The 69396-nt window shown below is 50.9% G+C and overlaps 2 protein-coding genes across 6 annotated transcripts in view; both read left to right on the forward strand.

Annotated features, from left to right (window-relative positions):
• The first annotated feature begins 2310 nt into the window (after positions 1–2310).
• Positions 2311–46594, forward strand: ASAP3 (ArfGAP with SH3 domain, ankyrin repeat and PH domain 3). 2 transcript variants are annotated; one of them, XM_081307279.1, is made up of 25 exons: positions 2311–2549; positions 24555–24627; positions 24707–24852; positions 26687–26761; positions 27845–27894; positions 34786–34897; positions 35106–35191; positions 35581–35656; positions 35803–35889; positions 36031–36146; positions 37018–37087; positions 37368–37455; positions 38601–38649; positions 38743–38933; positions 39014–39147; positions 39364–39458; positions 39694–39871; positions 41065–41150; positions 41289–41404; positions 42146–42213; positions 42303–42410; positions 42519–42714; positions 43482–43704; positions 44278–44368; positions 45272–46594. In XM_081307279.1, exons 1-25 carry the CDS (start codon positions 2421–2423, stop codon positions 45344–45346), a joined length of 2718 nt encoding a protein of 905 aa, XP_081163405.1. In that variant the 5' UTR covers positions 2311–2420; the 3' UTR covers positions 45347–46594. The 2 variants fall into 2 exon arrangements, with proteins under 2 accessions (XP_081163405.1, XP_081163406.1); XM_081307280.1 differs by having other exon boundaries at positions 2312–2549; positions 36037–36146.
• Positions 46595–50535: 3941 nt separating this feature from the next.
• The window catches only part of TCEA3 (transcription elongation factor A3), a 38307-nt gene continuing 19446 nt past the window's right edge, over positions 50536–69396 (forward strand). The window contains exons 1-6 of one of the 4 annotated variants that reach the window (XM_081307284.1): positions 50536–50742; positions 51038–51101; positions 55917–55975; positions 56661–56766; positions 57259–57403; positions 64452–64514. In XM_081307284.1, coding sequence (XP_081163410.1) covers positions 50674–50742; positions 51038–51101; positions 55917–55975; positions 56661–56766; positions 57259–57403; positions 64452–64514 — 506 coding nt within the window. In that variant the 5' untranslated portion in view covers positions 50536–50673. Of the gene's footprint in view, positions 50743–51037; positions 51102–51138; positions 51494–51533; positions 51721–55912; positions 55976–56660; positions 56767–57258; positions 57404–64451; positions 64515–69396 lie in introns of those variants that run through there. The other 3 variants (XM_081307287.1, XM_081307286.1, XM_081307285.1) reach the window with 3 other exon arrangements.

The following is a 69396-nucleotide window of genomic DNA, read 5'->3' on the forward strand; positions in this document are numbered from 1 at the left end:
TTCTCAGGATCTCCACACTGCTCCCCCCTGCTGTCTTTCCTTGCCATCATATCATTTCTTTAGTTAAAACCCAGGAAGGAGCTGGGTGCAACAATGCACACCTAAATCCCAGCTCTAGGGAGGCTAAGCCAGGAGGATTGCAAGTTCAAGGTCAGTCTGGGCAACTTAGCAGGAAGACCATTTCTCAAAACAAAATAGAATAAAAAGGTCTGGGGATGTAGCTAGTAGTAGAATGCCCCAGAGTTCAATTCCCAGTACCACAAAAACAAAAACAACACAACCCTGGATGGTTTTGATTTCACCTAGAAACTCCCTTGAATTCCTGCTGCTGTTCCCTGTGGCTTCACCCAGAAAGGACTCCCTGGGCTGCTCCGAGCTCAATTTTCATGCTCCCCACATTCCAGTAATGTCTGAATTCTCCTCTTGACACAGAGCAGTTTGTCAATGACCCAAATCAAGCTCGATAATCCAGTGATACCAGTGAACCATTGTTCAAGTCATTGTTCCTGATTCGTGTAATCCATAACTGTATGCAGAAATGAAAAGAAGGGGGCTGCCTGTTTCTAAAACCAGGGAAGCAATTTATTCAGCTGCACAGAGTCCGGCAACAGCAGAACCAAGACTGGATTTTGGGTTTTTCATCACTCCCAACCAATGTTCTTTACCATGCGGGCTTCTCTGTTTTTGTTCCAGACGACCTCAGTCTCCCCAACTAAACCTAAATGGGTTTCTATGTTGAATCTCATTTGATCTCTCTCATCCACCCCAGTGAATGATGAGACAGTTGAGGAGTGAAAGGTATCAGTCAGAACCCAGAAAGAACGAGGGTGTGGGCGAGGGAACAGGGCAGGGTAAAGGGAGCAGGTTATCTAGCCCCTATGGGGTACACACACGTGATACTATTACCGCTGTTGACCGGGGTCCTTGCTTCTCCAAAGTTGAAGAATAACACCAGAGAAGCACGCAGAGGCAAGGTCAGAGTGGAAAATTAGAAGTTTATTAAAGGACAGCAGAAATGACTTCTCCCAGAGGAAGAAGGGGACCCAAGAGGTGGAATCCGTTGAAGGGCGGCTGTGTTCCCCTTTTTATAGTTTTTGGTGATGGAATATAGGTGGGAAGGTCCGAAGGATTGGGACACAGGTGGGCCAAAGAAGTAATCTGGGCAGGAAGGACTTCTGAGGCAGCCACTTCAAGTGTTCTGTTCATTAACACTTCTTTGGGATGAGCTATCTTCAAATCTGCTGGGGCTGTTCATTAACATTTCTTTGGGATGGGTTGTCTTTAAATCTGTTGGGGGCTGTTTCCTGGACTTCATTAACATTTCAAGAGTTGCTCAACTTTTCCGCGAATTCATTCTCATGGCCTCCATTTTAGATTTCACTCCATATTAGACCCGATTTACCTAACTACACTGACTACCTAATTTTAAATCTGGCTTCAATACGTTCTTTATTTAAAACATCACAACTACATGGGCATCAAGCTTTTACAGCTAAGAAAATTGGTTTGGATAAAAGAAGTAGTCTTCCCAAAGTCGCACAGCTAGCCAACGGTGCCGGGTCACACAGTGCGACGAGGAGGCCCTGGTTAGCAGGTTAATTCTGGCCAGGTTCAGAACTTAGTAGAGCGCGAAGTGAGGATCCCGGGACGCTTGGACCGAGAGGTGCTGGGGTAGACCGGAGGCTGGGGGTGAGCCAGAGGGGCGAGGTCATGGGGGACTGCAAACGGGGGAAGAGGCTATGGACACTAAGGAGAGACGCAGGGATAGGGCAACCAGAGCCGTGGAAGGGAAGGAGGACTTGGGGGACTGGAGAGCGGGACAAACCGCGAGCGAGCCCAGCGGGGACAAGTAGGGAGACTTGGGCCGCAGCTGCGAAGAGGCCGGGGGCGGGGCGGCAGCCGGGGCGGGGCTGGAGGCGGCACGATCGCGGGGGCAGGGCGGGGGACTCAGGCAGGGGCGGGGAGGGAGCTCTCCCCGCAGAGAGGCCTTGGGGGCGGGGCCGGGAGTCGTGCCAGCGGGCCGGGGGCGGGGTCGAGGGGACGGGTCAGCGGGCCGGGGGCGGGGCTAAGGAGGCGAATGGCCGGGGCAGAGTTCTGGGGGGCTGGAAGCCCTTGAGCACCGAGTCTCTGAGTTAGGCGAGGGGCCGGGAGGGGGCTGGGGAGTTGGACAAAGGTCTCGGGAGCCCTTGGGAACCGAGCCTGGGGCGCCGGCGAGGGGCCGGGGGTGGGGGTTGTGGAGGGCGGGGCGGGGCGTCGGATGGGGGCGGGGCGTCGGGGCGGGGCGCTGCGGGCCCGGGGGCGGGGCACGCGGAGGTCCGGACTGGGCCCGCGGCCGTTGGTGAGGCCGGCCCAACGCGGTGCAGCGTAGCGCCCCCCGCGTCCCGCTCCGGCAGCCCCGGTGCCCCCGACCAGCGTCCGCCATGCCTGAGCAGCTCAGCGTCGCCGAGTTCCTGGCCGTCACCGCAGAGGACCTCAGCTCCCCGGCTGGGGCCGCCGCCTTCGCTGCCAAGATGCCCCGGTGCCGGGGGGCGGCGCTGGCGCGGGAGGAGGTGAGGCGCCCGAGGCGGGAGGGGGCTGAGGTTGTGCGGGGGCCTGGCCTTGACCTTCACAGGCGCCCTGGGAGCTGCGAGGGTCCTCCGCTGGGCCCCAGAAACCCGCCCCCTTTCTAGATCTGTGGGAACCCAGCACATCTCAAACATCTGCGTCCTCACCGTCGAGGCGGGGGAGGGCCCGAGGGACTCTCCGTGAGGGGGCTCGAGGTCACCTCGATGACAGACTCCACATGTCGGGGCACATGCCCCAGATGCTCTGGGAGATCTGCCCGGTCAGATGTTTGTTTGCTCAGCGCCTTAAGCTCTGTTTTCATCTTCAGAGCCTCACAAATGTGCCCCCCACCTCCAAGTCACTCCCCAGTTGAAGAGCAGGCTCCCCACCACATTATCTGACTTCTCTGGGCTGCAGGGAGTTCACCCTACCCTCTGCCGCTCGTTCTGAGACTTGGCCCGCCTTGTGGAATGAATGCGGATGGGAAGGCGCCAGGAACCGGGGTTCACCTTGGCCGGGCTGTTGGCAAGTTTATAGGCTCCTCTCCCCTCCCCTCTCCTCTTTGTCTTTCCCAGCAAAGCGTCCCAGGCCTTTTCTTTGCCCTTGCAGGCTGCCCCACCCCATTCCCATGTTCACTGGAGTTCATTCCTCTTCTCTGAACTTATTGCAGCTTTCCCTGGCTCCTCTGCAGGGAATAGTCTAGGGCAGACACCCTATGGCTTTGGGCCAACAGAATGTGATTGTGCAGCTCCTCTCCAGAGAGTGCCCTGAATTGGGGTGGCATTTGTGGATCTCATCTCTAATCTTGCATCCTTCACCATAAGTGTGCTGGGCATCTACTGTGCTCCATAGTTATAGTACTCTGAGCCAGTGTCTTGGTAAACTTTCTCTCCCCTGGCCAGCTGACCCTCCATCTGCAAGTCTGTTTGTCTGTCTCCCTTCTAAAGGATAGTAGAGAATTGTACAAAGGGAATTGACTTTGGGGAGGCAGAGCAGTGTTCAGAGTCTGGCTATGAATTTTTTCATCTGGGTGAGCTTGGCCATGTGACCTATTCTGTCATCTGTAAAATGGGGATAAGAATGTTCACCTCTCAGAGTTTGGTATTATGTGAAGCAATGTGTGTAAAGCATGCATCTTTTATTTATTTATTAGTTCTAATTAGTTATATATGACATTAGAAAGCTCTTTGATTCATTGTACCCAAATGGAGCAGAATTTTTCATTTCTCTAGTTGTGCATTAGAGTCACAACATTCATGCAATTATACACGTACCTAGGGTAATGATGTCCGTCTCATTCCGCCATTAAAGCATGCATCTTGATACATGGAATGATTATCAATCGATCGCCAGGTTAATTGACAGACTTCTTTTGATGGTGGTGATTGAGTCTCTTGACTCTTGAACATAGTAGGAGTGCTTGTTTTATTTATTTATTTATTTTAAATTTTTCCCCCCCTCTACATTGAAGATTTTTATTTTTATTTTTTTTAAGAGAGAGAGGGAGACAGACAGAGAGAGAATTTTTATTTATTTTTTTAAGCTTTCGGCGGACACAACATCTTTGTTTGTATGTGGTGCTGAGGATTGAACCCGGGCCTCACGCATTTGAGGCGAGCGCGCTACCGCTTGAGCCACATCCCCAGCCCAGGAGTGCTTGTTTTAAAGAAAATAAGCAACCAGTGAGGTTTGGATCCTTTCCTTGAGCAGATTCAGTAGTTTAGAGTCTGCTGCCCAGGAATGTATGTAATTTATTGGGAGGCTCACAGGGGAGTGCTGCCACACAGCCTTGTCTTGAGGAGTGCTCCCTGAGGGGTGTCACTGTAGCCTTGCATTTTATGACCAGGTAGAGTTAAGTGCCATGGGAATCTTTAGGACTCTCACAGCTCACCTTCCTCTCCAGGTTGTTCATTAGAGCAGAAGGAGCTGCACGGTGGACCCTTTCCTGTGGAGAGAAATGTCTATTTATGCCCATGCACAACTGGCCTTGACTGGCATTGTGCATATGAGCACTTTGTGTTTGGGGAGGGAGGCCTTAGATCAGATCTGGAAGCCCAGAAAACTCTGGTCAGGATTCAGCTTTGTCCCAGTTTAGGCTGGATAAAACCCAGCCTCCTTTACCTTCGGATCTTTGGTTGGTGCATGCAAGGGCTCATTTTGGTAACAGAAAGTCTTGGGCACCTAAATACATCTTTTCTCTTTAGCCTTTCAGTGCCCCCAAAAGTTAAGGGTCTGACCTTTGGATTAGACCTTCCTGAAGTTTCCTGATTGTTTTTGCATTTGCATGTATGTGTTGTTATTATATTGTGCTTACATGTGGTCTGATGCTGCAAAACCACCCCTCCCAGTCTGGGCATAACAAACTCACTTCCAGGCTTGAAGTTCCATGTGGCTGAATCAAAATGAAACTGATTCTTAAATCAAGTCTCCCAATTTTATTTGGTTTCCTGTAAGTAACAGGGACCCTGTCCTAGGACTTGCTGCTCTTTTTGGCAGCACTGTTGGAAAGGACCCTGGGCAGGTCACAGAAAACTAGAATGTCTGAGCTGAGGGACGCTTTAATGAAATCAGCTGGGAATTCCCTCATTTAAGATGGAGAAACTGAGATCCAGAGGGCGAGAAACTGTCCAAGCTCTCAATGGCTGGGTAGTGAGAGAACTAGCATTTCTTCCTTAGTGTTCCAAGCCCTGCTCTTTTTCTCTTCTAAGGTCCACCTGTCTGTCCTCCCTAAATGTAACTTCTCTGAACCTCAGTTATTTCATTCTTTAAATGGGTCTCATTAATCCCTCCCTGCTTACCTCTCTGGGTTGTTAAAGTTTTTTGTTTTTAATTATGAAGCACTGCACAAAGTAAGGGAGTCTTAAAGATAGTCAGTAAGTTAGCCAGTTTCTTCCTGTCCTGGGCCCCTTTACAGCCACATACCATTGATACACTATCACAAGTGAGAATGGGCCCAGGGAGATTAGGCAGTTGCCCTTTGTCGCATAGCGGGTCTGTCTGACTGCTGTGCTTTCTCTGGTTCTCCAGGCCATCTCTGTGTTGGCACCAAGGATATAAAGATGCTACTTTTGGTTGACTAACTGGTTGGGACATGCACCCCATCTTATTAGTAGGAATGCCAGGAGTCTGTCCTGAGTGCTCAAAGAAAGGTATAGTCAGTGCCATAAGAGTCTAGCGGGGCAGGAGAGGGAGAGAGCCTGTGAGGACTAGTGCAGCCAGGGAGAGCTTCCTGGAGGAAGCAACACTTCCAGGCTGGATGGCTGAACTGTGGTTAATGAAGAACACAGCGAGTGAGTTCAGAGGCTGTTGGGAAGAGGGCCTATCAGGAACCCCATAAGCCATGTTGACTGTACTCTCCCCAGAGGAGAGCACCGGCTCCTGATTATGTCCTCATAGCAAATAGATTATTGGTGGGAAGGGAAGTGGTTAGAGGGATATTTACCTAGATCAATATCATATCTTATATGTTTTAAATTTCTTATCTTATAATACACATTTTAAGTTTATCTTTGATTTTTGCTTCTTTGAATCTGGATTTAGAAAGGATTTCTTTCTTAAGTTTTAATATTCTCATGATTTTACAGTTTGCTTCAAAGTACATCTATATTTGTTATAATGTAAAAATTATGTGACCCTAGAGATTGCTTAAAAGAAATATAAACTCTCTGAGGCTTGTCTCTGTTGAAGGGAAATTAGTTTTAAGGACTTAGAGGTGCCTGGAGGAACTGGGGAGCAGCGGGTCTGGCCTGGAGCCCCAGGAGCTGAGGCAGCTCTGTCTTTGCTTTTACTCCCTTATCATCAGACAGGCCCCCGTGATCACGTGATCTCACTGGTCCGGTGTCTAAAGGTAACCAAGCCAGTCTCGTGTCCCACTTCTGAGTTCCTGGCAGGGGCTGACAGCCCAGCCCAGCGTCTGGTTTTGTCCCAGAAGCTGGGTCTCCACCCCTGTTTCATCAGCCCAGGTCATGGAGGAACAGACACAGCAGGGTAAACATGGCCACCGAGACCTGCCATGTGGGAGGGGAGCATTTGTCAGAAGGGTGGGGCCGGGACAGCCCCACAAGGTCCATGGAGCTCCTCTCTGCAGGGCATCTTCCTGGTTCCGGGGAGGGGCACTGTGCCCATTATGTTGTGTACCTCCCTAGTGCAGAGCAGGGGTGTAGATGAATCCCAGTTTGGAAAACTGAGACTTAGAAGTAAAAGGTGAACTGGGTTACAGTGCTAGGAGGGTGCAGCGAGACTTAGAGGGCTTGAATGCCAGGCAGGCTTAGAGACTTTTGCTGGGCAGTGGGAACCAGCAGACTCAGTCATGTCACCCGAGAAATGGATGAGGCTGGCTCAGGGCCACAGCGGCACTGGGGCTCAGCCCTATAGAAGACATATGCTCAGTGAAAGATGCAGTTGCTGTCCTTAGCTTACAGTCTTCTGGGGAGGACAGACCAGAGCTGGGAAATACAGCAGGATTGTGCCTTGTGCTCTCCTTAAACTTTGGTCCTGGGTCCTCATCTCTTCACCAGCCAGCCTCCCTCTCCAGGACACCTTGTCCACACCCCTGGTTCAATCACCTCCCACCTCCAGATGACTTGTGCATTTGTAGTTCTAGCCCTCTGGACCCTCACTTGACAGCCACTTAGACTGTACTCACGACTGCCTAAGCCCTCTTTGGTGTCCCCTTTCCAGAGATGGTCCCTCCCTGTACCCCATTGCACAAGCTGGAAGCCTCACGCCACCACTCGCGCCTCTTGCCCAGGTCTCAGTTCTACCTTGGAGCATCTCTGCAGTCAGCCGCCTTTTCTAGGTCCCATCCCTCGTCCACGGCCTGCCATCTCCTGGAACAGGCAGCGGCCTCCTCATTGGTCTGACTTCTTTTACCCTAGTCAGTTTCTGCAGTAGCTCTGCACTGCTCTCCTTTGCAGCACACATTATAGATGTGTGTGTATTTTACTAAACTTCAAGTTTTTGATAGATTTTTAGTTCCAAGAGGCTAGAATCTAATCTCACTGTCATATTCCCAGCATTTTCTATTTGTATATTTGGTAGTGCTGGGGATGGAACCAGGCCTCATGCATGCTCCGTATGTGCTCTACCACTGAGCTGTGCCCCCAGCCCCCTTACTAGGGGGTTACTATGGTGTTTTGCCCTAGCACCATACTAGATGCTTAGAAAGTATTGTTTGAATAACAAGTAAAAGAAAAAAGCTAAAAAGGAGTACGCATAGAAAACAATGGTGTGGGGGAGCCCCAGATGGAGGCAGTTGCTTAAGAAAAGGCTCTGAGGCAGCAAAGACCCTGAAGTACATGTTACACGGTAAAGGAGGGCAGAGGGGCAGAAGCCTAGTGATGAGCAAATGGAAGAGTGCTGTCAGATGAGTTTGGGAAGGTGGGCGGGGCTAGGTCATATGTAAACTTGTAGGCCCTGCTAGGGAATTTGGATTTTACGTCCTTATTCAGGCAAGTAACATAATCCAGTGTGTGGAGGCTACATTGGAGCGGGCAGGAGAAGACCCAAGCAGTCTAAGGCAGTTGTTCAGGGAAGAGATGGGGGTAGTGTAGATGGGGTTGTGATTGGTGGAGGAGAAGAGAAGTAGTAGACAGATTATAGAAGATTGCTTTTTTTTTTTTTTTTTTTGGATCAAGGATTGAGCCCCGGGGCATTTAACTATTGAGCCACACCTCCAACCCTTTTTATTTTTTATTTTGAGACAAGGTCTTGCTGAGTTGCTTAGGGCCTTGCTAAATTGCTGAGGCTGGCCTTGAAACTGTGATCCTCCTGTCTCAGCCTCTAGAGCCACTGGCATTATAGGTGTGTGCCACTGCCTTCGGCTCATAGAAGTATTTTATAAGTAATAACACCAAGATTTGCTGGTAGAATACCAGTGGGGAATGGTTCCCAAATTTCTTTCTTTCTTCCTGTCCTTTTTTTGGTGCAGAGGATCCTACCCACAGCCCTTGGCATGCTAGGTTAAGTGCTCTACCACTGAGCTTCATTACCATCCTGGTTCCCAAATCTCTGATGGAAGAGTACCATGTTCTAAGAAGGGAAAATCTGGGAGGGGACCCAGGTTTGAGAGAAAGAATTCTGTGTGTACATCTTATGGGTCTTGAGACAACCAGGTGAAATGTCAAGAAAGCAGTTGGAGATGAGAGTCTGGAGCTCAAATCACACCACCAGCCAGTTTGGCAGGTCACTGGTGCCACATAATAAATGCCACAGCTTGTAGTGCCACACAATAAATGCCACAGCTTGTAGTGCCACTTTCCCCTGGATATTGGGCGCTATCACTGCTGTAGCCACCGGCATTAAAATGAATCTTCCAACTATCTCTGCTTCTGATTCAGAGTCTGCAGTGAGGGCCTCTGATTAGCTGAGCCTAGGTGCAAGGGAGGCTGGGAAGCAAGAGTTTGATCTTTTCAGCTTTTGGAGGAGGCAAGGTCTTCTAAGATTTGTGCAGCAAGTAATTCCTCAGCCATGGGAAGGAGGTTCAGAGACGGGACTAGCAAAGATGACAGTGTCTTTGGGGGTTGAATTTAGGGCTTCTCTACCACTGAGCCACATCCCTGGCCCTTTTTATTTTTTGAGACAGGGTCTTGCTAAGTTGCCCAGGTCAGCCTCACACTTGCCATCTTCCTGCGTCAGCCTTGTGATTACGGCTTTACAGGAGTGTGCCACCATGCCCAATGTCTTTGCCAGGGGTTTGCCAGCTTGTGGGGTGTCTGGGAATCTGTCTTTAAACCAGCCTCCCAGGAGGTCCCAGGCAAGGGAGGTGAGCCACACTGTGTGCCTTGTGTTGGCTGATATCAAAGCTGTGGAAATGGAGACGATCACCTGGGAGGAATGAAGAGGGCCCAGGCTCAAGCTCTGGAAGCCCTGGCGTAGAGAGGTGGGGCAGAGGCGTTGGTGAAGGAGACTGGGAAGGAGCTGCCAGGCAGGAAGGAAATCAAGAGAGTGCAGCGCCTTGAGGTCAGTGTCCCAGGTGTCCTGCTGCCTGCATGCTCCCAGGTAAAACAAGAAAATGACAGATATGACCCCTAGCTTTGGCAACATGGAGGTCGTTGGTTGCCTGCCTGGACTGGTTGGTGGAGGACAGATGAGAGATCAGAGAATGAAAGCAAAGACTTGGGGTGGAGCTAGGGACCTGGGCCAAGAGGGTTTTCCAACTGAGCTTGGAACTCCACTCAGCTGAGCTCAGGGTTTGAATTCCTATTGGCTGTGTGACCTCGGGAAAATAACTTTAACTTTTCTGAATCTCAGTTTCCTGTCCCAGCTGCCACTGCATGGGCCTAAGGGTCTTCCAGAGTCATCAGCCTTGAGCCAGAATCTCAAAATCTCCTCTTGTCACCACATTTCAGTCTTCTTGAGTTCTTACTTCCTTGCCTGCTGTCAATCTGTTGCTGGCCACTGAGGTGACACAGGAAGAGCTGGGGACAGAAACTGGAACTTTAGGTGGGAGGAGAAGGAAAGTGCTTTCCCCAAAGGCAATTCAGTCATGGAGTTCTATTTTTATTTTTTTTCATTATTTGTTTTATATATGACAGCGGAATGCATTACAATTCATATTACACTTAGCACAATTTTTCATATCTCTGGTTGTATACAAAATATATTCACACCAATTCATGCCTTCATACACGTACTTTGGATAATGATGTCCATCATATTCCACCATCATTTCTAACCCCATACCCCCTCCATTCCCCTCCCTCTCCTTTGCCCTATCTAGAGTTCCTCTAATATTCCCATGTACCCCCTCCCTACCCCAGAATGAATCAGCCTCCTTATTATCAGAGAAAACATTCAGCATTTGGTTTTTTGGGATTGGCTAACTTCACTTAGCATTATCTTCTCCAACTCCATCCGTTTACCTATAAGTGCCATGATTTTATTCCCTTTTATTGCTGAGTAATATTCCATTGTGTATATGTGCCACATTTTTTTAATCCATTCATCTGCTGAAGGGTATCTAGGTTGGTTCCACAGTTTAGCTATTGTGAATTGTGCTGCTGTAAATATTGATGTGACTGTGTTCCTGTAGTATGCTGTTTTCACGCCCTTTGGGTATAGACCGAGGAGTGGGATAGCTGGGTCAAATGGTGGTTCCATTCCTAGTTTTCCAAGGAATCTCCATACTGCTTTCCAGATTGGCTGCACCAATTTGCAGTCCCACCAGCAATGTATGAGTGTACCTTTTTCCCCACATCCTCACCAATACTTATTGTTGTTTGTCTTCATAATAGCTGCCATTCTGACTGGAGTGAAATGAAATCTTAGAGCAGTTTTGATTTGCATTTCTCTAATTGCCAGAGATGATGAGCAATTTTTCATATATTTCTTTTTTTTTAAATATTTTTTTAGTTGTAGTTGGACACAATACCTTTATTTTATTTATTTATTTTTATGTGGTGCTGAGGATCGAACCCAGTGCCTCGCTCGTGCTAGGCGAGTGCTCTACCACTGAGCCACAACTCCAGCCCCCCCCCCCATATATTTCTTGATTGATTGTATATCCTCTTCTGAGAAGTGTCTGTTCAGGTCCTTGGCCCATTTATTGATTGGGTTATTTGTTTTTTTGGTGTTTAGCTTTCTGAGTTCTTTATATACCGTAGAGATTAGTGCTCTATCTGATGTGTGAGGGGTAAAAATTTGCTCCCAAGATTCAGGCTCTCTATTCACCTCACAGATTGTTTCTTTTGTTGAAAAGAAACTTTTTAGTTTAAATCCATCCCATTTATTGATTTTTGATATTAATTCTTGTGCTATAGGAGTCTTATTTAGGAAGCTGGGGTCTAATCCGACATGATGGAGAATAGGGCCTACTTTTTCTTCTATTAGACGCAGGGTCTCTGGTTTAATTCCTAGGTCCTTGATCCACTTTGAGTTGAGTTTTTTGCTTGGTGAGAGATAGGGATCTAATTTCATTTTGTTGTGTATGGATTTCCGGTTTTCCCAGCACCTTTTGTTGAAGAGGCTATCTTCCCTCCAATGTATGTTTTTGGTGCCTTTGTCTAATGTAAGATAACTGTAATTTTGTGGGTTAGTCAGTCATCGAGTTCTTAGGCAGATTTTTGAGAAGGTCCCTTCAGTGAGCCAAAGTGCATGAGTCAGTGAGGCCCCCGAGGCACGGTGAGCTGAGTGGCTCATCAGACCCTAGGGCAGGCCCCGGGGACCTGAGGAGACCCTGAGTTGCCTCCCGTGGTTAGGTCACCAGAGGTGCTTTGGAAAGCTTGGGGGCTGACCTAGGAATAGCTGCTCAAGGTTCACTTATCTGAGCTGGTTGTAGGCCTTGGTGGAGTTTTGATGTACCTCGGACGCCTTATCTCCACCCCAACCCTGCAGAATAATCCTGGGATGAGGCCTGGGCAAGTGAGTGGCTCAGAAAGTCCCCAGGTGACCCCGATGAGCAGCTGGGTGAAAGCATTAGTGGTGAGATGTTGCGTGCCCATGTAAGATTGGTAACCCATTAAACCATATTTACAGAACAGCTGCCCTGTACAAAGCCAGCTTCGGAGGGCAGGAGATCACCAGGCAAGGTCCCCATCTGGTAAGAGGGTTCTACTAGGGAAAAGAAGATTGACAGCCCACAGCACACAGGGAGGGGCATGGCCGAATTCTGTGGCTAGGGACTGGTAACTGAAGTCAGACAGTCCAGGGTTGGAATTGCTGTTGTGACCTCAGGCAAATCACTTAACCTTTCTGAATCTCAGTTTCTCCATATGTAAGTTAGAAATGGTGAAAACTTTGTTATGTGTGTGTTTGAGGGTTTTCCATATAAAGCATCTATCATATACCTGGCATATAACAGGTACTTAATGACTCTTTAAAATCCCTTTTTACTAAAACATAAGTAAACCTATACACAAGTCAGGAACTATACAGAGAAAAGGGAAGATAATTATAACAGGGGTGAGGGAATTTCCACGAGTGAGCACTAAAATTGTCCAGGTGGTCCTGGCAGAAGAATCTGCGTGTCTTGGGATATTGGGGAATGAAAAGCTGAACTGGTTTTGAATGAGACTGGATCTTCCCTCAGCTCTGCCCTTTGCCCTCTCCCATCTGTTGGCTTCTTCATCAAACATTTGCTGAGAGCTAACCCAGAGGTCCCCAGCTGCACATTGCAATCCTCTGGGCTGTTGCTTTTAGATGTTTTTTTTTTTTTTCCCCCCTGTGGTACTGGAAATGGAACCCAGGGCCTCACACATGCTAGGCAAGCGCTCTACCACCGAGTTTTCTATTTATCCAGCCGTTTTGGTTTTTGTTTTGAGGCAGGATCTCCCATATTGCCCAGGCTGGACTTGAACTTTCAATTCTCTTGCCTCAGAGTAGCTGAGATTACAGGTGTGCACCACCATGCTTGACTTTTTAGGTAAATTTCTTAAAAATTGAGATAAAATTCATCTAATATAAAATTCACCTTGTAACCATTTTATTTTATTGTTTTTTTAATTTTTTTAAAGAGAGAGGAAGGGGGGGGGGAGAGAGAGAGAGAGAGAGAGAGAGAGAGAGAGAGAGAGAGAGAGAGAGAGAGAGAGAATTTATTTATTTATTTATTTTAGTTCTCGGCGGACACAACATCTTTGTTGGTATGTGGTGCTGAGGATTGAACCGGGGCCGCACGCATGCCAGGCGAGCGCGCTACCGCTTGAGCCACATCCCCAGCCCTTGTAACCATTTTAAAACATGCAATTTAGTGTTCTTTATTCTGTTCACAATGCCACGCAATCATCACCACTGTCTGGTTCCAGAATGCTTCCATCACCCCCTTTAGGAACCGTGCAGTCCTCCTTCCCCTCCCCCAGCCCCTGCTACTTTCTGCCTCTGTGGATTTGCCTGTTTTAGACATTTCATATAAATGGGCTACTATATGTGGCCTTCTGTGTCTGAATTCTTTCAGTCAGCATAATGTTTTCCAAGTTCATCCATGTGGTCTGTTGCTTTTAAAAATGGGACTCACAAATACACCAGGCAGATTGTAAGCATTTTCTGGTCATGAACGCATGTGCTCCCACAGGAGGACACTTTTAAGACACGGAAGGGTGAGGTAGCCTAGTCGGCAGGGTACCAGATGGGACGTAGGTGCCCTGGAAGTTATTCATTGACATCTGAAGTTCGCAGGCTCCATATTTGTTTTTGCTAAATCTGGCAACTACTAGCAGTAAGTAGCAGGGCCAGCTTTTGGACTTGGGCCGTTGGCCCTGGAGCTGTGTTTTGCTGGTCACTCCACTGGCGATGCCTGGCGCCCGCCCCGCCAGGGCCTCCAGCTTAACAGGTCCCAGTGAGGCCCTGGCATCCTCCCCACAACCCCAGCACTCCAGGTGATTCCCCTGGGCAGTGCGGGACAGAGAAGGCACCTGCTGGGCAGGAATAGCTGCTCTGGAGCCCTTCTATGTGCTGTGCACTTGGACAGGTACTGAGATGCTTACTGGATCTCAGTCCTGTGGGATCACTCTCATTGTCCCATTTGACAGGGAGAAACAGGTTCAGAGAAGCTTAGTCACGTTTGGACCTCAGAGCAGTGTGGGCTGGAAGGTGGAGTTCTGAAACCCTGCTGCCTTTTCTCTGTTTCCAGAAGGTCTTGCTAATATTCATCCATTTAAATGCTCAATCATTCTACAAATGTTTACGTACACCCCTGTCTTGAACCCTGTGTTGGGTGCTACAGACCCCAAGTCGATTAGGCAATCCCCACCCTTTTAGAGTTCTCAGCCCCACTGAGCTTGGGCGTGTGGTAAATAGGACTTTGAGTGCTCTGATAAAAACCCAAAACAGCCAGGTACAGAGGTGCAGCCTGTTATCCTAGTGACTTGGGAGGCTAAGGCAGGAGGGTCCCAAGTTTGAGGCCAGCCTGGGCAATTTAGCAAGACCCTGTCTCAAAATAAGAAAAACGTCTGGGAGTGAAGCTCAGTGGTAGACTGCCCCTGGATTTCGTCCCTAGTACCCAAAAGAAAAAAGAAAAATCCTGTAGCAGGCGCAGGATGGCATGAAGAGAGGTGGTTGTGTTGTGATGAGAGGCCATGGTAAGCTGAGGCAGGAAAGATGAAGTGTTAACTGGAGGAAGGGAAAAGAGGCCTCCCCCCCAGCAGAGGTCTGGTGGCTGGACCCGTTGTTGGCACAGTGAGGAAACTGCCAGGAGTTCCAGAGGCTGGTGTGGAAGGACACAGTGGTGAAGAGAGAGCAAGGCCAGGGTATTGGGGGGGCTCGTCCTGGCCAACAAGGGAGACCAGGGGGCGTGAGGTGCTGGACCCTCCGCTGCTCTGGCTGAACCGGCCGCCAGGCACTTCCCCAGGCTGGGAGGACTTCAGGGCTCGCGGCCAGAGGTCAGGGGAAATCTCCGGGAATCTTGAGCGAAGTTCTTGCTCTCTTAGCTCATCCCTGCCGAGCAGTCTCCTGAGGAAAATCCCAGCCAGGAAACTTGGGGTTTGCAGAGGCCCCGGCACAGCCGAGGGCGTGGCTCCCTTCCTGCAGCCCCTTCCTCTCCCCTTCCCACCGCCTGCACCGGGCAGCAGCCAGGCTGAGCTGGCCAGGCTGGACAGGGGCCCAGACTGGGAACGGTCTGCAGAGGCCCCACCGAGGGGCGCATGGCCAGGCACGAGCTCCAGCAGCGCAGGAAGGAAAACAGCGAGAGGCCGAGCGATCCTGAAATAATAAACGTCAGAGCTGGCAGGAGTCTTCCCTGCCACCGCTCAGCCTCTTCATACCGCCGAGGAGAAGTTTCGAGGAGTCTAGAAGTCGGAGGCCCAGGCAGGGAAGGAGACTGGGCATGTTCACCCCACTGGGGATGGGGCAGAACTGGGTGGCCCCAGGTCCTGGCTCCTAGGCTTTGCCCTGTGGCCAGCCACCCATGGGCCATGCCAGGCGGGCTGGGCCAGGGTCACCTCTGTAAGGAGAGGCAGAGGGGCAGCTGGGAAGAGCCCTCCTGTCCCCAGCGCCTCCTTCTTCTGCCCCAGCCAAAGCTCTGGTGCTGCCCTGGTGCTTGTCCAGGTGGGCGCCATCTGCAGACTTCCACTGCAGCCACCATTAGAGCGACCTCACAGGGCACGATGAACCTCATCTCTGAGTCCCAGAAAGTCAACTGGGGTACAGAAAGAAGGAATTACTCAGAGGCACACGGAGGGGCTAATGGCTGAGACAAGCTCCTTGCTCCCACCACCCCGCAGTACAGGGCTCTTTGTCTGAGGGCTTGCGCAGTCTGGAAGGCCATTCCCCTAAAGCACTTCTGTACCCCTCTGTAGACATCTGCCATTAGAAAAGATTGTTATCTTCACGGCGTCCTTGTGGAGATGACTGGGGCTCAGAGTGGGGTTTTGCTGTAGTGTGGTAGTTAGAGAGGGCTCTGGAAGCTGAGGGCTCTGGAGGCCAGGGCTCTGCACTTCCTCAAGCTTGCTGCATGACCTTGAACAGCTTGCTAGGCCTACCCCAGCCTGCTTTCCTCCTCTGTAAAGTGGGGAGATAATGACTGCTTCACGGGGCTGTTGGAGGGATAGCTAGACAGTGACTACACAGTGCCTGCCCCAAAGCCACGCTCAGGAAGTGGGGCAGCAGGCGCACTTCATGTTAGTGATAGACTCGCCCTGGGAGTTCGGAATCCGAGTCCTTCCTGTTGGGTAATCTTCTTCGGCCCTGCCGACCTGTGTTCCCCTGTCAACCTGTTGTGCCCTGGGGACGGGACTGCACTCCCTGTCTCCTGCCTGGTCATGAGTCTACAGCTGAGCCCAGAGCTGAGTTTTCTACCATGCGAATCTGTCAGTCACTGCTCTTGTTGGGCGGCCTTCACTTGTAGGATAAAACTTCAGGATTTGGTTCAAAGCAGGGTCCCTGGGGGCCAGGCTGCCTGGGCACATGCCCTACATCCCTGGGCCTTGGTTTTCTCATCTGTGAGACTCTTGGGGTTTCTGAAAAGGTGATTTAAAAGCGCAGAGTGGGTCCAGTGCTGGGGGAGAGCGGACACCAGCTCGCGCGCACTGCATCCGCTGTCCCAGTCTGTCGTCTCTGGGGCCACTTGGCTCTGGTCATTACTGTGCACATCCCGCTGGCCTCCTAAGGCTCAGCCCCTGTAGGCCTCTGGCTGCTGTCCAGCTGTTCTGAGGGCTTCTGTCCTGGGGACTTGGCCCCTGCTCCCATGTGCCCCCTTCCCTGTCCTGCTGTACTCGGCACTGAAGAAGCATCTCTTCACCTGCTGGGGAGCGCACTGCTCTGGGCTTCTCTGCCGCCCCAGGTCTGCCAAGGCCCCCTCCAACCTTAGCATGCTGCTCGTCTGCATTCTCTCTCCCCCAGCACCCACAGGGCCCACAGGACAGCCAGGCACTCTGCATGTGTGCACCTACTATGTGCCTGTGTCTCTGTTCAAGGCTTTACCCCTGGGCCTCACTAAGATGGAGGGGCAGATCTGCACACTTGAGATTCTGTGCTTGACAGATGAACGGAGCTGAGGCAGGTTGCCCTGGAGGATGGGATGCTTGCAAAGACTTCCCATCTCACCCAGGAGGGGCCCTGTGGGGCTCCCTGTCTTCTCTGGCTCTGGCGGTTGGGTGAGTGTGAAGATAAGACTGTGACACCTACAGAGCGGCTTATGTTTGTGTGGGTGTGGCCACAAACACCCCCAGTTTCCATGAGGCCCCTTCAGTGGGCGTGACTGGAGCTGCAGCGACTGACTGTGGTGTCCATCCTGCAGGTGGGAGGTGGGAGTCTGCGGGGGGGGGGGGGTCGTAGTGCTAGGAGTGGGACTCGGCCTGCACTGCTCATCTGTGCTCTTCTTGCACATGTCCCCTGCAGTTGGGCTTTGTGGCTGCCTTTAGCCAGCAGGTCAGTCAGCAGCTGCTGCCTGGCCCTTCCCCCTCCCCTGGAGGAGCTGTCCTGGGCCCTGGGCCCTCTGGCCTCCCTTAGACCAAATTTTCCCAAACCCACTTTTCTATCCCCTGGCTCCTGTTGACAGAGCCCATCTGTGGATAGAAAGGGGACCCGTCCACTACACGGTACTAAGGTTGCAAAGCGAGGGTCACATAACTTCATGCAGACCTTCCCAGCTGTCCTGAATGTGAGACCCCTTTGTCTGTTTTTGTTTTTGTCTTGGGTACTGGGGTGCTTTCCCACTGAGCTGCATCCCTAGTTCTTTTTATTTTTTATTTTGAGAAAGGGTAAGTTGCTTAGAGCCTCTAAGTTGCCCAGGCTGACCTCCAACTCTCAATCCTCCTGCCTCAGTCTCCTGTATTGCTGGGATTACAGGTGGGCACTACTGGATTTGGCCCCTTTGTCCTGTTTTATTAATTTTTGTTGTAGAAGATATTTTAAAATTATTATTATTATTTTTTAATATATTTGTTTACTTTTATGTGGTGCTGAGGATTGAACCCAGGGCCTCACGCATGCAAGGCAAGTGCTCTACCACTGAGCCACAACCCCAGCCCTGTAGAAGTTTTTAAACATACATAAAAGCCTCAACATTATCAATACTTTGTCAATCTTATGTTTTCACCCCCTAGCTCCCACTTTTTACTTTCATGGAGAATTCGAATTATTCGCAGAAGTAGAAGTGGAGGGTGAAGCCCATTTCCTCGTCACCCCAGCTGCTTCCCTGACTCTCATCTTATTTTGAAGCAAATCCCAAGCCTTAGATTGGTCCTGTCCTTCAGGAGTTCAACAGGTGTCTCTGAACAGTGAGGGCTCCTTTGTTTAAAGACCGTTATTGTTCTCAAAACATAGTCATAAGCTTTCAGATTTCTAGTTGTCTTATTATTATAACTTCTTTCATTGTTGTTGTTTTTTTAAAAACAGGATTCAGATAAGGTTCATGCTTGTCATGTGTTTTGGTTGGTTGGTTGGTTGGTTGGTAGGTAACCACTGAGCCACATACCAGCCCTATTTTCTTTTTTATTTTGAGATAGGGACTCACTAAGTTGCTTAGGGCGTTTCTTAGTTGCCCGGGCTGGATCCTCCTGCCTCAGCCTCCCAAGCCGCTGGGGTTACAGGCATGTGCCACGGTGCCTGGCTGCATTGTCACTTGTTGATGTGTCTTTTAAGTCTCAAATTCCCCCTCCTCCATCATTTTTTGGTTTTGTGGGGTTTTGTTTGTTTGTTGCAGTTTGCTGGTTAGAGAGACCAGGCGGCCTGCAGTTTCACAGTCTGGTTGAGCTGTTGCTGCCTCCCAGGTGTGTTTAACAAGTCTCTCCACCTGCACTTCCTGTAAATTAGTAACTGGATCTAGAAATAAGAAGCCTCATTTTTTTTTTTCACTGCATGTATTATTTACTAAATGTCTTAAGTGTAACTTGGTTTGCTCGTTGGTCACACTTAATATGTAGCACACATGACTTAATCTTCTCTGTGGACATCAGTCAAAGATGAAAGGAGCCGGGTCCCCACCTCACAGGAGAGCTTTCACACATTGGCATTTCACTGACTTCCCGGCGGTTGTACTGTTGGTATTGATTGATGGAGAAGTATGGGAAATGGCACAGCTAGCATGGATTCAAGAATGCTTTTAAGGTGTCTTGTGTCTTATTGATCATAACAGCTGCATGCATTTTGGGACTGTGGTTGAATAAATTTGCGAGATCCTTTTCTAGTTTTCCTTCTTTCCAGATCTTTGCCACTGAACATGAGGCTTTTAAAAAATTGGCCTATGATGCTCATGAGAAATGTGGCTTCAGAGGGCCCAGGCAGGGACTCATGGACCTCCAGGGTCTAGACTGAGGCTGAGGAGCTAGGGAGTTGGAGTCTAACTCTTTGGGTCTCAGGTCTACCTCTTGCTGTGTGAGCTCAGGCAACTTTCTTCACCTCGCTGAGCCTCACTGACTGATCAGCCAGATGTAAACAGAAATGATGACTGCCTCCTTGGGTTGCTGTGAGTCTTAAATGGTGGGTGTCAAACTTCCTTGCAAACTGGAAAATCTTATTCAGGTTTTAGTTGTATCCTTCCTTAGTTTATTTGCATTTCCAGTGAGACCTGGGGCAAGAAACTCATCTTAACCTTTGTTTTGCAGTCTGTAAAAGTCTGTGACATGAGAAGATAGTGTTGGATTATCTCTATTCTTAGTCTCTCGAGGGGTATCATAATGTTCCAAAAGCAAAGATAAAAAAAAATTCATTTCCTATACTAGTTCTGGTGTAGTTGGTAGAGGCTACCTGGAGAACCTTCTTAGCAGGATGATAAACCAAACCCAGGGTCACAGGGAAAAAGACTGTGATTGATTATTGATGGCTGTTATTGTCACGAGAAATGGCAAAGTGGTGCCTGTGCCCTATGTTACAATGGTCCAAAGGAGTGAATGTCTTATGGTGAAAATTTAATCTGCATCTCCCAAGGCCTTAGCACTAGTTGCTCTGCTCCCTTGGCTGAGTTGCCATGGTAACCACAGCTGGCTCTGAGAAACCACAGGAATGAAGAATGGGTCCTATTGATGCGTCCTGACCCAGGAGGGGGGCATGCAGAAGGCCCTCCAGGCGGGGCAGCTGGGCATGGCCTAGTGCTGCCATCTGTGGTCTTTTGCCTGTTGAGAGCACAAACCAAAGAGCCAGAGCCTGGTGTGTGTGTGTGTGTGTGTGTGTGTGTGTGTGTGCACGCGCGCATGCATGTGTGCGTGTTGGTTGACGGAGTGAGGGTACAAAGGGCAGTGCCAGCAGCTGGAATTCAGGTTGTGTCTTGGGCCAGCCAGGCTAGGCTGCCCAAAGGACTCCAGAGGGCTTTCCAAGTTCAGACACGTCCCTCACACTCTGCGTTCACCCTCTTTGCCCAGCGCCTGCCCAGGTTCCTGCCCAGCCCTTGACTCAGCCTTGAAAGAAACCTGGTGGCCGTCGTTTTACCCCCGACTCTCTTGCACTGCAGGTGGGGGAGCTCACTCCTTCCAGGGTAGCTTTTAGTTCCTTGAGAACATTCTCTGAGCTGGTTCTGTCTTCCTAACTTCTACCTCTCAGTCCTGGAAGCCTCTCCAGAGCCAACCTGAACTTCTGCCTTTTTTCTTTTCTATTCTGCAGGAGAGCCTCTGGAGGTAGTGTTCATAGCCGGCTCAGCACTACCAGGTGGTGGAGTTGGGATTGAGGTTCAGGGGCAATCAGGCAATCAGGTCCCAGGATCAAAGAAGCCGTGCCCCCTAACCTTTGTGGGGTGTCTAGCAGTGGAAAGAACATTGGTCCTGGGTTTGGCAGGTGCTGGGTTTAAATGGTGACTCTGCCGTTGTTTATCTCTGTGGGACCTAGACAGCTGCCTTCTTCTGGCACTTTCATGGTGGTGGGCATGGTGATGCCCGCCTCAGAGCATGGCCAGGAGAGTGACCGGTAAGATGCATGGCTCAGAGCAGTGTCTTGGGATGGGTAACCTCCTGCACTCAGTGGCACCCTCTGCACCAGTGATTCCACATCTTGCTGGAGAAGATCCCTGGGGTTTGGGCGCTATGTTTTATTAGCTCACAGCAAGTTGAGTAATTTCTAAACCAAATTCAATTTTGAAACAGAGAACATTTTTAGCTATCAAATGATAGATCTCCCCACCAGCCTGACCTGTGTCGAAACTATTCTCACCCCATTTCCTGAGTGGGGAAGCTGAGGTCTAGAGAGGTCCCCTGACAGCTGCCTGATGGAGCTGCAGTGCCAACCCGGGTCGTTGGGGCCAGCTCCATATCTCTAGCAGTGGTGATGCCCGGCGTCCCTGCCGAGTGGAACTGGGACACCATTTTGAGAACCACTGGCTGTCGGGGGTTCCATGGCCCCACCTGAATCTGGAGGAGGCTGATTTGTCCCCCCCTAATTTGCCACTCTCGGGTGTGGGCAATGAGAGCTGTCTCCAGGGGGCAGTGAACAAGCCACCGGAGACACACTCTGCCTTCCAAAGGCCTGGCCCTGCACGGCTCCGTGTTTGCAGACGACCCTCTCAGGGCTTCTGTGAATTGGGCAGAAAATGGATTTCTTCCCCCTTATTGTTTTATTTATTTATTTTTTTAAAGAGAGAGTGAGAGAGGAGAGAGAGAGAGAGAGAGAATTTTTAATATTTATTTATTTATTTTTAGTTCTTGGCGGACACAACATCCTTGTTGGTATGTGGTGCTGAGGATCGAACCCGGGCCGCACGCATGCCAGGCGAGCGCGCTACCGCTTGAGCCACATCCCCAGCCCTTATTGTTTTATTTTTAAAAACCATTTTAAAGAAGGGGAGGTTTAGAGAACTGACTATCCAGAGATCTTTGGGGGAGGGGCTGGAGCTAGAATCTCAACCCCTTTAGGAGCCCCCCTGGAGTTCTGGAAAGCCCTCTGCTTTTCCCCAAATACCTTCCTTTCCCCAGGCTACTGATGGGGAAAAACTATATTGTCTTAGCTTAGATCTTTTATTTATTATTATTATTATTATTTTTTGGTGTTGGGGATTGAAACCAGGGGTACTCTATCACTGAGCTACATCCTCAGCCATTTTTATTTTATTTAAAAAATTTTTTTTACCTTTGTTTTATTTATTTATCTTTATTTGGTGCTGAGGATTGAACCTAGGGCCTCACACATGGTAGGCGAACCCTCTACCACTGAGCCACAACCCCAGCCCCCAGCCCTTTTTATTTTTAAGATGCGCCTCACTAAATTACTCAGGCTGGCCTCAAGCTTGTGGTCCTCCTGCCTCAGCCTCCCCAGTAGCTGGTACTACAGGTTTGTGTGTGCCATGGTGCCCAGCTTGCTTGCCCATTCTTTCCAGAGCAATCCCCCTTCTTTAGAGGTTACCAACAGCCCCCCCACTCTGCCTCCCAGTGCAGTCTCCCTCTTTTCTGCTTGTCCAGTGCCCTAAAGCCAAGTTTAAGGGAAGACCGGGCCCCACTTCCCCTGTGCTCCCAGGACCCGTGTGCAGCTCCACTGTAGCCCCCGTCAGGTCTCGCTCTCAGTGTCTGTTCACTTGGCTTCCTCCCTGACAGCGAGGCTAGCCTGGGTGTGAGCACAGAGCCAGGCACTCTGTACCAGGTGAATGAATGAAGAATGAATGAACGAACATCTCCGAGACCCTGGGTTGTGGAGAACAGTAGGGAGGGGCTAGGGCTGTAGCTCAGCGGTAGAGCACTTGCCTCGCAGCACCACATTAAATTTAAAAAAAAAAAAAGGTATTGTGTCCATCTCCAACTTATCATTTTTTAAAAACCCCAAAAAACAGTAGCAACAGCAGCAGTGTCTCCCTGGGAGCCATTCCTTATCTGTGTCTGTCAAGGGCATCGAGAAAGGTTCCTGAGTGAATAAGCCTGTCTGTACCAGATCTAGATAGGTTCAACCACAAGTGACAGAATACCTGGTAGATGTAAGGGTGGCTTAAGTAAGAAAGACATTTATTTTGCTTTCACATAAAAGAAGTCCACAGATAGGTAGTCCAGGCCCGCGAGGCCAGCCCCTCAAACACCAAGAGCAAAGCTTCTATTTTGTTGCCTCACCATCCATAACAAATGGCTTCTAACTCCTGGTCCAAGATGGCTGCCTGGGCTCCAGACATCACAAGTGCATTAGGGCCAGGAGAAAGGGGTGACAGAGGTACCACTCCATTCCTTTGTTTTTATTTATTTATTTTTTAAATAGGCTTCATCTTTTAGAGCAATTTTAGGATCATAGTGAAACTTTACAGAAAGTCAGAGTTCCCATATATACCCAGCTCCTCCACCGTCAACTCGTCCTTTCCAGCAATCATTCACTTAGGTACATTTCCTGAGCCTCTTCTGTGTGTTAAGCACAAGGATCTACCCTCTAGGGATTTCCCTAAATCTCTGGAAATTGTTTACATCTTTAACCTGCTGCTGTCTTTTGGAGTGATGTCATAACTCCTTAAATCAACTACTTTTTGGCTTTCCAAGTTTCAAGGTGGGGACCAAGGGCAACCTGCTCAAGGTCACCCAGCATCCAGCCAGGGTGGGGCTTCAAAATTAGACACCCCTCCCCACCTTCCCCAGAGGCTTTGCAGGAGCCAGAAGCCTCCAGAGAGCACTCCACACAGCCTCCAAGTCCGCCCTGTGCTCATCTCGTCTCTGGAGATCCCGTCCCAATGCTCTTGCCACACTGAAGTAGGTCTTCGGAAATCAAAGTGATCCCATTTCAGCCACTGGACAAAGAGCAGGGGCTGGCGTCAGTGTGGGGCCATGGCATAAGATGGGGCGCCACACAGGGTGCCCGGAAACCCAGCTCTGCCTCCGTCTCCGTGACTCTGGGTGAGCCCTCTCTGTTGGCCTCAGTTTCCCTGTCTGTGGCCCTGACTTTCTGTGCTTTCCCAGTCACCTGTCGTGCACGAGGGTTTCGTGAAGTTGCAGCTTCCCGACCTGTTGAAGGCCGGCAGTCTGGAAGTTTCCCACCTGGGATGCACATGCCTTGGGCTATGGTCTGCTTCACCCTCACGTCCTCTGGCCCACGCTGCGCAGTCACTCTGCACCCCCGGGCTCTGGGGTTGTCATCTCCCCGGTGCTCCCCAGTGGGAGTGGAATGACCCAGGTCCTGAATGTGTCCAGCGCCCACTGTCCACCCAGGGTGTCCTGGGGCCTCTTTCTCCTGGTGCTCACATGACTGTTACTTGAGCCTGGGATTAGGGAACAAGTGTTCCCCCGTCTTCTTTCAGAAGTGCTGGGCTGTCCACATTCTTCCTCTGGTCTTTTGCTAAGCCTTCTGTACACATTTGTCAAATCATGGATCCTCCCAGCAACTCCGAGAACCTGTAGTGTCAGCCCCATTTTACAGACAAGGCGCTTAAGGCTTGGACAAGATAATCTTGACTCTAGATTGAGTCAAGATTCAAACCCAGGCCTGGTACCCACTGGGCCACACACCTTCGAACCTTTGACTCGCTGTTTACTTGACTGGCGTTGGGTTGGGAGAGATCTGTGGTCTTCCTAGGGTCGCGTGGCTGGCCGGTGCCTTCTGTGTGGTCCGGTGGAAGAGGGTGGTCTGTTTAAGTTTGGTGGGGGTGCAGGGAGGTCCTAGGGAGGGGTTTGGAGGGTAGGATGGTGGAGTTGGGGGTTCCTGAGGAAAGCACCCTCTCCTGATCAGCATGCTGACCCTCATTCCACATTTGCTTCCAGGTCCTGGAAGGAGACCAAGCCATCCTGCAGAGAATAAAGAAGGCTGTGCGGGCCATCCACAGCTCTGGCCTGGGTGAGCAAGCCTGCCTAGGCCCCTGGGGCTCAACTGCCCAGCCTCCAGCAAGCTCTTGAGCTCCCTTCCCCCTCTGCAGGTCACGTGGAGAACGAGGAGCAGTACCGAGAGGCCGTGGAGTCCCTGGGTAACAGTCACCTGTCTCAGAACAGCCACGAACTGTCCACGGGTTTTCTGAACTTGGCCGTGTTCACCCGTGAGGTGGCTGCACTCTTCAAGAACCTGGTGAGGCCCTGCTCCTTCCTCACCAGCCCTCAGCCCAGGGTAAATCCAGAGGTGGGAAGAAGCTGACCAGGAAAGAGTCAGTTCCTCCTCTGGTTCGCACTTGGCCTCTGACCCCTGACCCCTACTGCTCACCCAGCTTTGGCACACGCTTCCTTTCTCTGTGACTTCAGCCCAGCTCTTCTCTGTTCTCTTTCTCTCCACCCAGGGACAGAGAGGTCTCATGGCGGGGAAGAGCCCCATGCAAGGGAGGGGTCCCCGGGAGCTTTGGGACAGGGAGGGACAGGCTCCAGGTTCCTGTCTCTATCACCACTGCCACCTCTCTTCCCACACTGTGTCCTCTGCCTCCCCAGTCGCTTCTGCTTCATCTTCAAATCCTCGAACTAGTCCTCTCAGCCCCTGCACGAGGCCCAGCAGCCTCTGGTTCCTCCCGAAGGCCTCTAGGGTAAGGCTACCCTGGTCCTTTAAGTTCCTGCTTGAAGCCCCCCCATGAGACCAGCCCGCTTCTTAGTGAGTGAAGTCCTTTGATCCCGGCATGGTTCTGTCGCCTGGCGTTACTGTTGTCCCCACTTTACAGACTAGGACTGGGCTGGGCAGCTTGCCCGAGGTGCCTGCTGGTCTGAAGCCAGGCTGTCTGGCTGCCGCCTAAGCCCCGCCCCTGTGCTGCCCCCAGGAAAGCCTCCCCTCCCTGCCGGCTCCTGGCCCTGGTCATCTGCTCCAGTCCTGCCCCACGTTCTCCCTGGCTTGCAGGGGCTAGGTCACCTCCAAGAGGCAGGTGCCCTGTGGTCAAGCACCTGGCCTTGGGCTCAGCTCTGGCTCGGAAACCCTGCTCTGCTGCTCCTATGTCCCATGTCACCTAATCTGCCTGAGCCCCGGGTCTCTCATCTGTAAAATGGGATGACAGTGACAGCCACCTCAAAGTGGTAGTGAGGATGGAGCAGGTTCCTCGGCAAGCTGGCACTCAGTGGCTGGTGGCCAGCATGTCAACTGTCATGATCAAATCTCTGCATAGAGGGTCCCGCACAGAGCCCTTGACCGTGTCCTCTGCCTTCACCTCACATCTCCTCTCCAACTCGGCTTCCCTGAGGGTCTGCATCTGGCTGGGCATTGTCCCAGGGGCCGGTGGCACAGGAAGGAGTCAGACACTGCCTCTAGAGCCATGATCTTTCCCTCTGGGGCACGAGAGCTGAGGCGAGGGATGGTGGGGAGCAGCAGCCGTGGGTCAGCCTAGTGGGGAAGGGCGGGCAGCCCCGGGCGGTCCGCAGAGACCTCCTGGAGGAGCAGGACTGCACCCCAAAAGCTGGGCTAAAACATCAGACATGTTTCTTTGGGTTGCCAAATACAGACACCAACTCAAAGTAGGTTAACTCTCAAGCAGGGAATTCACTGCCCCTGTGAAGGGGAGTCCGTGCAGTTGGCTTTAGGCTTTGTCCCTTTCTCTGGTGTCTCTATTTCTGCCCAGTGGGCAAGATGACCACGCAGGCCCAGGACCAGCAGAAGGATAGCCTTCCCCTGGCCCAGGGTGGTGTCCTGATCCTGGGTTTCCCGCAGGAAGGGGAGATGCAGAGTCCCCCACAGGCCATGGAGAGTCAGGGGAGGCGTGGGGTGGGCAGGCCCTTGGCAAGGAGCAGGGAGGAGTCTGGCTGTGGGACGTCCTAGAGCAGGAGGCGGGGTGGGGGTGCTGACCTGACACCCCTGTGACCCCCCCCCGCCCTCCATCCCTGTTTCCTGCACCACCCGTGGCTGTCCTTTCCTGGCCACGCTTCATTGTGCTCTGAGCCCTTGGGCCAGGGCAGGAGTCACCCAAGGTGCGGTGGGGGGTCTCTGCTTTTTCCAGGTTCAGAACCTGAACAACATTGTCTCTTTCCCTCTGGACAGTTTGATGAAGGGACCGCTGAGGGATGGGCGGCAGGTGAGCCTGCAGGGAGCAGGGCGGGTGCAGGGAAGGGGGTGCCCTGGAGACCTCGGGGTGGCAAGGCAGGCTGAGGGCTGAGGCTGAAGGTGAATGAGGGCTGTCACGGTGGGAGTTCTGACCCCCATACCACTGCCCTTGGGAGGACAGTCCCACCATCTGCCAGGCCCCTGATGTGAGATGCCTCCTGCGGTTCTGACCAGGGCGCGCCAGGTGGTTCTGTAGGCGCCATGGCCTCCTCTGCAGGACTGCGGAGGGAGAGCTGCTGTGGTGCTCCTTGTCGGCACCTGGAGGAGCCCGTGGGACTCCAGGGACCGTGAACCCCCTGCCAGAGCTGCTGTCTGTGTGCCTGACAGTCCAAATCAGTGCAGCGTAGAGTTCAAAGAAGGTGACGATGATCTCCCTGGCAGTTTGTGCCAAAAGGCCCAGGGAGGAGCCATACTCCCCTGAGAGGGTTCCCTCCCTCCCTAGGCTGCGCACCAGCCTGGGAACTACCCAAACCAGACAAGTGGCTTTTCTCCTTAGAAGCCAAGGCTTTTCAGAAGGGTGTGAGCAACCCAGCTGGAGGAGGTCCAGATGAGCCAGGGGGTCAGCCAGGTCTTGCTGGCTGGCTGTGTGGCCTTTTGGAGACTTCTCAACTTCTCTGTGCATATGTTTTTTGACCTGTGCCCTTCCCGAAAAGAGTACCAGGCAGGAGAAAATGATGGGCAAAAGTTAGGTAAGGAGTTGACCTTCATCTTCCCGTCCCTATTCTCATGGCTCATCTCCATCTTCTGAGTGACAAGACATAGTCCAAAAGTCTCCCATGCCCCTGGCCAGGGCCCACCCACCCTGATTCCTGCAGCTGTGGGGAGGAGACAGTTGGGTGGGAGAAGGCGTGGAGCCCTGAACAGTGGTGCCAGTTGGGCCTCCTCGGGGGAGAGGTCTGTAGTCGGGGCCATGGGACAAGGGTCGGTTGGAGAATGGCTGTGAGCAGCACCAGGGAATGCAGGGGTGGTCGAGTGTCCCCCTGAAGGCAGAGTGTCCTGTTTATTGTGGAACTCAAGCTTCTTTCTGAGCAAATTGTTCTTTTTTAAACTACAGGATTCCAAAAAGCAGCTGGAGAAGGCTTGGAAGGACTACGAAGCCCGGATGTAAGTGGCCGCGGCGGGCGGTTTGTCCAGGAGGCTGTGCTTGCGTCGCAGCAGGAGGCTGGATGTCCAGCTGACCCTAAGTACTGCAGGGACTTGGCACCAGAGCACGTGGCCTCTGGCTATCTGGAGGCCCTCGCAGCGGGTGCTTTATGCCCAGGCCTGGCTGGGGTCTGGGTCTGGGTCACAAGACCACAGAGGAAGGGACCCCAGGATGCTTGCCTCAGACTGCCTGGTGCCACTGTGGGTGGGGACGGAACATCCCCACATGCCAGCCACTGAATGCGCATCACCCAGCCCTGTGAGGGGTTGTTAGTGTCTCTATTACCAGAGGAGGCACTGGGGACTCGGGTTAAGTCACTTGCCCAAGGCCACGCAGAGCTGGGACCCACACTGCCAGCTCCTCACTCCTCGGTGCCAGGGGGTGTCTGTCAACATGTAGTTAACGTGGCCGGGTGGGGGGGGCTGGTGTCACAGCCAGGCTTCCTGTGTGCGCACACCATGCTGCACATCTCCATGCAGCGACTGGGATGGCATGGGACAGGAGGGGCCTCAGGCACCCAGTGACCAATTCTTCCCAAGCAGAGGCTCCTCGTGTTTTCCGAGGTCTCTGTCCAGGGTCCAGTCAGGCCACAGCTCAGTGACATTTATTCTTGGTAAAATCGTATTTTCTCTTGCAAGTTTACCAAAGCAATGCATGTTTGTTATGCATAATGTAGAGAATACAGGAAAGCAAAATAGGAAAACTTGAATCTTCCTAGGAAAGGACTGTGGTGGGGGGTATCTAATATTTCCCTGTTGTTTCTTTTTTCTCCCCCAAACCCATGCTGGGGATCAAACTCAGGCCCTCACACACCCTGGACAAGTGCTATACCAGTCTTTTTTGGTTTTGAAACAGGGTCTCACTAAGCTGCTTAGGACCTTTTTAAGTTGCTGTGACTGGCCTCCAACGCGGTTCTTCTGCCTCCTGAGCACCTGTGGCTATAGTACCAGGCCCAGATTGAATTTTTTTTTAAATAAGGGATGGTTAGCACTGTAATTTTATTATTTCAACAGGTAGTGTCTTTCAAGAAGAAACTATCAAAAAGCTAGAAAAATCCTTAGTTTTTTAGCCTGAAGTATTAACATTAACATTTTTCCATTTATTTTTCTATATCCAATTGAAGTATCTTTACAAAATTTAGGTCATAATAAGCAACTGTTTTTAATCTACTTTCTTCACTTGAAATACATCTTGACCCTCTCCTGCGTACTGCAGCTTCTCATACAGCGTCTCTTAGTGGGTGCAGGGTTTGCCAACGTGTGCATAACCAGGATGTATTCAGTCTGTCCATGATGGATTTAATCTGCTTATCATCTGGTAAGCATCCTTGGAGCTAAATATTTGCTCCCACCCATAATTACTTCTCTAGGCTCCATTCCAGGAGATAGATCCTGGAGCATTTATTGTTTTTCCAGCTCCCAGAGCTGGCCACGCCTCCTCCCTCCTCAGCTGCTCCAACCCCAGCTGTGGGTGTGGCTTTGGGGACCGAAGGGTGGAGGCTTGGCCCTCCCCAGTGGGCCTCACCCTGCCTGAGATGGGGCATGGCCATCTGCTCTTTTTAGAGGCCCAGGGACAGGTGGTGGGGTTGTAGGCTCCACTTGTCTTTACGATTTGCTATGGGATCATGTGGCCTCTTCTGAGTTATCTCAGCTTAGCCTTTCAGGGCCTCAATTACCAAGTGGAAAGAAGAATCTCTACCTGGCGGATCTCCCTCAAACACATCTTTTTTTACTATTTGTGTGTGTGTGTGTGGGGGGGGGTATCTGGAATTGAATCCAGGGGCGCTTTACCATGGAGCTCCATCCCCAGCCCTTTTATTTTTTATTTTGAGACAGGGTCTCACTAGTTGCTGAGGCAGGCTCCAAACTTGTGTTGCTCCTGCCTCAGCCTACTACGCAGCTGGGATTATAGACGTTCCCCACCACACCTGGCTGCTTTTACTAGCTTTCTATATTGAGCTTTCCCGTAAGATTTCAATTTTAAAAAGACTTCATTTAGGGCTGGGGACGTGGCTCAAGCAGTAGCGCACTCGCCTGGCATGCGTGCGGCCCGGGTTCGAGCCTCAGCACCACATACCAACAAAGATGTTGTGTCCGCCGAGAACTAAAAAATAAAAAAATATTAAAAATTCTCTCTCTCTCTCTCTCTCTCTCTCTCTCCTCTCTCACTCTCTCTAAAAAAAAAAAAAAAAAAAAAAAAAGACTTCATTTAGTTGATGGAAAAAGGGGCTTGGCTAGGGTGATTCAGTGAGTTATTGACAGGTCCTGCATTGGGACCCAGGGCTACCTGGTCCCCTGGCTTCTGTCACAGAGCCACAGTTTGAATGACATTTCCTGACACAGGTGACTGTCCACCTTCCTTTTCATGGGAGGTTCCAAGGTTAGTCAGTTATTAGTGAGCTGTATAATTCCAGCACATTCTCACCAGACCAGCCTGGGCACCAGCTGGAGGGGCCCAGGGCATATAGCATTTGTAAAATACCCTGGAACCTCACCCCAGGCTCTTCAGACAGGAAGAGGTTCCATTTCTCCCAGGGATGCTGGGAAAGGTGTCTTTTTTATATATATTTATTTTTTAGGTGTAGATGGACCAACACAATGCCTTTATTTTTATGTGGTGCTGAGGATAGAACCCGGGTCCCGCCTGTGCGAGGCGAGTGCTCTATCGCTGAGCCACAATCCCAGCCCTGGGAAAGGTGTCTTGGCCTGTGCAAGGCCAGGAACATCCTGTGTTCCCTGTACAGGTGTGTTTCCTGGGCTGTGAAGCAGTGGAGGTCAGACAGGCACGGTGCCCATAAAGCACCCAGAACTTCTAGTCATCAAACATTCACTGACAGTCCCTCTGAGCCTGAGCTGGCTCCTGACAACACAGGAGGGGCCCTAGAGCCTGGAGCCCAGACATCTGTCCCTAGCACGTCCCATGACCAGTTTGTGGCCTTGAGCAAGTTATTTCCCTTCTCTGGGTCTCAGCTTTGTCTTTGTAAAATGGTTTCTCACTGTGGCCTCTCACAAAAGATGGTGTGACTGTCACCAGGTGGCAGTGGGAAGAAGACCAGGAAGGAAGGAATAACAAAGCTGAGCCACAGTGCTGGTCACCAGTGCTGCGCCTAAGGCTCTAGCATCAGAGAGACAGGGTTCAAATCCTGCCTCCACCACTGAAGGGCCTCGGGACTTGAACAAGTGACTTACCACCTTAGCCTCAGGCTCCCCTATAAAATGGGGTGATGAGCCCTATTACATGGGTTACCACTTCAGTTTGTCAATGGCCTTGCAGAGTGCCTGGTATGAAATTAGTGCTTAAAAATAATTAGTATGCCAGGCATGGTGGCACACACCTGTAATCCCAGTGGCTGAGGAGGCTGAGGCAGGAGGATCTCATTAGCAAGGCCCTAAGCAACTTAGTGAGACTCTTGTGTTAAAATAAAAAATAAAAAGGGTTGGGGTTGTAGCTCAGTAGTAAAGCGCTCCTAGGTTCAATCCCCAGTACAAAAAAAGAAAAAAGAAAAAAAGAAAAGAAATAACAATAAAACTTTGTACCTCTAATTCTTATTAAGAGCTTCCTTGGGCTGGGGATGTGGCTCAAGCGCGCTCGCCTAGCGTGCGTGCGGCCCGGGTTTGATCCTCAGCACTACATACAAACGAAGATGTTGTGTCCACCGAGAACTAAGAAAAAATAAATAAATGTTAAAATTCTCTCTCTCTCTGTCCCCCTCTCTCTCTCACTCTCTCTTTAAAAAAAAAAAAAAAAAAAAAAAGAGCTTCCTTTGTGCCCGGGATGGGCATAAGCTGTTGGCCTCTGTTATCAGATCTCCTCCCCTGGCTGGGAAAGGTGCTGTTGCTACCCTCAGATTTATGGGCCAATGGGGAGGAAAATACGACACCACAGATTTGTAAGACAAGATTAGAAAGGGCTCGGTAAATGACTAAAGTGCAAGGTGACAGTGGCACCGCGAGGGTCTCTGCACAGAGGTAGTAAAGAAAACAGGTGACTTTGTTTGGATGGTGGGAAGGGGTGGCCCAGGGAAGCTGGCTCGAGGTGGTGTTGGGTTGGCAGCTGCGTGATCCGTTTCGAGAACCCTCCTTTTCCTTTCTCCTTGCACCCTCGTGCCTGTCCCCACCCTGGCTTGGCCCCAGACGCCCCTCTGCCATCATCTCTGTCCTAGGGCCTCATAACTGGCATCCTAACACTTTTCACTCTTGACTTCTCATTCCTTCTGCTGCAACTCCTCTGAGAGGAAATTAAAATACTCCTAATGTTTGAAGTGTTTAGAAAATATAGTGACCCTTCAAGGACCGGGAGGGAACGGGGGTCATTATTCTGGAGAGCTGGGTGGAAGCAATCCCCCAACTATTGATTTAAGGTGTGTCAGGTCGTCTCAGGATCCCAGTCAAATGTTATAGGGAAGACCTCTGTGAATTTCCCCAGCCGAGGCTGAAGGATAGAACTGTAATTGACAAAGCCATGCACAATACTTTACAGTTTATCTTCATCCTGAACAAAGTAGTTCCATCTTTTAATCTCTACTAGAGGGAAGGGAAGGGAGGAGGGAAAGAGAAGGAAAGGAGGAAAAGACCCTATGCTAAAAAAAAAAAAAAATCTGTCTACAAGGAATCACCATGGGGGCTGGGGGTACAGCCCAGTGATAGAGATGTGCTTAGCATGCAAGAGGCCCTCAGCTTGATGTCCAGCAAGAGACTCACAGACAAATAAAAAAGTAAAAGGAACCACCAATAGTTGTTACTCTAATGTCATCATTGCCCTCACTAGCATCATCGTAATCCTGCCATTGTTGAGGGCTTACCGTGTGCCAGAACCACACTCCATGTTTCCCATGCATCACAGCCAAGCACTAGGTGTCATTATTTTCTTTTTCAAAAAGAGGAAACTGAAGCTTAGATTTTATAAAACTTGAGTGTGTGAAGGAGCTGCTGTTTATATCCAAGCACACATTTCTAACACTGTACTTACTGGGGCTTGTTTTTTATCCTCTTAACTCTGGAGCTGATAGTTTCCATGTCAGGATATGTGATATTTGGCCTTTTTAACAACTGCATAGTATTCCTATATATAGATATACCATAATTTTTCTAACCACTTCCTGTTGATCAACAGTTAGCTCATTTTTCCTTTTTCAGTATTGAAAGACATGACAATAGTCTACCCTGGGAGATTGTCCTCCCAACCAAGCTGTGGACTGTTGTGCCCTCCTTGGCCAGTCACCAGGCACCTTGTAGCTAACATGCTGTGGATCAGCCATTGCTTCCCCTTTCTGCCGCTCATCTTCGCCTGACCCCCAGCCCCACCCCCACTCCACCCTCTGTGAACTCCCACTTGGGGTATTGTATCTTTAGGAAAATGGAAAATAACTCCTTCCAGTGTGAGGATTAGAAGCCCTGCTCTGGAGCAGGGGTTTCCACCCAGGACCACATCCTAGTGGGAACATTGGCCAGGTCAGGAGTCAGGTCTGGCTGTCTTGCTGCCAGGGCCGGTGGTGGCCAGTGAGTAGAGGTCAGGGGTGCTGCTGAACACACAGCCCACCAGACAGCCCCCGTGGAGAAATGAATTCTCTGGCAAAACCATCTGTAGGTCCAGGATCCAGAAACAGCCCTACAGCTCTCCAGGTTCAGATCCTGTGTCCAAACACTACCTCGGGAAGGCCAGAGGGACCCGAGATCCAGTGCGGACCCCTGTTCCTCAGCTTCCATACAGGAAGGCCTAAACAGTGGCCGCTGGGTCCTCTGTGTGCCAGTTCCCTGAGTACAGAGGATCTCCATTTTCCAGATGAGATTGAGACTCAGAGAGGAAAGTCATGCAGTTGACAAGCAGCCGGGCCCGCCTCCTCTGCTTGGGCTGGTGCCTCGGGAGCAGAATCATTAGCCGGACGTCTGCTTTCCATGGAATTCCTGGTCACATGCACCCAGCCTGAGAGGTGGCTGTTGGTGGGTGTCTGATGGGCGTGGCATTTTTAGGAACCCACTCACACACCTCCCCCATCCCCAAACAGGGAAAATGGCCCGCCCTGGGGACCCACAGGTTGCCCAGGATGGGAAGCACTATCTGACTCCACTTAATGAGAAAAGAACAAAGGTGGTTTTTGGTTTGTTGTTTTGGATGCTGGGGATGGAACCCAGGGCCTCGCGCATGCTGGGCAAATGCTGTACCACTGAGCTGCACCCCAGCCCAGGACAACGGTTTTCTAAGCTTTAAATGGGAAGCTGAAAAGACACAAAAGAATGAAGGTACTTTGTGGTCATCTCACCTACAAAATCCTAAATGCCTTCCAGCTGATCAGAATCGGTCACCCAGGTCCCACCTGGTCTTCATCTCCGCCTCTCAACTCTGGCCCAGAAGCCTTTAGACCTTGCCCATTGCTCTTGGCTGAAGACCAAATCTCAATGAGTCTGAAGCAGGCCCTGGAGGGTCTGGCCCTTCATCACCTCAGCCAGCACCCCTTCCCTGTCCCTCTCCAGGAGCCCCCGAGCTCTCCTGCCTTGGGCCACCATGACCCCGTCCCCCTGCCCAGCCCTAGTTCCTCCGAGCTCAGCTCCGGCTTCAGATCCCAGCACAAGCATTACTTTCTTAGCAGCCAGGACAAGATCTGCTCCCCCGCTGCGCTTGCCTGTCACTCTGCTGTGATTTGGTTGTGTCTTTCTCCCCTGCCACCCTCTGGAGTCCTGGAGTCTCCCTCGCCCTCTGTTGTCCCCGGCCTCAGCACCCAGCAAGCACAGAGAAGGTCCTCAGGCTCTGCGCGGCCCCCTTGCTCCTGTGTGTGAGGGGCAGAAAGTAGGCCGGAGGGATGGCGGATTGTGAGGCTGTAGAGTCATTCAGGCCTCTCTTCCCTTATGGCCCAGGGCCAGGCTGGAGAAGGAGCGAGATCGGGCCAGGGTGACAGGAGGTAGCCCAGGGGAGGTGACCCAGGACACACAGCGGGAGCGACGTGTCTTCCAGCTGCACATGTGTGAGGTAAGGGGACAGGGTGTCTTCCTGGCTGCCTTTCCTGACCTCCAGGGCCCAGTCACAGGCCCAGCTCAGGTCCTGTCTAAATGGCCTGTGGGGTATCATCAAGGCTTAGTCATGGCCAAGAGGATTAGCTTGGGGTGGGGGCTGCTGCCCTTGTCCTCAGGATCCAGCCTGGGTTCACGTCACACACCCTTGATCCCCCTCCCCTCAGTACCTGCTCAAAGCTGGGGAGAGTCAGATGAAACAAGGCCCCGACTTCCTCCAGAGCCTCATCAAGTTCTTCCACGCCCAGCACAAGTAGGTACCCCCAACCCCACCCCAGCCCTGCAGGTCACAGCAAGGCCTCTCCAGGGTCTCCATATCTGGACCTCACTGGCAGCATTTCCTCAGCTCGTCTTGGAGTGCCACCATGTGTCAGGCACTAGGGACTTCACACACACATGGTCTCACTGGGTCCCCAACACCCCAGTGAGCAGATGTAGTGATTGTCCCCATTTTGTAAAAGAAACCTAAGCTCAAGATGGCACAGCTAGTTAGTGGGATCTGAAGCCAGACCCCTGCCTCTGCGTGTCTGCTCTTGACCATCAGCTCCCACGCCCTGTGGTCCCTGAGCACCTTCCTCCACATGTCTGGCTTCATTTTCAATTTCTTCTCTCTGGATCCCTGTTTGGCCTCTGGCAAACTAGCTTTTTCCAAGATGGCTGGAAGGCAGCTCAGAGCCTGTCTCCCTTCATCGAGAAGCTGGCAGCCTCCGTACATGCAGTAAGTCGGGTCTCACCCTTGGGCACGTAGCCAAGCCCCCTGTCCTTGGGGAAAATCTGCCTGTAAGGGAGGCACTGCCCTGCTGCTCTGGCATCTGGGCTCTGGCTGGTGATGGCCTCCGTCCTCCGTCCTCCTCTGTCCCACAGCTGCGTCAAGCCCAGGAGGAGGAGCTACAGAAGTTGGCCCAGCTCCGGGACTCCCTCCGAGGGACCCTGCAGCTGGAGAACAGAGAGGTCAGTCCCTGAACCATCCCGAAAGGAATGCCCTCCTCCAGGCCCACCACGGAGGGAGGGAGAGGGAAGACCCCCTAATGAGCCCCTGCAGAATGGGGTCATCCCTCCCAGAGGTCCTGAGGTCTCCTCTGCATGTCTGAGGGACAGGAGCACCTGAGCCGGAAGAACTCGGGGGGCGGCTACAGCATTCACCAGCACCAAGGCAACAAGCAGTTTGGGACCGAGAAAGTGGGCTTTCTGTATAAGAAGAGCGATGGGTAAGTGTCTCCAAGAGCTTACAACCTACCCAAAGGCTCAGCCTAGGAAGTGACAGGGTTACGGAAACTGCCCACAGGGACCGTATCGTTTGTTAAGACCTAGAGGGTTCCAGGACCCTCCACTCTGTGTGCAGAATCATCAAAGGGCAGCTGCTAAAGGTCACTGGTTCTTAACTCGAAGAACAGCAGCAGTGAACACTGAGCACTTACTGTGCTCTCATCCTTAATCTCTACACTGTACTGAATATGCCCAAAATGAAAGTGTTGACTGTGCCCTGCTCCCTGGTGCCAAAGAAGCAAAAAGTGTGAAACACAAAGGCCTTTATGGAGTGTATTCACATTTCTGCTTACTAATCAGTTTTTATCCAAAATGAAAAACTCTGGAAGAAACCAGGGAATATTGAACTCTGAAGGAGAAGTGTTAAGTAGCTTTGAAGCATGGATTTGTTTATTTCTGGGGTTTTGTATTTATCTTGCTTAGTGTGACCACAATTCATCTGTGGTGGTCGAGATCCTGTGCCTCCTCTCAGACTGGGCACTCCCTGAGGTGTGAGAGGTGTCCAGCCACATCATCCCCTTTTAGAATAAGGATTCACAGAGAGCAGAGCCCTTCCTCCATCTCACAGGAGCTTTCTGAGGGCAGGACTGGGTCTCCTCCATCAGAAGGGGACCCATGGAGGTTTGGTAGCGTGCTTGCCTAGCATGGACAAGGCCCTGGGTTCAATCCCCAGCACCCCCACACACACACACACAGTGGGGGAACCCATAGAATGAAGAGTAAGGATCAGAAGAGGGAAGAGAAAGAGATGTGGTGAGAGGTCACAGGGGTGATGAGGCTTGGTCCCTGTCTTTCTATCCCTCTGGCCCTCAGGATTCGAAGAGTCTGGCAGAAGAGGAAGTGTGGAGTCAAGTATGGCTGCCTGACCATCTCACACAGCACTGTGAGGCTCCCCCTGGTGTTCTGGGCAGGCAGATGATCCTCCAAGATTGGCTCCCAAAACTGGATCAGGGAACTGGAGACCCCTCATAGAAGAAAGTGTGGGACCTAGAGCCCCCAGCTTAGCCATGATTTACAGTCCTCACCCTTGAGATTCTGGGAGAGGGGAGACATAACTGGGACAGGATCATCATGCCCATTTAACAGATTGGGAAGCTGAGGCCTCAGGAGTTCTGGAGGTCCATAGGGTAGATTGTACATCCTTCACCCCCAAAATGCTGCAGATAAACCGGCCCCCAGTGAAGCTGACCCTGCTGACGTGCCAAGTGAGGCCAAACCCTGAGGAGAAAAGGTGCTTCCATCTGGTGACCCGTGAGTGTCCCCTGCCTCCTGCCTCCTCCCCACAACTGCCCAGGGCTTCTCACAGAGGTTGGTGGGATCTGTGCATTCCTGTTGTGGAGTGGCTGCTGCCCCAGGCCTAGAACCCCACAGGACCTGGCTCCGTTCTAGCAGCTTCACCTCCCATCACGTCCAGCATTAAAATGAACCCCTTTTCATGGTAAACGTGATCATCAGGTGATGCATATTTGCATGGCTTTGGGTGATCTGGCTTTCCAAACTGTTATTTATTTAAATTTTCACTTCTCCTTTGGAGCGCTTTATGTGAGGTGGGTAAGGCCGAGAAAGACCTGGTCAGGGAGTCCTCTCCAGCAGGGATGTGAGGGGGCTCCCGGGACTGTGGCCTGGGGGGCGTGTCCAGAGAGAGTGAAACACAGAGTTCCATGGAGGACTCGGAGGGGACAGGCCTGCCCTGCCATGGGGAACCAGGAAGGGCTGCTGGGAGGAGAGAGCATTTTAATTTAGCCTTAAAGGACATAGAGCATATAGGGTTTGGGGGTGGGGTGGCCTTCAGGAGGCAGGATTGCCACCATGATAGACATGGAAGTAGGAGCCAGGCTGGCCAGAGTGGAGGGTTCACAGAGGAGTTGTGGGTGATGGGCCTGGGAATGCCATTTTAAAGGTTCAAACCTTATTCCCTGGCGGTAGGGAGCCGTGGGGGTCTTAGAGTCTTAGGCACAAGGATGGGAGCTGGTAAAAACTGGGTGAGGGGAGGATGTGGAAAGCGGGGAGACTAGGCAAGAGGCTGAGAGCCTAATGGGGTGATGGCAGTAGGTTTAGAGGGGACCCTGCCCAGGCTTGGGGATGGGGGTTGGGCACTGTGCCCTGACTCGGGAACCTGGGCTTTCCACAGAGGCAGGCTCCTTGGAATACTACTTTGGAGGTTGCTGAGGCTGGCTTTGAACTGGCAATCCTCCTGTCTCAGCCTCCCCAGCCGCTGGGATTATAGGCGTGAGCCACTGCCCCCGCAGCCTTCCGCTGTCACACCCTTCTAGTTTGGGAGGACCAACATGGCAGAGAAGAAGGGTCCATCTGGTCTCAGTGGTTTGGGTGGGGCTCCCAGCCTGGGGAAAACCAGCAGGATTTCTGCGGGCCTGACGCCCCTTCTCTCCCGACAGACAACCGGACATACCACTTCCAGGCAGAGGACGAGCACGAGTGTGAGGCGTGAGTGCCCCGTGGGCCAGCCTTGCGGTGGGGCAGGGAGCCTGGTCCTTTCCCGCCTCCCAGCCCCGCCGCCCGCTCGCTCCATCTGCGCAGGTGGGTGTCGGTGCTGCAGAACAGCAAGGACGAAGCCTTGAGCAGCGCCTTCCTCGGGGAACCCAGCAGCGGCCCGGCGTCCTGGGTGGGTGCGGGGCTGGACGGGGAGTCCCAGGACCTCACCAAGCTGCTCATCGCCGAGGTGAAGAGCCGGCCCGGGAACGGCCAGTGTTGCGACTGCGGGGCTGCAGGTGAGCTGGTGCTGCCCGGCCAGGAGGGGCGGGTGGGGAGGGGACCCGCGCCCGCCGGCTGGAGCTACGCCCCTTTGCAGACCCCACGTGGCTCAGCACCAACCTGGGCGTGCTCACCTGCATCCAGTGCTCCGGCGTCCACCGCGAGCTGGGCGTGCGTTTCTCCCGCATGCAGTCGCTCACCTTGGACCTGCTGGGCCCGTCAGAGTTGCTGGTGAGGACCGGGCGGGACCCGAGGGAAGGTTGGGGGTGTGGTTCGGCCGGGGGCGGGGCTGGGCCCAGATAGGCTAGATCCGTAGGAGCCGGGGGCGGGGCCTGGGTGAGCCGCGCGACAGAGCGCCAGGACTTCTGGAAGCTTACCCTTCCCAGGGACGTTGTCCTAACCACCGAGTTTTACACCCCCACCCCCAACACACACCTCTAACCCCAGCTGGCCTTGAACATCGGAAACACGCGCTTCAATGAGGTTATGGAGGCCCAGCTGCCCTCACACGGCGGTCCTAAACCCTCAGCCGAGAGTGACATGTAAGGAGCTGCTCCCAGGGAAGGACCTCATGACTGGAGGATTCTACCTCTCCAGCCCCCAGAGTCTCAGAGGGATCCGGGGTCAGACGTCTAGGGAGAGGGGAACCTCAGGTCTGGGGAGTCTCCAGGGCATGGTTCTGGGGAACTGGACACTTGCATCCCCAGCGGGCTGGTTCCAGGGGTCCTTTAGGTGGAAATAGGCTCTTGCTCTGAGAACCTGTAGTTGTTTTGGTAGGAATGCCCGCAGGGACTACATCGTGGCCAAGTATGTGGAACATAGATTTGCGCGACGGTCCACACCTGAGCCCCAGAGACTCTGGACAGCCATTTGCAACAGGGACCTCCTGGCGGTATTGGAGGCCTTTGCCAACGGACAGGACTTTGGACAGCCTCTGCCAGGGCCTGACGGGCAGGTGTGATCCCACCCCCACCCCACGGAGGGCCCCTTATAACCCAGCTGTCACTCCCCTGTGCCTTTCTGGGCCAGCTGCTCAGTTCTCACCATCCCTGAGTCAGTGTGCATGCCTCCAGTCAAGCAGACCTGAGCCAGAAGTCTAGCTATTACTCCTCTTAGCTATGTGACCCAGGGCAGGTTACTTAACCTCTCTGAGCCTTATTTCCTTATCCATAAAATGGGTTAAGAATAGCACCCACAGAGCCCGGCATGGTGGTACACACCTATAATCCCAGTGGCTTAGGAAACTGAGGCAGGAGAATTGCAAGCTCAAGGCCAGCCTCAGCAATTTAGTGAGACCCTAAGCAACTTAGCAAGACCCTGTCTCAAAATAAAAAATAAAAACAGGGCTGGGGATGGTTAAGCAACCCTGGGTTCAATCCCTGGTTAAAAAAAGAAGTGGCTGGGGATAGCTCAGTTGGTAGAGTGCTTGCCTCACATGTACAAGGCCCTGGGTTCAATCCCCAGCACCAAAAAAAGAAGAAGAAGAAGAAGAGAGAGGGAGGGAGAGAATAGCACCTACAGGGTTGAATAGTCTTGGAATTGGGCAAGGGTAGGTCAGATTAGACACTGCCTGACTATTCCAGTGATATGGAATAGTCAGGGAGAGGGGATATCCCAGGCCCTGGAAAGGTTAAGTCAGCGGGGATTGCTGCTGATTGGACACTGGTGATTGGCTGTCGTGGACTAGGTGTGTAGCTCAGTGCTAGAGTGCATACTTAGCACAAAGGAAGGCCCTGGGTTCAGCCCCAGATGGCACCACCAAAACAACAAAGAGACTGGGGCTCTTTGAGCCATCATCTGATATCCGTTGGGCACCAGTGGGCAGCAGGGTGCAGCAGTTCAGCGATGCCAGCCGCGGCAGGGTGTGAGGCTGCATAGGTTTCCATGGGGAAACGGGGGCAGAGAGGAGCCTGGAGCCAGAACCCAGCTTGGGAAACTCCTTCCTTTGAGGACAGAAGAGGAAGAGCCATGAAGGAAACACTGAGGGGGCGGTTGGCCCTTGCCCCTCTCCCCACACGCATGGTTCTGTCCGTTGGGTCTTGTCTCTCGGGTTCTGCCAGCTTCTTATCTAGCAGCAGGGGTCCAAGAGGGCAGCGCTGGGCTGGGGGCAGGTGACCTGGGGAAACTCAGGTGTGGGCATGTGTTCAGGTGCCCGGAGAGCTTGCCCTGCACTTGGCTATCAAAGTAGCCAGCCAGGCCTCCCTGCCCCTGGTGGACTTCATCATCCAGAACGGGTGAGAACCTGCTGCCCTCAGCCCCTCCTTGCACTGCCCGCTTTCCCGCCCCCATCTCCTGGTCTCCTCTTTTCCTTTCCCCTAACCTTTACCCTCCCAACTGGGTTCCCCTCCTTGCCCCCTGAACCCCTCCCCCAGTGGTCACCTGGATGCCAAGGCTGAGGACGGGAACACTGCCCTGCACTGCGCGGCGATCCACGGCCAGGCCGACTGCATCAAGCTGCTGCTGAGAGGGAGAGCAGCTGTGGGCACAGGTGCGACCAGGGACACCTCCTCCCGCAGAGCCCATCCCAGCTCCTGGCTACGGCTTCCTGCCTCTCAAGCATGGGCTTTGCAGACACACTTGGGTGCTAACCTGGCTTGCTTCTGACTGCCTCTGTGACCTAGGGCGGGTGTCACTCATCTTTTGAACTTCAGCCTCCTCATCTGTAAAATGGGAGTAACACCACTGATGTGGCAGCCCTGCCAAAGGGGAAAAATTAAGTAACATTTCTGAAAGTATCTATCAAAATAAATATAGCCAAATCTGGGTGATAGTGACTGTAATAGCTACTGCTTACTAATATGCCTGCACTGACTTATACCTGTCAATTAATTTAATTCTTACAATAACCTGGTCAGATACTTTCAAGTGTTATATTCATTTAAGACAGTTAAGGCCCAGAGAGGTTAAATGTCTTGCTTAATCTCACATAGCTACAAAGTTTTGAGGCCAGGATTCAAAGCCAAACATTCTTTTTTTTTTTTTTTTTTTTTTTTTGAGAGAGAGAATTTTTTAATATTTATTTCTTTTAGTTCTCGGCGGACACAACATCTTTGTTTGTATGTGGTGCTGAGGATCGAACCCGGGCCACACGCATGCCAGGCGAGCGCGCTAGCGCTTGAGCCACATCCCCAGCCCCAAAGCCAAACATTCTAATTCCAGAGGCCCATCTTAACCTAAGTTGTAATGTCTCCTTGGCCCTGACCATGACCCTGACTTTACCCCTTCACAGTGAACGAGGCTGGAGAGACAGCTCTGGATGTGGCCAGGAAGAAGCAGCACAAGGAGTGTGAGGAGCTGGTGAGTGAGAGGGTGGGGCTGCCCTCTGACCTTTCTCCTTCCTTGCTGGGCCCCTGGCCTCTGAACTGGCGGGCCTTTTTCTCTGGCAGCTGGATCAGGCCCAGGCTGGGACTCTCACCTTCCCTCTGCATGTAGACTACCCCTGGGGAATGTCTATGGAGCCTGGCTCTGACAGCGAGGAGGACGAGGAAGAGAAGGTGGGTGTCAGCCCCTGTCGCAGCCTCTAGGTGGCGGAAGGAAAGCCAGAGTGGGCCTGGTGTGGGAGGGCAGGCTGAACTGGGGAAACAGCTGTCCTCGCCCCACAGCGCTGCCCTCTGAAGCCCCCAGCCCAAGCCCGCTGGGCCAGTGGCAGGCTGGACATCAGCAACAAGACCTATGAGACCTTCACCAGCCTAGGACCAGCCACCCAGCAGAGCCAGAGTGAAGACTGTCCCCCACCCTTGCCCATCAAAAGCTCTTCTCGGACAACAGTCCAAGGACGTGCAGGACATGCCAACGGAGGTATAGTTGGCTGCTCAGAAAAGTCCTCACCATACCATTTATCGAGGTCCTCTGTATGCTGGGACCCTGAACTGAGAGTGCCACCAGTCCACATCACGCTCACAGTCACCTCTCTTTAGAGGTTATCCTCCTCCGAGAGGTTAAGTAATATGCTTAAGTTTCCACAGCTAATAAGCCTCTGGTGTGGAGTTCAAACCCAGGTCTGTCTTATTCCAAATTCCTCGGCACTCCACTTAAATAAAAAAGAAAGACAGGAGTTTTTTGAAGCATCTACTGAGTCTTGAGTCCCTTGAGGGCTTCTGGGACACCTCTAGTGAGGAGATAAAAACTGAAATACAGTTGATGGTATTACAAGGCTCAATGTGATAAGATTCAAAGCCTTAATCTCAGGAAGACAGGGACTTGGGCTCTTCGTGCATGTGCCTGTGCTTGGGAACAGAGGTTGAATGACTAGAGTGGGCTTGTCCTGGAAGGTCCATCCAGAGGTGGGAGCGGGCAGGTCCTGCTGGGAATGAGTGGTCAGGGCTGGGAGCTGAACTGAGGGATGGACAGGAGAGGCCAGGCTGAGGGGAAGGGGGAGCAGGAGCAGGACGGCAAGCGGCCGGGAGGCCAGCTGCTGCTGTGAACAGATGTGCAGCTGGAGAAGGTGGAGAGGAAGAGGGGGCTGGGAGCTGGGAGGGAACCAAGGCCAATCCTAGAGGTCAAAGGCCGCTTTGAAAGACAGCAGAGGGAATGATAAAAATGGGGTCTGTCATTTCTGGTTCCAGATCCTGAAGTCCCCAGCCTGAGTTCAGAGCCCCCCGAGGCCTCTGAGAACCTGGGCAGTCTAGCCACCTCCTCCTCCAGCCTCACAAGCCCCATGGAGCCTAGGGGAGCCAGTCAAGGCCTACTCAGCTCGGAGGAGGGCCTCCAGGAGACCTTGGGCACCTCCCGACCCAGCCTGGCACCTGGAGCCACCCCTGTAGAGGTGTATCTCCCCGTCCGATTCAGGTGGGTGAGGGCCCAGCTGTGGCAACTAGGCAAGTCTCCTGATGTCTCTGATCACCCATTTGTTTCCCCACCTCTAAAAAGCACCTCCCTCAAGACTGGGCCACATCCTAGCTCTGGGTCCCATGCCCTAGGTGGGGATTCTAGACCTTGGGCTTAGGGGTGTGGCCCCCTGCCCCCAGGTTAGCCTGCAGAGCTGGGGAGGAGCCTGGGACGGACCTTGGTGCTGAGGCTGGAGGAAAGAAGGCTCAGCCCCACCTGTGTGGCTCATTCAGAGACTCTGAGTGGGGTCCTTACTCTGTCCGCAGTTGTAACCCAGAACCCAATCCTCTCCCTTCTCACAAACCCTTTCTAGCAGGAGTTTGGGCAAACCGATGTGGTGATATCCTCAGAGCCCTCTGGGGGTCATCTCCAGGCCTCTGGGACCTATCATGGACCCAGACTAGGCAGCCTTGAGGACTCCATGCCCCCCATCCTAAGCCCCGGCCTCACTCACTCTCTTCCTGAGCCCTTTCTCCTCACTCAGAGGGGCTCTGGGCACCAAGGCAACCGGGGTGGTCTCTCCTTGCCTTCTAGTTCGGAGAGCACTCGCTCCTATCGGCGGGGAACCCGGAGCCTGGAAGATGGTCCCTCAGCCCGGCAGCCCGTGCCCAGAAGGAGCACACAGGTAGGAGCCCTGGGACTGTGTCTGAGGGCAGTGGGGGGGCCTGAGAGTCGGTCAGGAGCAGGTGTCGTGGGGTAGAAGTCTCTCCCCATGGCTGGGGCACGTGTGGATCCAGATGGCCACCTGGTGCAAGTCCCTGCCCTGGGGCTTTCCTTCCCACCCAGGCCCCGGGCTGCGTGTAGCTGCAGTGAGCCCAGGCCTCAAGAAGTGGAGGCAGCGAAGTGGAGGCCCAAGTTGTGTTGTTCCCCAAGGGAGGAGGAGCCAGGCCTCCTTCAGCGGGAGTAGGGCGGCTGCACACCTGGCCTCCGTCCATCTCTCCCCTTGTACCGGGGATTTCTAGAACCCGCATGGACTTCCAGATCCCAGGCATAGAGGGGTGTGACGGGAACAGGGAGAGAGCTAGAGCCTTAACCTGGCTTCTCCCTGCTGAGATCACCGAGTCTTCAGCAGTTACATATATTGAGTGGCACCTGCAGTGGGCAGAGACCAAAGCCCAGGGGAAGGTGGCCTCCTCCGTTCCTGGCTCCCCTGGATTCCCAGGGATGGCACTGGATGTCTGCGCTGGGCATGGGGGTTGGCAGGGCAGGAGCTGGCTCCCCTGGGGAGTCGTCATATTTTGTCCATCTGTCAGGTACCAGTATAAATCCGTGCTCCACTACTGCCCTGAGAGCCGGTAGCCGTCACCTGGCATTTAGTCTCTTGTGGCGTGTATGGTCGTAAGAGCTAAATGTTAGAGGAAAGTGGCTTTTTGGGGAAAGTTGCTTTATTTCTTTAAGCCTCAGTTTCACTGTGTGTAAAAATGGGAATAATTTAACCTCCTCACCATGGGGAAATCGTGAAGCTAAGTGTGATAATCACCTAGTACATGATAGAACCTAGATCTCGGTTCCATCTTTCTCTCCCCAGGTTGACTTCCCTGAAGGGGATGGCACAAAGACTGGGGTTCTCCCGGCAAGTTCTGTGCGCCTTTTGCAAGACTAGGGCCTTGCTGACCCCTGCATGGCCATATTGAACCCCAACGCTCAAGTGGAACTTGAGCACACAAAGTTCGAGAGTGAAGGCATCCATTCCCTTGGGTCCCGGCTCTCCATCCCTCGTGTCTCTGTGGATGGCCTTCCTCTTGCTGTGGACCATGTCCCTGCCAAGGAAGCTGTGCCCTTTATGATGGGGCTGAGATGGTCCTTTTCCTACTGTCTCATTGCCCTCCGTGGCCAGCCACCCAGAGGTTAGGTCTGAGTGCTCCTGAGCTCGGTTCAGACACAGAACTTTCGGTTCCCTGTCAGACAGGACGGTTTCTCCCATCAGCCCGGGGCGCCCTCGTTCACTTCCAGATCACGGACTCTGCTGGACCAGGGACTGTGTTCTCGCCATTCTTAGTCCAGTGTTCCTTTACTGAGTTCCAGCTCTGTGTCCAGGCCTGTGTGAGGCACTATGGATGCCACATGGGAAAGGCCAGGGTCCTTCCTATAGATATGGTCCCCAGTAGGGAAGCTGGTCTCAAGGACTGGCTTGGGAATGGGCAGGGCCAGGTTCCAGAGGATGGTTCTGGAATGAGGAGCAGGACGTGCTGTTGTCTGCTTTCCCATCTGACCATGACAGTTGTCTGTAGCTCATCTTTATTCTAGTTGGCCAGGGCCTATGCTGAACTGGCTGTTAAATAGACATTCTGAATGCCAGTCACGAGGGACAATCCAGCCTTCCCAGGGATCTCTAATGTCTTTCTCAGCCACGAAGTAGAACATGGCTCACCTGCTTTTGATAATCTCCATGACTTAGCAAGAGGAAAGGAACTGGGGTGATGGATCCCCACTTATCTCTTCTTTCTGTCAACTCAGGAGCCTGCCAGTCTTGGGTGAGAGGGGCTGAGAAAGGAGGCAGGAGAGGGATAGAGCAAAGTCTTCAAGGTCCTTCCCAGTGCCGGAAGTCCACCACTGCTCAGCCCCAGTTGGAAGCCGACTCTCTAAAGTCATCACCAACTGCTAACACCTCAGTTTTACAGCCATGGATACTGGGCCCTGGTGGGGATGGGCCAGGCCAAGCAGAGGAGACCAGAGGGCATCAAGGCCAGCAGCACAGCAGTCTGCAGGGAGGCTGGGTCACTTACCCAGGAGGTCTGACTGCTGTGTGGGCCCACAGAAACGGATTGCCTTCTGAGCCCCCCGTGTATGGCTCTGTTCATCTCAGACGTGTTATTGCATTCATCTCTAATAAAGGATTTGGAGGAGATAAGTTCCATTGATTTCATTTATGAGATCTGACTCTTGGGCCCTGGAATTCTTTCTCTGGATCCTGCGAGGGAGACAGCCTGGTGTGGAGCCGTGACTGCAGTGCCATCAGGGCCGGTTTTGCCCCAGGAGGTGTCTGGTATAGAGATTTTTTTTTTCCTTCTCCCCCCCCCCCCCCAACTGGAGGGTGCTACTGGCATCTAGTGGACTAAGGTCAGGGATGCTGTTAAACATGCCCATGTCTTAATTTGTTTAGTGTTTCTATGACAAAATACCAGAGACTGTACTTTCTAAAGTAGAGAGGTTTATTTGACTCACAATTCTGGTGGCTGGAGGGTCCAAACAGCATGGTGCCAGCACCCTGGCAGAGGCCCCCTGACCATGTCACAATATGGCAGGGAAAGGAATCAGCTGCATGCAGAAGATGCCAAGGTGTGGGGTAGCCTCACTTTTTTTTTTTTTTTAGTTGTTGATGGGCCTTTATCTTACTTATTTATATGTGGTGCTGAGAATCTAACCCAGTACCTCACACATGCTAGGCAAGCACTCTACCTCTGCACCACCACCCCAGCCCAGTAGCCTCCCTTTCTAACAATCCATTCTCTCAGGCACTCAGTCCAGGAGACCCGCATTAATCGCTTCCGAGGCAGTGACTCCATGACCTAATTACCTTCCATGAGGCCGCACCCTTAAAGCTTCACTACCCCTTAACATCGCCACGTTGGAGACCAGGCTTCCAGCATGTGAACCTTTTGGGGACACTGAAACCATGTCCAGACCATAGCCACACACCCGACAGTGAATTGTCCAGTCCAAGAGGTTAGTAGTGCCGAGGCTGTGAAGCCCTGGTGTGGAGAAAGCCCTGCACTGTCTTCTGGAGAGTCAAAGCTTTTGCCTTTGCCACGGGCCCCACCAGTCCCTTTTGCCCCCTGAGAAAAGGATTTAGGAGCAAGTATTTTATTTGTGAGGTGATTCCCAGAAACATAATGAGGGTATAGAGAAGTGAAACAGAGTTAAAAAAAAAAAACCCAAAAGACCCATATGTGGTGGTGTGTGCCTATATCCCAGCTACTTGGGAGGCTGAGGGGGGAAGATTGCAAAGTTAAGTATGAGGCCAACCTTGGCAACTTAGCAAGACCTGTTTGCAAAATAAATAAATAAATAAATTTAAAAAGGCAACAGCTAAGCATTCACATGTAATCCCGGTGACTCAGAAGCTGAGGCAGGAGGATTGCAAGTTTGAGGCCAACCTCAGCAACTTAGTAAGGCCCTAAGCAACTTAATGAAACCCTGTCTCCAAATAAGAAACAAGAAGGACTGGGAATGTAGCTCAGTAATAAAGTGCCCCTGGGTTCAATCCCTAGTACCAGGGCAGGGTGGGAGACAATAAAGGATGTGTTGATGAGGGCTGACCACTTCAAGCACCAAGAGTTTATCTTGCTGGATGCCTTTGAGAGATGATACTTAGAATATATCTCAAGTTGTGTTGCACATTTGGAGCTCCAAGGGACTGCTTTGTTCCTCTCTAGATGCTTAGGGCTAAAACTGCCTGGCACATTATAGGTGCTCAATAAATATATGTTGAATGAATGGCTGTTTCTTCTTCCCTTACATGAACTTTTTCTTCCAACTCCCTCTCAGCACTTCAGTTCAGTGAACTTCATTTCTTCTGAGTAGGTGGCACCCCTGCTTGTACAGGCCCCCTCAAATGTGTTTTTAAAAATGCCCTCCACCTCCCCCTAACCCCAGCTCAGCTGTGGTAAATACATTCATTGATTATATCCCTGCTTAAAGTTTCTCCTGACAGGTGCAGTGGCTCATGCCTGTAATCCCAGCTATTCAGGAAGCTAAAACAGGAGGATCACAAGCTCGAAACCAGCCTCAGCAACTTAGCAAGGCCCTAAGCAACTTAGTGAGACCCTGTCTCAAAAAATAGAAAGAGCTGAGGATGTGGCTAAGTGGTTAAGTGCCCTTAGGGTCAATAACCAATATCCAAAAATGAAATAAAGTTTCTCTTGCCCAGCTTGCTGGGACTGGGTGAGTCTTGCTTGTTACTTGGACACTCAAGACAAATTTGTTCAATGAATGAAAAAAATCCACCCTGTCCTACTTAACTTCGGGCACACAGACTGGGATGGGGTGTAGACAGCCATGACTTGAACCATGGTTTCTGACGGCCTCATGACTGCATTTGTACTGGGAACTTCCTGTACAAAGATGGCCCAGTTGCAGGTTGGGGATCTAGCTCAGTTGGTAGAGTGCTTGCCTCTCATGCACAAAGCCCTGGGTTCAATCCCCAGTACCACAAAAAAAAAAAAAAAAAAAAAAAAAAGAAGAAGAAAGAAAGAAAAGAAAAAGGATCAGTTGCTATGGTGATGCCTGGGGAAGAGGAGGAGGCTCCTGAAGGGGCAGAGCTGTATCAGTCAGGACCTTGAGCTCAGGCACCAACTCCCAGGCATAGAGAATTTGGGCGTAACAAGATAACGTTGATGTCTTGCAAGTTTCACTGTGAATTTCTGTCAGCTTTGCTGAAACTTTCTCACATATAACTTTTTTTGATGACAAAACCTACCTAATAAACGTGCTGAGCTAGCTCTGGGTCATTCACCCTCCATCAGGGAGTGATGATACACCTGGCCCCAGCTTTTGCTATGTGTGTCTGTTTGTCTTTCTTCAATCCCCATTGCCCCTCGAAGATTTCTGTCTTAAGGGCTGTGCTGGTCACAGCAATGGTGGTCTCTGAGTTTGGGTTTCTCAGTCTGGAAATTTCTCTAGAAACACACCAAGCCACAGCTCCCCAACCATGGACCAGTTTTCCTGCTTTCCCTCTAGATCCAGGACCCCTTATTGGGAAGGTTGTTGTTGTTGTTGTTGTTATTATTATTATTATTATTATTATTTTGTACCAGGGATTGAACCCAGGAGCACTTAACCACTGAGCCACATTCCTAAACCATTTTTATATTTATCTAGAGACAGGGTCTCACTGAGTTGTTTAGGGCCTCACTAAGTAGCTGAGGCTGACTTTGAACTCTCCATTCTCCTGCCTCAACCTCCCAAGCTACTGGGATTACAGGCGTGCACCACCAGGCCCAATGGGAAGGTCATTTTCTGTCCATTAAACTTGCTGATTCAGAAAGGCACCAGGGGACCAGGTCTATGAGGAACACTCAGGAGATCCTCATCAGGAAGGCTAATGTGTGCACAGCTGGGGGAGCTGGGCAATGGTTCTGCCCCTCCTCTGCAAATTACCCTTCCAAACCCAAACCCGCTGGGAAGGCCCTGGTCTGAAGCTGAGTAAATACTGGGCACCGGTGGACACCTGGTCCTTATCTCTCAGTTGGGTGCCCTTAAGAATCTCCCTCACCACTCCAAGAATGGCCCTGGGACCAGCAGCACCCTGAGCGCTTTAGAGCTTGCTAGAAACGCAAAACCTCATTGTTACAAAATAGACTAAGCTCTGAGCACTCAGACCAAAACAGCAGGATACAGGCGCATGCACAAGTCGAGCGCAGGGAGTGAGCTTAAGTTAGGGCAGAGCTGCACTTCACTGAGACGTGATTCGAGTACACCAAGTTGTCTGCACTTGGCCATAGGCACGGACGTGGGTCCTCCCTGTTTGAGCTGCAACCATGCAGACACGCAAGAACCCAAAACTCTTCCTGAAGCTCTTGGGCACCCTCAGGAGACCTCCGCGCCACGACCGCCTCTAGTGGCCCGGGACAAGAGCCTCTGAGCTCGCCAGAAAGCCCTCTTCCCCCAATCGCCCTTCAGTCCCCCGGCACTCCTGGAAGGGTCCTAACTGAAGTGCCCCGTCCCTCCAAGAGGCCCGACAGACCGGCGCAGGCAATCTTGGCCGGGGCGAGTCCTTGAAGTCTATATTTAGTGCACGTCACCCCTCCCCCTGACTGTGGGGAGGCGGGGGGGGGGGGGAGGAGGGGAGAGCCCCGCCCCCGCCAGGCGTGTGTGTGTCCTGTGTGTTTGGGGCCCGCACGGGTTGCGCGCCCTCTGCTCCGGAGCCCGCTGCCCCGCGTCCTGACTGCTGCCCTGCGTCCCTAGCCGGGCCAGGCGTCGAGAGCCAACATGGGCCAGGAAGAGGAGCTGCTGAGGATCGCCAAAAAGCTGGAGAAGATGGTGGCCAGGAAGAACACGGTGAGGCTGCAGAGTTTGGGCCGCAGCCCCCGCCCCGGGAGGCGCGGCGCGAGCGAGCCTGGGAGCCCAGGGGCGTGTGCGGGCAGCGCGCCCGGCGGGCGAGAATGGGGCACTGGGACCCCAGGGAGGCGGGATGGTGTAGGGCGCAGGGCCCCGAGGGACACTTGCTGGGCACCTCGGGGTGGGCGTGAACACGGCCCAGGGCGCCGGGGGATCGTGCAGGCCCAGGAGGCGGAGGCGCAGCTCATGCATATCCCTCTGGACGCGTCGGGTTCACCGTGGACGGTTTGTGCAGGGTCGCCAGGGAAAGCGGGCGTGGAGCCTGGAAAAGACTTTGGGAGTCCCTGCGCTCACGATGTGTGCAAAGCCCCTGAGTGGCGGGGAAGGCTGGGACTAGAGGAACAAACTTTGGGTGGCCCGAGAAGGATCAAAGAGACGGGGTGAGAAGGGTGCTGAGCAGAGTTTCCTCCGCGCCCCGGAGGGGATCTGCTGGAGCGGAGCGGGTCCCGCAAGCCCACAGCCTGGGTGCCAGGAGCGGTTCTGTTGGCAACTTTTTCCTTGGCCGCTGGGTGGGGCCGGGGCGGGCGGGGTGGAACAGGTGCGGGCGGGGGAAGAGGCAGGCGGGAGGCCGGGCTGGGCGGCCCTGCGCGGGGAGGTGCGCGGCGGGAGGGAGATGGGGAATCCGGGCCCACCGCCCTACCTGAGGGTTCCTGGGCTCGCAGTCCCAGCAGCGCAGAGCGCGGGCCCAGCGGTGAGTTAATGTTTGATCTTCCCGGTGATCTTTGCCTCAGGCAGGAGGCTGCCGCGTAGCCTTGCCAGAGCAAACTTGGCCATAGTACCCGAGGGCATGGGCTCACCCTGTGAGGAAAAGAGAAGGGAGAGGACCCGTGGGTATGCCCTCCACCTTACGCCCTGTCCTAGGGTCCTCTTCCTCCCACCATCCGTATCCTGAATGCTGCATCAGGACCTGCATTTCCAGTACATTTCTTGACCTTAGAAACTTGGGAAGGAAGGGCCACAGAAAGGTGACCAAGGCTAGAGGGAAGTGTCCCTGGAACCATGAAGTGTCAGGGGGTCCTAGGGTGGACAGTAATGAGATGGCATCCATATAAAGACCAGAGCCTTGGTTTCTTCAGCCATCAGTAGGGAATTCCCTGCCTCAGGATCTCCTGAGTGTTCCTCAGTGTGTGAAGTCCTACTCAGCCTGCTGCCTGGTAAGAGCCAGAGGTGGAGACTTGCTTCTCCACAGCCAGTGGACACAGAAAGGTACAGTGGAGCCCTGCAAGGTGCTGGGAGCTTCTCCCCTGACACCCAGCCTCCACCTGTCCCCTGCAGGGCTTCTCTAAATCCTCAGTAAAACAGAGGGGGATGGGTGTGTTCCCAGCTGGGGGTGGCAGGGCCCAGCCAGGTATCCTGAGCTGAATTCTATTTCAGATAGACAGGTTATACCAGCACAGCCTCTTGCCAACCCTCACTAGGGCCAGGAAAGAAATTCTGAGCCTCTGGGTAAGGCGTGGGGGTGCAGTTCAGGAGAGCTTAAGGGATCTAAGAAAGAATTAGGATAAAGACCAGGTCCTGTTCACTCCTTTTATGGCCCAAGGCAAGTCACTGTACTTTCCTTCTTTTGGCCTTCGGTTCCTCCTTTGTAAAATGGGAAGAGGAAACAGTGTCCCTTGGGGATGGGTTCCCTTGGAAGTGTCCAGAGCCCTCCCAGGAAAGCTGCGAGTCTGGCGGTAGGGTCCTTACAGTGCAAAACCAGTCTACAGCCACGTCTGCGCCTGGGCTCTTGGCAGCATCTGGGTGGGCACAGAGCTCTGGGCATCTAGCCGAGAAAGGTGGGGCCTGCCCTGGGAGTGAAAGTGGGCCCGCCCAGTGGTGGTTAGGCAAAGGAGGACACACTTCCTGTAAGAAGACGGATGCTCCACGTTGCAGCTCAGCCCAGGGCTTATTATGAATCCTGAACTCCCAGGGACTTAGGGTTTTGTCAGATGCTGTGAGCTGCTGGTACCAGCTAAAGCAGCTTCCAACAGACAACCAAGCACCCACAGTCACAGCTACAGTTACATCAACAGACAGTCACACACAGGCACCCCACACAGCAATAGCCAATCAGGCATCTAAGAACCTAACTGCGTGGGAGGCATGGCTACTGACACTGACATGACAGGCACGACCCAAATGATGCACACTGACCATGATAGTTGTAGAAAGGTACAAAAGACAACCACACACAGGAATGCACAAAACCCAGCTAGACGGAGACTTGCAAAGCTACAGACTCAGCAAACAGTCACATTCACACATTTGGACACAGTAACTCAGCTGTCATTCCACAAAGACAAACACCGATGGGCCCCGGGCTGCATACTCAGAGCTCCACACCTGAATCAGAGAAATTGCTGGCTACACACCTAGAGAGACACACCTTGTAACCTTTGCACGTGGCTTTCCAAAGCAGGTACAACCCAGGCTTGTGGCTATTCTCCAGTCTGACCCCACTTTACAGACAGGCATCCAGTGGCAAGCAGAACTGTTTTAGCACTGATTGTAGAATTTTCAGGAATTTTGGAAGCTGGTTGTTAAACTCGGCCATTATTTTAAAAATCAGATTGTCTGCCTTTAATTAAGTTATATGAAAAACAGAGGTAATATTTCAAAATCATCATTTCCTCATTATTTTACTCTCGTCTATAGTCTAGAGGTAATTTATTTCTATTAAATAAATCCAGATGTTGAAAGTGCTAGATGGTATGGTACTGCACTTTTCTTCCTTTTATCTGTTTCAATTCGGTGACAGCAGGTCAGTAGCTTGAGCTTGGCCATGGGAAGAGTTTTTCCACCACAGAAATTGGCAAACACAACAGATCAAGATCAAGTGTTTTTTTTTTTTTTTTTTTTTGGACAGCTGGCCATCAAATGTTAGTCAGCACGTGACCTTGCTATTCCCTGATCGTGCTTGTCTAGACAGATCTATGTCCATGCCTTCATAGTTTGTCAAGTGGTGAGATTCCAGAGGCTTCAGTTTGAATCCCAGTCCAGCTCCTTACAAAGTTGGAACATTGAACAAATTATTTAACTTCTCTATTTATTGGATTCCTCTTTTGTGAAAATGGGATAATCAATCTGTAAAAAATTGGGGAAATAAATAGTACCTACTTCCTAGGGTCATTGTGAGAACTCAGAGCAGGTAAAATTCCCAGAAGAGAACCTGGCACATATTGTAGACTGAGTTGTAGGCCCACAAGTTCAAGCACACTCACATCTGCAGGATGCAGCTCTGAAGACACACTGAACCCAAGATCTATAAGAGGCTAAGGACTGACAGAGGGCAGCCCGCGGGAGGTGGTCCAGGTCCTCCCAGGGCGGGGTTGGCAGCTGAACCCTGCAAAGGACATCCAGGACACAGTCAGCTGGTGTTCCCCAGGGAACCTATCTCAGGACTGGGGGATGGGACTGGCCTCGAGACACTCCACTTGATCTTAGGTGGAGAAGCAATGGCCTGGCTTCTAGGAAGGGGGAGGGAGGAAGAAGGCTAAAATGGGTCACAAGTGTGTACAGGGCCTGGCAGCCACATTTTCAAATCTAAGCTTCCCTCCTTCCCCTCCCATCTATGCATGCATTCATCTGGGGAGCTCTGGGCTCTGTGCACAGCCCTCAGGCCTCAGATTAAAATGGTTGTCTTTAGCCAAGAGGTATAAGAGTGTTTGTCCACACAAAGACTTGAACATGAGTGTTTCTGGAAGCCTGAAGTGTAGGAACCCCAAGCTGGAAACCACCCAAAAGACCCACCCACAGCAAATGGATAAACACTATGGTACATGCACACAATGGAAAACTACTGAGCAATAAAAAGAAACTGTTGATGTCTGTGGTGACCAGGATGAATCTCAGAATAAATAAGCTAGTGAAAAAGTGTTCAGCCTGCACTTTTTTTTAAAGTATCTATTTTTTAGTTGTAGTTGGACACAATACCTTTATTTATTTATTTATTTATTTATTTATTTATTTATTTTTGTGGTGCTGAGGATTGAACCCAGGGCCTCACCCGCGCCAGGTGAGCACACTACTGCTGAGCCACAACCTTAACTCTCAGCCTGCACTTTTTATACATATTCCTTAAAAATGCAAGGTCATGCCAGGAGTAATGGTGCATACCTGTATAATCCCAGTAGCTCTGGAGGCTGAGGCAGGAGAATCTCGCAAGTTGCTTAAGCAATTTAGTGAGGCTTAAGCAAATTAGAGAGACCCTGTTTTCAAAAAGAACAAGCGGCTGGAGATATGGCTCAGTGGTAAAGCACCCCTGAGTACTGCCAAAAAAAAAAAAAAAAAAAACCAAGGTCACCTACAGTGATACAAAGCAGATCAGTGGTTTTCTGGGGTTGGGGGTGGTGGGAGGGATGGATTAAAAGAGAGCCCAAGGGCTGGGGTTGTGGCTCAGTGGTAGAGCGCTCGCCGAGAACGCTCAAGGCACCAGGTTTGATCCTCAGCACCACATAAATGTAAAATAAAGATATTGTATCCACCTAAAGCTTAAGAATAAATGTTTAATTAATAAATAAATAAAAGAGAGCCCAAGAAAACCTCTGGGGATAATGACCATGTTCTTAGCTTCACCTTAGTAGTGGTTTCATGGGTTAGACATTTGTCAAAACTCATCAAATCGTACACTACAATATGTGTCTTTATGGTATGTCAATTATACCTCAGTAACACTGGGGGGAAAAGCTCACAAGACCCAGGTGCAGTGGTGCGCACCTGAGGCTGAGGCAGGAAGATGCTTGAGCCCACGAGTGCGAGGCCAGCCTGGGCAACATAGTGAGACCCTGTCTCTGGAAAAAAAAAATAAATGCCTACAGTCGTCACCTGTGAAAGCTCACAGCTCACCGCTGGGAAGGGAGGGAGGGAGTTCATCTAGAGGAAGACAAAGAGAAGGGGGAGGGCACCGGCAGAAGCACAGCAAAGCAAAGGCCCGGTCAGGGGTCAGGGTCAGAGCGGGTGGTCAGGCTGGACTCCGTGCAGCTCGGTGCCAGAGGCAGAAGTCAGAAGGTTAGTCTGGGAGGGGACTTCTTCCTTTTCTGCTCCACGTCTGCCCTTCTATTAGGTGTGTCTTGGGCCCTCTCCTCCCACCAAGCTCACACAGTAGTCAATTTCACCTTGTGACCTCCCACAGGAAGGGGCCCTTGACCTTCTGAAGAAGCTGAACAGCTGTCAGATGTCCATCCAGCTGCTGCAGGTGTGTATGGGAACTCTTCTGGGGGAAGGAGGGACCCTGGGGGAGACCTGCAAGGGTGGAGTCAGGGAGGAATTTCTGAGAGGAGTCTTGTGGGAGGGGCATCTTGAGGTGCAGACATGGAGGTTGGTCCAGAGGGACCCAGAAGCATCTTGTAGGAGGCTGGGTACTTTCTAACTCACAGAGGCTTTGGTCTGGGGAGGCTGATTCGGTTTCCTTGAGCACCCTAATTCCCAAGACTCTAGGCCTGTGGAATGCAAGAGGCCAGGGATCCAGGAAGAGGGAAAAGTTCCACCGTCTTTAAATCCTCCCTGGATTGCCCCCAAACTTACAGCAGTTCCTGGCTCTGGAAGATGAGCACAGACCCAAAGTGTGGGAGCCGGAGTCGCCACCGAGATGAAACTTGAGCTAACAGATGCCAGGGGGCTGGGAATGGGGAGGGGTCCTGAGCAGCCAACTGTCCTGTCCCCAGCTGGGCACTGACCCCACACAGCGAGGCAGGTCAGGGCCTCAGCTGCAGGCTAGCTGTAGGACTGGGGTCATTACATCAGCCACTGATCAGAAGAGGGGCTCTGGAGAGGTCCGGATAGGAGAGGATGTGGGGACTGAGCCATGGCAGGTGCTGCCTCGGGGGACGGCCAACCCTGCTCGTCCATTCCAGGCAGCCCTTGACCCCTTTGCTTTGCAGACGACCAGGATTGGAGTTGCCGTCAACGGGGTTCGCAAGCACTGCTCAGACAGGGAGGTGGTGTCCTTGGCCAAGGTCCTCATCAAAAACTGGAAGCGATTGCTGGGTGAGAGGGGCAGGACTGGTTTTCACCGTGTTTCCCTCCTGGCCTTGGTAGGGGACAGAACCTGGCTCATAGCAGGCGCTCAGTGTGTCTGCTGAGTGACTTAATAAAAGGCAGTCGGACCAGGGAGGAAGCTGGTGAGGAATGTCCGTGTTGTGTACAGGAGAGCAAGACGCATCACTATGAGCTTGCCTGTGCGTGTACTTCTTTGCATGTTTTTGTTTGTGTCCGCAGGACGTGTCTACCTGCACACAGTTGTGTTACTATGCACGTAGCTGTGGGGCCACTTATATTTATATCCCCATGTGAAAATGTGTTTTATACACATGCACGCATGCTATGTGTGTGTTTGTGTTAAGTGTGTATGTGTGTGTGTGTGTGACAGTATGTGCACCTGTCCTGGTCCCTGCCCTTCGTTCCCTCCTTCCCAAAGTCACATGGGGTTCTGCTGAGAAGGTGCTGAGCTGAGGGACAATGCCTCCCTTTTGCTTTCAGACTCCCCAGGACACCCCAAAGGGGAAAAAGGAGAGGAAAGAGAGAAAGCCAAGAAGAAGGAGAAAGACCTCGACTGTTCAGATTGGAAGCCCGAAGCAGGCCTTTCTCCCCCAAAAAAGAAAAGAGGAGAAGAGCCCCCAAACAGGTATTTCTCTTCTGGGGTGGGGAGAAGGGGCCTGACACTCATCCCCCCACCCGCCAGCAGCTCTGTGTATAGTGTCTCACTGCAGCCTCACAGCCTGGGAGGTACTGTCATTGTCTCCTACAGTGCTCCCTCCAGGGGACTTTGGCTCAACCTGACAGAACCAAATAAACCCAAGGTGGCACTGACTTTGCTTAGGATGCAGGGAGGGGACACAGGTGTGCCAGTAGGCCTTGCTGGGCCTCCAGAGCTGTACTCCAGCCACCGGGCAACAGCCCAAGACAGGGAAATGCGACCGCTGTGGGTGGGGGACCCCAGGCTTAGAAGCTCCATGTCCCAGATATGGTGCTGGTCCTGGAGGCAGAGTGTCTGGGATCTAGCAAGGGCGCCACCCACTAACACCACCCACGGCCCTCGCAGCAGCACAGAGCTGTGGATCTCCACTGATTATTTGCAGTTCATTCTCGGCCTTTCCCGTCTAGATAGCTTTTCCAGCCAGGGGTCATTTGCTCTCTAAGTGGCATTGCCTGGTGACCCACCCCATGGGCCACTTTTGTCTTGTCTTCAGGGCCCCTGGGACTGGAGCTCATTTGTCCATTGGGAAGAAGTGTTTGGGGAAGCTTTTTCTTGGCATTCCCATCTGCCACCAGGAAGCTGAGGTCAGGGGAGCAGAGGCTGCCCCAAGACCACGGGGCTACTATGTGATGGAGTGGGGTTCCAATCTTCGTCAGGCCTCCACCCTTCTGCCAGCAGGAATAGAACAGTTGTTTGCCTCAACTCTGTCCCTGTCCCCCCTTACCCACCCTAGCCAGGTCATCCCCCAATTGCATGAGTCTCAGGTTCAAAGGCCATAAACTTCCTAGTAGATTAAAATCTTCATGAACTTCTAAATAAGTCTTGAGGAGGCTGAGACAAGAGGGTCACTTGACCCTGGGAGTTTGAGGCTAGCTTGAGCAACATGTGATCCAGTCTCAAAACCTACCTGTTCCTTGTGTAACCAGAAGATCACTTAACTCCTTAGGGGAATGGGTGGTTACATTTGTCCATCTAGTAGATAAGGGGGATGGTATCAGATAACATCTAACTAAGTCATTTCTGTATTTTCAACGTGCATACCTTTTGACCCAGTGCATCCTCTATGAAGAATTCATTTAAAAAAATCAACCACATCAAAGCATAAAGATTACATGGTCTGCTGGGCCTGGTGGCACATGCCTGTAATCTCGGTGGCTCCAGAGGCTGAGTTCAAAGCCAGCCTCAGCAACCTAGTGAGGTCCTCAATTTGGTGAGACCCTGACTCAAAATAAATCATAAAAAGGGCTGGGGATATGGCTCAGTGGTCAAGCAGCCCTGGGTTCAATCCCCAGTACCAAAAAAAAAAAAAATCACATAGATTACATGTTCTATGGGTAACATTTTTCTGCTGATGTTTCTGAAACATTTTGGAACTCTGAAACCCTCCCTTCCTTCTTTTTTTTTTTTTTTTTTTTTTTTCTGGGCTAGAGATAGAACCAGGGCCTTGAGCATGCTAACAAGCACTCTACCACTGAGCCACACCCCCAGCCCCTCTGAACACTTTCTAAATGAACATTTATTATAATTATATAAAACAAAGATGTTTTACAGAAAACATCTTAGGAGACAAGGCCAGGAGAAGAGTGATTCTCAACCAGGAGGGTGGAAAATACCCTAACCAACCCGCTCTGGTTTGGGGTTGTAAAAGAAGTATCCTGCAGTGCACAGAATATTCCCCTCACATTGGAGAACTCTGGTCAGCCCTCCATGTCACGGGCTCCATATCCACGGATGACATATCTGTAAATTCACCAAATATAGGTCAAATATACTTGGGGAAAAATTATGCCTGGACTGAACATCTACAGGCTTTGTTGTCATTATTCCCCCTAAAAGACGTAGTATAACAACTATTTATATAGCATTTACATTAGGTTGTATTTTAAAAGTAATCTAGACATGTATATACAGGAGGGTGGGCAGAGATTATGTGCAAATACTATGGTATTTTATGTAAGAGACTTGAGCATTTGTGGATTTTGGTATCCATGGGGGGTTCCTGGAACCAATCCTGCGTGGATACTGAGGAATGACTGTCTTTATTAATGTTTAAAATACCTGTGGGGCTGGGCCCGGTGGTGCATACCTATAATTCCAGCAGCTTGGGAGGTTGAGGCAGGAGGATTGCAAGTTCAAAGCCAGCCTCTGCAATTTAGTGGGGCCCTAAACAACTTAGTGAGACCCTGTCTCAAAATAAGAAAATAAAATAGGGCTGGGGATGTGGCTCAGTGGTTAAGTGTCCCTGGGTTCAGTGTACCCCACCCTCCAAAAAAATTAAAAAATACCAGTGGGACCCACATGGAGAAACACTGTAGGACAGAAGAATATTTAATGATATGGTGAAATGTTCACTAAGTATTGAAAGAATGTGAACGATGTAGTACATATAGTATAATCCTGTTGTTATAAAAATGAAAAAGTGAATTTTATGAATATGCATGGAAAAGAAAACTAGAATGGCAATTGCAATTATTTCTGGATGGTATCATTGAGAAGTTTCTTGTTTTTTTATCTTTCAATAAGTTTATATCAATTTTCTTTTCCAATAAATATGTACTAATTTTTTTAAAAAATTTTAACATTTTTAAAGTTATAGATGGACATAATATCTTTATTTTTCTTTATTTATTTTTATGTGGTGCTGAGGATAGAACCCAGTGCCTCACATGTGCGAGCAAGTGCTCTGCCACTGAGCTACAGCCCCAGCCCATATGTACTGATTTTGAAATAAAAAATATTGAGGGGCTGGGGATATAGCTCAGCTGGTAGAGTGCTTGCCTTGCATGCACAAGGCCCTGGGTTCAATTACCAGCACCACAAAATAAATAAATAAGTAGATAGATAGATAGATAGATAGTTAGAAGATTAAAAAAGAGCTAGAGATGTAATTAAAAAAAAATTGAAACAACTTTTTAAAACAAAGATGTAGTCAGGTGTGGTGGTGCACACCTGTAATCCCAGTGACTGGTGAGGCTGAGGCAGGATGATTTCAAATGTGAGGCCAGCCTCAGCAACTTAACGAGAATGTCTCAAAAAAATAAATAAGGTTGGGGATTTAATTCAGTAGTATAGTGCCCCTGGACACAATCACCAGTGCCCATAATAAACAAACAAACAAACAAAAGATATATCTCTGTGATTGTAATTAAGACGATCTTTACCTTCTATATTTCACAATAAAATTTTAAAATCTCTATTTTCAGTTTTTATCCATGATGATCCTGTATTGCTTTTGAAATAATCAGAACAAACAATACACTTTTGAGAAGTAAACAAATAAGTGCAATGAAAATCTGTTGTAGAAATCATGGGAAATATAGAAAAGTAAAATAAAAGCATCCACATTCCCACCACCCAAAGACAAGTACTCTTAATATTTGGTATATATTGTTTCTTTCTGTTCTGTTTTTGACTTGTTTTCCAAACTTATCACCAACTTCACGTCTGCTTTCTAAAACATAATGAGCACTGCTAGCACTGCTCGTGTGGCCTTGTGGACCTCCTTCCACTAACAGGTCTGGCCATATCAGAGCACCTTTGGGTTCTAAGCACCTTGGCAAATGAGGGACAAGAATGGAGAGGGTTCTTGTGAGGTGAAGTTGAAAGATAAACAGTTGTTGGGAGAGGAGACCTAATGGACTATGGGGCTGATTTGGAGAATAGTGAACATAGACATCCAGGTAAAGATGACAGCCTGAGCCAGGTGTGATGGTGCACTCCTGTAATCCAGTGACTCAGGAGGCTGAGGCAGGAGGATTGCAAGTTCAAGGCCAGCCTCAGGAACTTAGTAAGGCTCTAAGCAACTTAGTGAGACCCTGTCTCGAAAAACAAAAACAAAACAGAAAGCCGGGCGTGGTGGCACACACCTGGAATCCCAGCAGCTGGGGAGGCTGAGACAGGAGGATTGTGAGTTCAAAGCCAGCTTCAGCAAAAGTGAGGTGCTAAGCAACTCATTGAGACCTTGTCTCTAAATCAAATACAAAACAGGGCTGGGGATGGGACTCAGTGGTTGAGTGTCCCTGAGTTCAATCCCCAGTATCAAAACAAAACAAAACAAAACAAAAAGCTGACAGCCAGATCATGTGTAGGTTTTTTACTTGATGATCAGGAAAGGAATTCTCTTTAAAGGACTTCAGGGATAACCAGTATGAAGAGGGGGTGATTGGAAAGCAGAAAGCCAGGCTCTGGACTGACCTTGATCTCTTACTCTCCCCCTTAGTCTCTGAGACTTGTTATTGTGGCCTGAAAAATGAACATTGTTATCTCACTTCTTTCTTCTTAAAAATGAAATATTTTATTTGGAATATATTTAATTATATTGATTGTATAGTTTGACTGTCTTATAATTTATTTTATTATACAGGCAATTATTCATTGTAGAAAAATTTTAAAGATATGAATGGGGGCTGGGAGAATAGCTCAGTGGTAGAGCTCTTGCCTATCATTCACCAAGCCCTGGGTTCCATCCCGAGCACTACAAAAAGAAAAAAAGTCGTCTATTTCCTAGAATGTATGTGTGTGTGTGTGTGTGTGTGTGTGTATACATATACATAATTATATTTCTTCTAGACTTTTTCCTATACATCACTATTCATAAAATACTTATTTTTTAAAAAAGGAATTATTCTCTGTATGCTATTTTGTAACCTTTTCACATACACATATTTATTCATTTCAACAGTAAGTCATGTTTCATGTAAAAAGTGTAGAAAACAAAACAGCAGAATAACAGAAATAACCACTGTTAATATGTTGATGTCTATATTTCTAGTCTTCTAAAAACACCTCTGTGTACATGTATATTTTCTTAATAAAATTTGAAGCACACGTTCTGTTCTCCTGGAATGCTGAGTTGTCACGCCAGCTCACCTTCCATAGCCTCAGGCTCTGAAATGTCACTGGGGCTCAACAGAGCCTGGGAAGGCATGTCCCCATTCTGCTGGGAGAAGCAAAGGGGCAGGGGTCCTACCTCTGCTCAATTGATGAACTTCCTCTCTTTGTCATTTTCTTAATTATACACTTTCTTAGTATACAGACACCGTAACCACATTCGTGAAATTTGAAATAACGATCAGAAACCTTTGCCCTCAGTGTACCACCTCTGGCAAATAATCTACCTACATAACTCAGGTGTCCATTACTGAGAGAGTGCAAACAACTGTCTCCTGTTTAGGAATGTTCCTGTGGTGTCTAAGCACTTTTTCATGTTTCTGGATAGTTTTTGTAAAATGAATGTTTGCAATAACTGTAGATATTTCTGGTTTGCTCAACAAAGAAAAAAAAAGAAGAAAGTGGTGGGTCTCTGGACTGGAGCCTGGTGTTCCCTCCTCTCAGCCAGACACGATGGTCCAGGCCTAGAATCCCAGCGACTTGGGAGGCTGAGGCGGGAGGATCACAAGTTCAAAGCCAGCCTGGGCAACTTATTGAGACCCTGTCTCTAAAAAATAAGAGGGACTGGGGGTATAGCTCAGTGGTAGAACACCCTGGATTCAATCCCCAGTATGGTAAACAATAATAATAAATAAATTTAGTAACTGTTACATCTGGAGAAAGGTTCCTTTCCACCTTTCTAGTTGGATGTTTCTGCACGTTTGATTTCACAGCATTCAGCGTCTACTTGGTGAGCACCTACTTAGTGCCAGGCACGATTCTGTCTGTTTGGAATAAGCTTGGCCACATAGTAGATTGGGTTCCCCAGAAGCAGCCCCTGACACGTAGATTCAAGTGTAGAGGTATTGTGGGAAGTGATTCAGGAGGTGTGGATAGAGGAGTGGGAAGCAAGACAGAAGAGACAGAAGTTGGAGGGACAGAGGGGCAGGGTGGAAGCTAGAACAGTGTGATTTGCCCAGCAGCTGACTGGCGTGGGCACTGGGACTTAAATCCTGCTGGGGAACTCTGGGTGACATTGGAAAACATATGTCAAATTGTCCCTCCAAGGGCTGAGGCAACCAGGGTATTTATCCCCAGTCCCCATGTGTCTTCTTGAATGTTGCTCCTGGGGTCTGCACCTCTCCAGGACTAACAGACAGCACCCCTGGCTGGCCTGGAGAATCCCTGAATGCAGAGGCCCTGGGAAGGTTGAGGAGGAAGCCCATGGGTCTGCGACACTGGCAGATGGAGGGCCCAAGGGGCATTGGACTCTGCAGAGTGACCAAGACCTGCCCAACCCTGCTCTTGTGGAATTTTCCTGGAGGGCAGTTAGGGAATAAATAGAATAAGAAAGTCAGTCATGTACCATGTTAGAAGGTGACATGGGCCATGGACTTAGAATTGGTTGAGATGGGGAGTAGAAATGCAGTTTGCAAACATTAATTTTATAAAAATCAATAAATGGAAGAAAAATCATAAAAATAATAAAGTTAAATGCATTTTGGAAAATTAAGAAAAAAAAATTCACCCCCATCTCCACACCCTCCCCTAACAGTGGCTGTAGCTACCGTTCAGGTATGTTTTCTTTTCATCTTCTTCCCTCCTGGACATTGGTTTTCTTGCGTGACTTCAGCACAGTCTACATCTAATTTTGTCCCCTGCTCTTTCAGTTGCCATTTTAACTCAGCTCCGGTGTCTTCAAAGTCTTCGTACTTCTCTCCCTGCACCTCCTCCCCCGTGCCCTGCAGGGGTGGCTGGAACCCATCTCTCGGTTTCCCTGGCTGCGGATGAGAACAGGCGCCCACCAGGGCCTGCCTAGCAGCCAGGAGAAGAGGGGCCTGCTGGGAGCTAGTTGTGAGTAATTAGTGACACCTGGTAGAACAGGTGCAGGGGATCTTCAGGCCTCCCCTCCTGTTGCCTCACTGGACGGGACAGGTGAGGGTGAGCAGCCAGCACTGCCTGGACCTCCCTCTCCAGGTGCCCTGGCCAGGTGGGTCCTCATCCTCCCCCAGCAGGCCTCGCTCCAGGACCCTTTCTCCCAGCCTCCTGGGGAATCAGCGCTGGTCCAGCCTGTCAGACGGTTCACCTCCAATCTCTCTTCTTTCAGGAGAGACTCTGTGGACTCCAAGTCTTCCACCACCTCCTCTCCAAAAAGGCCTTCGATGGAAAGGTAAGGAAAGTCACTGATTTCTCCATTGTAAAAGTCCTAGGGCGTTCAGCAGGTGTCCCCCTCTCTGCTTAAGGGAGGAAGCCTGAGGAGGGGGAGGAGAAAACCGCATGCATCATGTTGCCTCTAAATTCTAGGCCCCACAGGAGTGGCTTCTCCGCTGGGGCAGCTGACCAGGTGCTGTTGCTCCTTCATCTGTGAAACATTCTCAAGGTCAAGTTGAACCCAGAAAGGACAGAGGTCCTAAAAGCCTTTTTCTGGAGTGACGCATCTGCATTTGGGCTGAACTGCTTAGGATGTCCACCAAAGGGTGTCCACAAATCATCCAGACATTGGTTCATCAAATATTTACTGAGGGAGCTGGGCGTGGTGGCCCACACTTATAATCCCCAGTGGCTTGGGAGGCTGAGGCAGGAGAAACACAAGTTCAAAGCCAACCTCAGCAACTTAGTGAGGCCCTAAGCAACTCAGCAAGACCCTGTCTCTAAATAAAATATAAAAAAGGGACTGGGGGGTGGGTGGGCTGGGGTTGTGGCTTAGTGGTAGAGCGCTTGCCTCATACTTATGAGGCACTGGGTTCCATCCTCAGCACCACATAAACAAATAAGCAAAATAAAATTATTTTTTTAAAAAAGGACAGGGAATGTGACTCAGTGGTAAAGCACCTCTGGGTTCAATCCTCAGTACCAAAAAAAAAAAAAAAAAATAGTACCGAGGGCCTGCTGCGTGCCAGGAAGTGTTCCAGGTGCCAGGAATACAGATACAAAAGAAGAAAAGTCCCCGCCTGAGTCGCAACAGGCAGTACATTCAGTAAAGAAGTCACACAGCGGTGCAGGAGGCGACTAGAAGTACAGGAAAGCAGAGCAGGGAGAGGAGGATGTTCATCAGAGGGATGAGGAAAGCCTGTGTTGAGAAGGTGACCTTGGGGCAAAAATTTGAAGGAGGTGAGGGAGTGACTGGTGCAGATATTGGGGTCTTTTCAAGCTGGGGGTACTAGGTCTGATAGAGTTCAGGGACACTGGAGGTGGAGGGAGCAGATTGGGGGAGTGGGAGGGTTGGAGGGGACATTTAGAAATGGGAGCCACTGGAAGGCACTGAGCACTGGAATTAAATCATATTTACCAGGATCCTTCCGACTGAGGGCAGATTGCAGGGACCCCTGGGTAGAAGCAGAGACCAGTCAGAAAGCCAATGAGATGTTTCAGGCCAGATATAATGGTGGCTTGGATCAAGTGGGAGAAATGTAGGTGAGAAGAAGGGGTGGATTGAGGATCTATTTTGGAAAAGAGCTGATAGGATTTCCTGGCAGGTTGGATGTTCCGTATGAAAGGAAAAGATTTAAGATGATTCCAAGGTTTTTCATTTGAGCATCTGCAAGGATGGAGTGGCCATTAATTGGTATAGAGAAGACTGTGTGGAAATCGGGCTTGGGGTGGAATATCAAGAGTTCAGGTTTGGAAGCTGCATACACATGCCTGTAATTTTAGCTATTTGGAAGGTTAGGGTGGGAGGATCACAAGTTCAAGGCCAGCCTGGGCAATTAGTGAGACCCTGTCTCAAAATAAAAAATAAATAAAAGGACTATGGGGAACTGGGCACAGTGGTAGACACCTGTAATCCCAGTGACTTAGGAGGCTGAGTCAGGAGGATTGCAAATTAGAGGCCAGCCTCAGCAAGTTGGCAAGACCCTATCTCACAATAAAGTATAAAAAGGGTTAGGAGTGCAGTTCAGTGGTAAAGTACCCCTGTTTTCAATCCCCAGTACCAAAAAGAAAAAGGGGGAGGCCTAGGATGTAAGTCAGTGCTTGCCTAGCAATGTATAACACCCTGGATTTAATCTCCAATACTGAAAAAAAAAATAAAGTTCAGGTTTAGACATGTTGGATTTGAGGTATGCGTTAAGTCATTCAGGCAGAGAAGTTGAATAAACAGTTATGCAAGGGTGGAATTCAGGAAGAAAGTCTAGGCCAGAAATGTAAATTACAGAGTCATTAGTGTGTAGCTGGCATGAAAGTGACATCACCAAAGTGACATCATCCAAGAGATCGTAGATAAAGGAGTGAGCATGGGTCACGGCCCAAGAGGGAGGACAGAAGTCAGAACAGTAGGAGAAGTAGGGCTGGGGAAGAGTAAGGCAGACAGGGAGGTGGCTTAGAAGTGGATCAAGTCCAATGGTGGGGGTCCAGGTGCCATTCTGCATTCTGGAGAGGCCTGCTGGAACAAGCAGGGTGTTGGCCTCTAGACTATGTGTGACAACTGAAATCGTTTTAAGCCTAATGTACCAGTAAGACTGCCATCGGAAAGAAGAGTAAGGGCACAAAAATTAGGTCATCTACGGCATCATCAAGATCAAGCAGGCCTGAGATGTTGACACAATTCCAACATGGCAGCCACAGCTGGGGGGTGGAGGTTCTCTGGAGTGCTCCTTGGAGAAGGAGCCTGAAGCTGTGTCCTGCCTCTGAAGTTCTTAATCAGGAGAATTATCTTTTTTTTTTTTTTTTTTTTTTTTTAAGAGAGAGTGAGAGAGGAGAGAGAGAGAGAATTTTTTTTAATATTTATTTTTTAGTTCTCGGCAGACACAACATCTTTGTTTGTATGTGGTGCTGAGGATCGAACCCGGGCCGTACACATGCCAGGCGAGCGCGCTACCGCTTGAGCCACATCCCCAGCCCAGGAGAATTATCTTTTTTTTTTTTTTTTTTTTAATTATTTTATTGTTGGTTGTTCAAAACATTACATAGTTCTTATTATACCATATTTCACAGATTGATTCAAGTGGGTTATGAACTCCCATTTTTACCCCGTATACAGATTGCTGTGTCACATCAGTTACATTTCCATTGATTTACAAATTGCCTTTCTAGTGACTGATGTAGAGAATTATCTTAATGAATGCACCCGACTAGAAATGTCTGCCATGGGTCAGGCCTAGGAACAGAGGCTTCAGTATCATCTTGCTTCTAGACTACTGGTTCTCGGCAGGAGTCACTTAGACATTTGTGGACACTTTTTGGTTGTCATGACTTGAATGGGGGTGAGGGGTGGGGGCAGGAAGACACTACTGGCAATTAGTAGGCAGGGACCATGGATGTTAAGTGAACAGTTGTCCTATCCCCAAATCAAATGCTGACCACTAATCCATTTCTGGGTTTGATGCTATAATCAAAACAGTTGACCTTGATGTAGGACTGATGCCTCCAGACCACTTTCGTGACTTTGCTTCAGTGCCTTAAAGTCTCCTGGCTCTCTCCACTAATGCATTTTTCCCCCTAAAAGTCAGTCAAGCAGAATATATTTGCTCTTCTAGAGGTTGTACTATTTCCTGCTGGTTCGGTATTGGGGGTGGGCAACCTAAAGGACACAAGCAAGTCTTGGAAATTCACTTTTTTTTTTTCTATTTAGACTGTTTTCTGCACTGTTTCACGTGTCTTATTCATTCATGCATGCATGCATTTGGCAAGCACATCTTTTCAAACTCAACATCCTCCAGGGATCCAGGGCATGTGTGCAGCCTGAGTGACTAATGGAGACCATGACAAACCAGAGAGAACGTGCCTATCTAAAGGAGGCAGCTGCTCCCCAGCCCCAGCTGGTTATTGCCTTGGGAAATGCAGACCCCATGGGCTATTTCCTCCAGGGTTTTGGTTTTGGTTTTGGTTTTGGTTTGTTGTCCAGGTTGGCTTTGAACTCCTGCTCTTAAGCGACCCTCTTGTCTCAGGCTCCCAAGTCTCTGGGACTTACAGGCACACCCTACAATGCCAGGCCATCTTCCAGTGTTTCGAGGAAAGCTGGACATCTAAATTTTCATATGACACTCCCAGTTTTCAACACTGGCAACATATTCATATTTTTCTAAGACACAGGAGGGCCCCAAACATTATTTTGTAACCCACCTATTCACAGCATCTAAAGCCAGGCAAAATTGAAGCTCAGGGTCTCTGATTTTGTGGCTCTGACAGCTCATGAGGAGACAGGCCGCAGAGTGAGGGCTTTTAGAAGGGAGTAGGTATAACACGCAGAGGGAACGCAGGGAGGGTGTTTCGATATGACTTGAGTAGTCAAGGGAGACTTCATTAGTTCTGAGCTGGGAATCAAAAGATGCATGGCCGTTGGCCGGGTAGACAGTCCAGGAGAGGGCGTCCGAGCGGCGGAATGACACACGCAAACGCGTGGCAGTAAAAGTGAGGATGGTGCTTTCATAGATGTAGCTGGAATACCAAGAAACCGACCAGGAAGGGCACCGTGGTGACAGGAAAGGACTTGCACTTGAATCTTCTGCCCTTAACCTCGCTGTCAGAATTGTTGGACTTTGGCCAGAGCAGTTACTCCATGTTGGCAGTGCAGTCACCGAGATGCCCTCAAGGTGGCGCACAGGAGCCACGAGCCTCCAGGTGCCTCTGCCCTGCACTGAGGATGAATTTTCTAAGAACTGGCGCTGGCCCTTGGGGAAGCAGAAAGAAGCTGTGGATAAATCCAGCCTCCGCCGACACCCCAGTGGATGATGCCCTCTCTGCAATTTGGAATGGTTCCCAATCGTTTGTGCACTGATGCCACCCAGACAGATTCCAGCCTGCCAGCCAGCTCCTAGCCAAGCTGGAGGGATGGGGCTAGTGTGCTCTGCTGGGAAGGTGGAGGGGAGATGCTCCAAGCAGCCTCATCTTGCTCTAATAAGATGATTCTGGAAAGCTTTTATTTAGAAACATGGTGTCATGTGCTGAAAAGAATTGGGAAGGCAGACAGACCTAAATTTGTGGTTTGTCTCTATCATTTGGTAGTTGGATGGCAGACCTTGGACAAATCAGTTCAACTCTCTGAGTCCCAGTCTAATGATCAGTAAAATGGGAATAATTATGACCCCCCCCAAAGTCACTGAGGATCAAAGTGG

This window comes from Spermophilus citellus (assembly GCF_964194105.1).
Source record: "Spermophilus citellus genome assembly, chromosome: 9".
Classification (NCBI taxonomy): Eukaryota; Metazoa; Chordata; class Mammalia; order Rodentia; family Sciuridae; genus Spermophilus; species Spermophilus citellus.

What these genes read in the sequence shown, in the direction of transcription:
- ASAP3 (XM_081307279.1), top strand. Translation starts at nt 2,421, where the DNA reads ATGCCTGAGCAGCTCAGCGTCGCCGAGTTCCTGGCCGTCACCGCAGAG. An exon ending in CGGCGCTGGCGCGGGAGGAG is followed by an intron (nt 2,550 to 24,554) that starts GTGAGGCGCCCG and finishes ATTTGCTTCCAG; the next exon opens with GTCCTGGAAGGAGACCAAGC. An exon ending in CATCCACAGCTCTGGCCTGG is followed by an intron (nt 24,628 to 24,706) that starts GTGAGCAAGCCT and finishes CCCCCTCTGCAG; the next exon opens with GTCACGTGGAGAACGAGGAG.